Source organism: Miscanthus floridulus, chromosome 13 (genome assembly GCF_019320115.1).
Source record: "Miscanthus floridulus cultivar M001 chromosome 13, ASM1932011v1, whole genome shotgun sequence".
NCBI classification, from domain to species: domain Eukaryota; kingdom Viridiplantae; phylum Streptophyta; class Magnoliopsida; order Poales; family Poaceae; genus Miscanthus; species Miscanthus floridulus.
The window spans coordinates 85,997,135-86,067,761 of NC_089592.1; the positions used below are offsets into that span (position 1 = coordinate 85,997,135).

The 70,627-nt window shown below is 47.7% G+C and overlaps 4 protein-coding genes and 2 pseudogenes across 5 annotated transcripts in view; 3 read left to right on the plus strand and 3 right to left on the minus strand.

Moving 5' to 3' along the window:
* The first annotated feature begins 5,566 nt into the window (after window positions 1–5,566).
* LOC136501873 (frataxin, mitochondrial-like) lies at window positions 5,567–9,000 on the plus strand. Of its 2 annotated transcripts, none has more exons than XM_066497405.1 (6): window positions 5,567–5,827; window positions 7,020–7,352; window positions 7,874–7,946; window positions 8,040–8,087; window positions 8,193–8,287; window positions 8,702–9,000. In XM_066497405.1, exons 2-6 carry the CDS (start codon window positions 7,096–7,098, stop codon window positions 8,829–8,831), a joined length of 603 nt encoding a protein of 200 aa, XP_066353502.1. In that variant the 5' UTR covers window positions 5,567–5,827; window positions 7,020–7,095; the 3' UTR covers window positions 8,832–9,000. The 2 variants fall into 2 exon arrangements, with proteins under 2 accessions (XP_066353502.1, XP_066353501.1); XM_066497404.1 differs by having other exon boundaries at window positions 5,568–5,827; window positions 6,957–7,352; window positions 8,702–8,999.
* Window positions 9,001–9,191: 191 nt separating this feature from the next.
* LOC136501876 (calcium-binding protein PBP1-like) lies at window positions 9,192–10,206 on the minus strand. The gene has a single exon (XM_066497410.1). The coding sequence runs from the start codon at window positions 9,546–9,548 to the stop codon at window positions 9,195–9,197; it is 354 nt and encodes a 117-aa protein (XP_066353507.1). The 5' UTR covers window positions 9,549–10,206; the 3' UTR covers window positions 9,192–9,194.
* A 13,829-nt stretch (window positions 10,207–24,035) lies between these two features.
* Window positions 24,036–28,947, minus strand: LOC136501870 (uncharacterized). Its single transcript, XM_066497401.1, has 4 exons — window positions 28,813–28,947; window positions 28,641–28,733; window positions 24,725–24,826; window positions 24,036–24,639 (listed from the first exon to the last, which is right to left on the minus strand). The coding sequence occupies exons 1-4, from the start codon at window positions 28,945–28,947 to the stop codon at window positions 24,322–24,324; spliced, it is 648 nt and encodes a 215-aa protein (XP_066353498.1). The 3' UTR covers window positions 24,036–24,321.
* On the plus strand, window positions 26,638–28,417 carry LOC136501865 (probable pectinesterase/pectinesterase inhibitor 21; annotated as a pseudogene).
* A 10,422-nt stretch (window positions 28,948–39,369) lies between the features above and the next one.
* Window positions 39,370–41,323, minus strand: LOC136501878 (uncharacterized; annotated as a pseudogene).
* Window positions 41,324–67,939: 26,616 nt separating this feature from the next.
* The window catches only part of LOC136500215 (uncharacterized), a 5,362-nt gene continuing 2,674 nt past the window's right edge, over window positions 67,940–70,627 (plus strand). Inside the window, exons 1-2 of the mRNA XM_066495584.1 lie at window positions 67,940–69,439; window positions 70,446–70,627. The exon at window positions 70,446–70,627 is cut by the window's right edge and continues 76 nt beyond it. Of these exons, the coding sequence (XP_066351681.1) occupies window positions 67,940–69,439; window positions 70,446–70,627 (1,682 nt within the window). The remainder of the gene's footprint in view (window positions 69,440–70,445) is intronic.

A 70,627-nucleotide genomic window follows, 5' to 3' on the forward strand; every position in this document is an offset into this window, starting at 1 on the left:
GCATGATTAGATAGGTACCATATTAATTGTATGTGCTAGTTGGGTTGCTGATGTAGATGGCTTTCATTACTGAGACATGATTCTAGTGGAATATATATATATATATATATATATATATATATATATATATATATATATATATATATGTGTCCGAATCTGTTTAATCTTACTTATAGCAAGTACAATAATGGTCTTGTAGCCGTCCTTTCCCTAATCTCCCTCGCTCCACTCCACATGCGTGCAGAGAGGGTCGTGCCGTCGTCAAACCTTTGTGCGCGCACACACACACAGACAAACTAGCCATGATGATATATCCTTCTGCCGGCAAATGCCTCGAAGCTAGTAGCTGAGACATGCACGCACGTACGCAGGCACGCGATGCACCGTACCCGCTGTATACAACCACCAGGTTGCCTGCGTACGTGCGTGTGGTAGATTAGTATATAATTAGTGGCGATCGATGGGGTTAATGTTTCTAAGGGCAGTCCCAATTAAAAAAACTAGTAGTTTCTATAACATAGGATACCGCATCAAAAAAATACTACTTTATAACCCATGGTTTCTATGAGTAATAACTATTTTCTCTTTCTCTCTCCCAACTTTATCTTTTCATTCAATGGGAGTGCGATACGAGCTCTCTAGAAACTGGTGGTTTCTCCCCAATGACGATTTCATGGTTTCTTGGTGTATTGGGTCAAGAGTAGACCTGATTTCTTCATGAAGAAACCATTTCTATGATTTTTGCTCTCTTTCTTCATTAATTACGTTGCCATGTCAGCGTTTTGCCTACGTGGCAAGTCATTTAATGAGGATAGAAACCATCATCAATGCACCATTGGGACTGCCCTAACCACATCTGGGAGCTAGCCTAGCTAGGACTGGTTGGGAGTAGGGATGAAAACGGTATGGATATTTTCCGACCGTATTCGAAACCGAATCCATTTAGAGGGGATGAGATTTGTCCGCATCCGAGTCCGGATATCCAACATCCGATACCGTATCCGTATCCGAATACTCAAATCGCATATTTATGATGTCGATATCCAATCGTATCCTATCCGACATAGTTGACGCTATCCGTATTTAAATTCGAATCTAGACAGAAATATAAAAACAAATATAATATTGATGATATCCGTCCGTGTCCGAACCGTTTTCATATGTAGCTGGGAGACCGGGAGAAGCAGAGGTGGAATAAACAAGCGACGCGCTGTCTGTCCCTCGCACGGCCCCGCAGCTAGCTAGCTAGTGCAGGAACAGCTCTGTTCCCTTCTGTTCTGCCGTGTCGTCTCCCCGGCCCGATCAGGTCCACGAGGCCCTTTTCAGACATCTACCCAGATCTATCTAACTAGCCCTAACCCCAGGTCGTCGTCAACGTCACTCCCGGCCAGATCCCCAACACCATGCACCTTTCATAGTCGCATGTGTACGCTAAACCCTAGCTAATTGAACGGATCGATTAAGTTGCTATACTTAGGTGATGTTTGGATCACTAGTCTAAGGACTAAAGTTTAGCCCCTAAAGTTTAGTCCTGTTGAGCTGTTTGGATTCATGGGCTAAACTTTAGTCCTCTAATCTACGATGACTGATTTACCCTCATTTAATTATCCATGCATAGCCATACATGCGAGCGGCAAGGGGTATGGGGCGTCCAGCGCTTGCCTCGAGAGAGTCCAGCCCAGTTTAGAGCCTCTTTGGGAGCAAAAGATTTTAGCCTAATTTTTAGCTATTTACTCATTTTTACCCCTATGTTTGGATCCCTATGAAAAAAAAGACTAAAAGTGCAGGGGTAAAGTTTTGTCGTGGGATTCAAACAGGTTAGCGGTACTGAATGGTGATTGATGAATGGATGAATGCAAGAAGCATGCACTGCTCCGACTCCGATAGATCGATGGCGATGGACAGGAGATAATGGGCATGGGTCGAAACGCATGCATGGCTGGATTATCAGTAGTAGACGACGACGACGACGACGGAACACGCCGCCCGTACGTATGTACACGGCGCTTCACCGGCTGGCTTCGGCAATTCGGCATAGGCAGATAGGTTGATGGCTCGCTCGATCGGTCGGTCGGTATCATGCATGCACGCACGGTATGAGGGTAAGAGCAAGTATAATAGGCAAGCTGTAACCATGCTGACATGGAGGATCGAGGAGAGTAGAGAAGAAAAACGGGTTGTAAGCATATAGTCAGCTAAGATATAAGAACCGAGAAATTCTATGGGAGAGATAGGTGAGTCACATATTAATATTAAAGAACTAACTAATAAGTCAATACGGTGTGTTCGGCTGCTCTAATAAACCGGCTTATCAGTCATGATACAGTGTTTTCTCTCTCAACAAATTAGCCGTACAAATCAGCTTAAGCAATTTATAGACCAGCCGAACACGTTCATTAGATAGGCTGAGAGGTAGGCTGCGAGTATCGTTGCAGTATTATTAGGAGGTGTTTGGATCCAGCTACTAAAATTTAGAAGGAGTGTCGGGAGGATGTTGTATGGGGTGTTCGAATACTAATAAAAAAATAAATTACATAATCTGCCAGTACTCCACGAGACGAATTTTTTAAGCCTAATTAATCCACCATTAGCACACGTTTACTGTAGCAAAACATTATCAAATCATGGACTAATTAGGCTCAAAAGATTCGTCTCGCAAATTAGTCGCAAACTATATAATTAGTTTCGTAATTAATCTATATTTAATACTTCATGCATGTGTCCAAACATTCGATGGGACAGCGACTAAAATTTAGGAGGGGCAACCAAACACCCCCTTAGGCCTGGTTTAGTTCCAAAAAATTTTCACCCCAAACTATCACATCGAATCTTGCGGCACATGCATGGAGTATTAAATATAGACGAAAAAAAACTAATTGCACAGTTTGGTTAGAAATCGTGAGACGAATATTTTAAGACTAATTAGTCCATAATTAGCCATAAATGCTACAGTAACTAACATGCGCTAATGCCGGATTAATTAGGCTTAATAAATTCATCTCGCAGTTTCTAGGCGAGCTATGTAATTAGTTTTTTTTATTAATATTCGAAAACCACTTCCGACATTCTCAAAACATCTAATATGATATCCAAAAATTTTCGTTTCGCTTTTTCCTGCTCTAAAGAAGGCCGGGGAGGCAGATGAGCTGGAGTAAATGCGCGTACGTTTGGGGCTCGGCAAAAAGGTGGTAGCAGTAGTGCACAGCGCACTGGTTGTACTGGAACAGTGACAGTCCAGTAGCCACCGCAGCTAGCTTAGCTAAGGGCGTGTTTAGTTCGACAAAGTTTGTACCTGCGAATTTTATATATTGCACGATTCTCTACTATAGTATTTCGTTTGTATTTGTGAATTATTATTTAAATATTAACTAATTAGGCTTAAAAGATTCGTCTCGCAAAGTTAAAGCAAACTGTGTAATTAGTTTTTTATTTTGTCTACATTTAATACTTCATATATATATATATATATATATCGTAAACTTGATGTGACGATGAATTTTTTTTTGAAACTTTTGAAGAACTAAACGAGGGCTAAGGAAGGAAGGAAGTCGTCCTCTCCTCGAGGGGGCACAGCACAGGGAGGGCACTGCATCTGCGTCTGCATCTGCATCCGCATGCAGAGAGAACGAACGAGCGAGCGAGACCGACGCGCGCGCAGGCAGTAGTCAGGGACGGATGGAGGAGAAAGACGGATCGGAGTCGGAGGAGTAAATGCCGCCACTTACCCCGCCTGTCTCCCTCGGCTGGACCTGGAGAGGTCGCGTTCGCGTGGTCATCCATCGGTGGTGGCACTGGCGCTGCCATGGCAGATTGCGCCAACATACAGGCTGGGCGCTGGTCGTCATGTCAGGTACGTCGCCGCTGTAGCGACAAGAACGAAGCAAAAGAAACTCTCCAGCTGCGGCATGCGAATTTATTAATGGCTACTGGCCGGCAGACGGCGAGTAGACGATCCATGTGCAGTGTGCAGCAGATCGGCGACGACGAGAAGAGAGAGAGAGAGAGAGAGAGAGAGAGAGAGAGAGAGAGAGAGAGAGAGAGAGAGAGAGCAAGGATAGGATTCGCTCGAGCGAGGTCTCGTCCGGGCCGGGAGAGAAGAGAAAAGCTGACAGCAACCAGCTCAGCCTCAGCTCCATCGGAGTGGCGTGTGCGTGAGAGAGCATGCAAGGAAGCGTGTGCGCGCTGCAGGCCCAGCCCGGGCGCTGCCGACTGTTCCCGCTGGTGGCCGGCTGGCTGCTTCAATTCCCTCCGATCCCCGGGCCCCGGCCATGCAGAATCCAGATCGCGACGCAGATTCGGGGCTGGCGCAGCATATGGGATACTCTCTGCTAACTAACTGCATTTCTAATCCACTGATACGACCGATCGAGCAGATCTTAGGACCACCATGGCCACCATGCATGGAGCATGGAGCATGATCATCCGGCCCGGCTGCCGCCTAGCTCGCTCGTTTATTCTACATTAAGGGGTGTTTGGTTGTCCCTCCTAAATTTTAGTCGTCCCATCGAATGTTTAGACAGTATTAAATATAGACTAATTATGAAATTAATTACATAGTTTGCGACTAATTTACGAATTAAATCTTTTAAGCCTAATTAGTATATGATTTGACAATGTTTTGCTGCAGTAAACATGTGCTAATGACAGATTAATTAGGCTTAAAAATTTCGTCTCGTGGAGTACCGACGGATTATGTAATTTGTTTTTTTATTAGTATCCGAACACCCCATACAACATCATCCCGACACACCTCTTAAATATTAGTAGCTGGATCCAAACACCCCCTAGTATATAAATGCACTTGCTGCTTCTTAATGCTCGATCGCTCATCATCACAGGACAGTAGGACATGCACTGTAAGCAAACAGTTTGGAGTGTCGCGTGCAGCAGCTCCATCGATCGCAGGAATTATTATATTGTTCATCGTTTATTATGTTTGCAACAGCAGCTACCCAAGAAGATCGTAATCCTGTGAAATTCTCGGGCTCCATCGGTGCAGGCGTGCACCCGTGTTGTATGTGAAAGTCGCTTTCAGATTCTACCGCGATGAGTTTGTGAATTGTGACTTGCAGCTGCGGCGCATGCTGTACTGGACTGGATCAGCCCAAGGTAGAACCCCATCCAGATAAGGACTTCGTTTAGCCCAGTAGCCCAAACGCTGTACTGGCACTGGTCGGTGCAATTTCAAAAACAATCTCATGTAAAATATTCCTCGAGCCATAAGCATAACCATAATTTTGATTAAAAAAACATGTAAAATAAATTTTGAACCTTAACTTATCTCACAGTATGTTTTCATTTCTAAAAATCATTAACATCTCAGAGGTACGTTGAAAACAAACCTATTGATTCAAGTTTTTATTCAACTTGACTAACTAATTGTTGATTGATGATAAAATAAAGTTTATAAATTTGACGTTTCTCTCTTCTGAGATTTCTGCTGAACCTATGGCGGATTTGGGCCAAGGAAATCCTAGTCTGAGTTCCTTCCTTCCTCCGAGCAACAAGCTTCATCCGCCGGCCCACCAATCTACCAGCCCATTAAGCACAAGCCAGCCAGCGAAGGTGCTAGCGCCGTCGGAGGCGGCCTGCTTGTGCTTCGCCCTTCCCTGTTGCGGACTCGCCTGGTCGGTGGTTGCCGCCGGCGGCGCTGGCGAATCGAGGGGCGGGGCGGCGAATCGGCTCGGGGGGGGTGGGCAATCGAGCACCGCCGTGCCTCGTGCCTTCGTGCGGCTGCCGCCTGTCGGCCGGCGTTGCCCAGGCGGACAGGCCACAACCGCCAGCGGGAGTCCGGCGGTCTGGGCTTCTGGCAGGAGCAACACAGCAGGTATTTGGCATTTGAGAAATCGAGTGCTATTTCGTATTTTTTTCATTTAAATCAATTGCAACACAGTAGTATGTAACCTGTGCATATGATTTACACGCGTAAATAGTGGACCTAAGCGGAGAAATTCACCAGCTCCGCCAACTGCGCAATGAATTTTCACCTTGCTGCAATATATTTGCAGTTACAGCATAGCATAGCATACCATCCTCTCTCTCTTTTGAATGAATCGGCGAAGGCAGGTGCCCATGTCATAAAATAGAGAAGGGGGTATCATTATATCACCCTGATCCACCAATAGTTTGTAGCCACAAATTGCAGTCCTGACAGAGAGACTTTCATACTGTTAAGGCATTGGAAAAGTGTTCTCTTGCTGAATCTCGGGGTCACAGAGGGTATTGACGATGTGCAGCCTTTCTTGTTTAGCCTTTCTAGTTACTTAAAGGTTTTCTGAGGCCTAACCCACGATTTCTGAAGACTAATTAGTACATCAGGTTGTGATGCATCTTTAGGTTCAGAATTAATTTGTTCTGCTGTCTTAGGGGAATTTGCCTTGTGTTGTGACTATATAGTTCAAGATAAGTTAGCAATTTTTTAGGTGAGTATGCATCTCTTCTCTGGTTTTCACTACTAAAATTGCAGAACTAATTGAAGGAACCAAGTTTGAGATAAATATGCGTTTTACCTGAAGCTTCTGAGCTCTAGACTGGTCCTCCTATTTTTAGCTGAAGTGAGTTATATTAGCTTCTCTTCCTCTAATGGAGGTGCTAGCTAGTTTGCATTTTCCTTACATATGCTTAGATGCCTAGCTTCCATTTGATCTGACATGAGCACGCCTGCCTAAGTGGCAAGTCATCCTTGTCAATTATGTTGCCCAATCAGTAGGTTTCCCTTGTGACATGCTTAACTTAAAAAAAACAAATTGACATGTTATTGCTCAGTTACAGGTTAGGCAGGCCTTATAAGAATGAATCAGTTAGAATGAACGTGTTTAGTTTTAGTTCCTTCTGTCTTGTAATGTAAACCATAGTACTTTCTTGGATTCAATTGTAATTTTCTAATGGTTCCTCTGATCTTGTGTTGAACTATATTTTGTTGTAATTTTCTTGTGTTGTTATTTCTTCTGATCTAGGCGGCGACTTCCATTGGACCTCAAGCCGCCATCTCGCTACATGAACTGATTACGGCCTTGCAGGCACAGCACAAGAGCATGGTTGCGCCATCTCTCTGAGTGCCATCTGGTGCATAGGCACACACACACACAGGCAGCCATGGCATCGCGTAAGCTTCTCATGGGCCTCACAGCCAAGAGGCGGCTACAATCCCGCACTCAGCAACTATTCTGGGCCACCAGTCTCCCTGAAGCTACCACCTCTCGGTCCCTCATGGTGGCCGCTGCAATGGCACGGCTATCGGGAAGGTCTCCAGCTGCTCTTCTCTTATCTTCAAGGACCATCTCATCGACGCAGCCCGTGACACAGTCCGCAGGAGATGTATCTGGCTCTGGCTCATCTGCAGTGGATCACAAGTTTGTTTCTCGACCTTGCAGTCTTAGCACGTTGATCCATTAATGCATTCTTGTGTAATTTGGATTGCTTTCAAGTATGAATGAGAGCAATGGAGAGGAACAGAGCATATGTGTAGGATGTTTGATAGAGCAATTTTTGTTGAGATTTAAGTCATTTGACATTCTCTACAAATCCCAACTTGCTTGGGACTAAGAATGTTTGTTGTTATATTTGTCCTCTCCACCTGTGTCAATCAGGTAACCCTAAATTAGGTACGCCGAACATTCTGTAATTTGCCAAATAGTGACAGTGGACAATAGGTCGTTAGAAGAGACTACAGTTGCTTGAATCAACAAACTGAAATGTAGAAAGTTGGGCTAGCTACTGGTATTAGTTGATTGCAACAATGTATAGAATAAAATTTGATCTTCAGTATGTTTGACTGTTTTTTACTTTATAATTTGGTTATTTGAACTTCTGTTATTATATAATCTTTTGCTGCATGGGGTAGTTGGTGATTATGATTGTGTACATTGAACAGGTTGGCAATGCAAGAGGATGAGTTTCACAAATTAGCAGATGAGACGATTCATGATTTGCTTGAAAAACTTGAGGTAGTGAATCCTCTTTGTTATGGCCTTCAGATATCTCGAACATGTTAGAGTCAGCATACTTCTGACTAATGCTATTCTTCATGTCTTTTTTAGGAGTATGGTGACTCCATTCAGATGGATGGTTTCGACATAGAGTACGGGGTTAGTTGCAACACGTGATCGAGAATCATGCAATCCTTGCTAGTATGTGTTTTCTTTTTCATGTATTTGATTATTGATGCATCCTTCTTTTCTTGGACATTTTAGAATCAGGTTTTGACACTAAGGCTTGGGGATTTGGGGACATATGTTATAAACAAGCAAACGCCAAACAAACAAATCTGGCTATCTTCACCTGTGAGGTACAATAATGCTATCTTAGTATCTCAGTTGTTTTTTGTTTCATTATACGTAATAGACACCTGAATTTGATTGCCATCGTCTTGTCTGCCATGTTGTATTATCCTCCTTTCTCAAGGTAGATGCATATTGTATTACACTAATAGTTAATTTTACTAGTATCACGAACCTGTCACTGTGTAAGGACTTAAGAGTACTGAGTACATGTCATTTTTCTACTATTGTTTTGTGATAGGTGGTTCAGTTTATTCAATATGGTTATTTGTCTTATGATGTTGCTGTGAAACTTATTCATACTTTGATTTCCAATCAAATAGACCCACGCTTGGGTATTTTGTACAATACCCAAAAGCGCTTTGCTGAACTTGTATGCCATTTTTATCTTATACAAAGATGCTATCTGGATATGAATGCAGTGGGCCTTCTAGGTTTGATTGGGATGCAACAACTAATGGTTGGATATACAAGAGGACTGGAGTGAACCTTGTGCAGCTTCTGGAGGAGGAGATTGGTGAGCTCTGTGGTACTCCAGTAGAACTTTCATAGAGTACAGGAAATGCCACACAGCTAGGTTGGATGGAGAGTAATGCACTTGAGGGAATGAGACACTCGTGTAATGTGGTTTATCACAAAACTTTTTTTTTTGTTCTACGTATTTGCACACAGTTTGGAATAACTAACTTCCCCTCGCTGGTAACAGGACACAGTATTATTCATCAGGTAACTGCAAAGTGAATGCTCGTGGCACTTTGTAGTCCAATTTTCCGCTTTTGTTAGTATCATAATCTGAGCAATGTCAGCATGTCCACATTAATATTTCTGAATGCAATATCACATTGGAGTTGAACTAGCAAAATGACAAAATATGACCTATATTCTGTTGTACCAAGTAACAAGGATCAAACTACATCAATGCTGAAACATCCTGTGTGCCTCTTCTTCCATCAGCTCAGGGCTCAGTCTGACCATGAGGATGCACTCCATCTGATCCAGCGCCCCATCCCCGTCCAGGTCGCCTTCCTTCATCATCTCCAGGAGCTCATCATCCCGGAGCTGGCCAAGCCCGAGCCTGGCCGCGTTCTGCTTCAGGCTCCGGAAGGTGATCTTTCCTGCCCTGGGCTCCATGAGCAGCTGGACCCCCTTGCAGAGCTCCTGGATCAGGCCCTCCACGCCGAGCTTCCTCGCCATCAATGGCAGGAAGTCCTGGAACTGCACGGAGGCCCCCTTGTCTGAGTCCATGCTGGAATTATCCCGCGAGATCATAGCAAAGATTGAAGACCTGGCAACGGTTGGCAAGATTTATGCGTGGCGTTGTGGACTTGTGGTTCGTAGTGGGTTATGGAGGAGGTGGGTGTTTATATAAGGGGAATGATGGGGATGGTGGTGGCAGGAGAAGGAGAGTCCATGAGGTTCTTGGAATTGGGAGCAGTCTCCCCATGCATGCCAACCAAAGTGCAGCGAGTTCCAGGCATGCTCTCCTTGCTCCTGCCTGTCTCAAGACAGGATATTTTGCTGCGTCCGGCAGTTTGTTTCTGCGAAATAGCAGTAGTAGCACAAAGGGCTGGCTTCTGAAAGACTGGTTGCTTGACATGTCCGGCTTCTTCCCTTTCTTTTTCGCAGTACACTTTGGAACGAGGGGCTTGACTACATAAGAAAATGGACAAGTGTAGTGATTGGAAGTGTTTGTATGAACACAAGCAGGTCAAGGTGGCTGATGATATGATAAGGCAAACAAGAATTAGAGTTGATTATTAAGAGTCTGGTGGCGTTGGTTTCTCGCCGTCTTGTGATTGCACCAAGAGTCCAAGATATTATTGGACGGCTCCTGGGCCCAATACGTCAGTCTTCCTGGTGCGCTGTGCACAGGAAGCATCTGTGCTGGATATTTGTTCTTGCTGCCTAAGACAAAGTTTAGTTGAACGATTCAACGTGGCAAGTATGAACCGTTGAGGCTGCATTCTGCATAGGTCTTCGGGACGTGATCGGCAGGAAATTTCGTCCCAGGTTCCAGCCTTACGTTCGACTCGAGATTTTGCTTGCCGTTCCTTGTGAATTGCAGCACATTTGCCTTGCACGTACGAAACGTAGAGAGCTGACGCTAAGAGCGTCTCCAAAGAGTTCCTTGAATCAATTCCTTTTTTTTTCCAGAAATGTTACGTGTCGTTCAATGGACCGTACAAATATTGGACGACTTATTCACCCCCACCGTTTGCTCCCGTCCAAATGTATATTAAAAAAAATTATCCCTTCGCTTTCTTTTCTCTATCCTTACCCTTTTCACGCTCCTCATCTCCTGCCGTAGCGCATCAACGTCCGGCGTCCTCTCTCTCACTGGGAGCCCCCAATGCCCGCAGATCCGGCGGTCCTCTCCCCCCGCCCCAGCGAGATCCAAGGAGCACAAGCAAGATCCACTAGCCTCCGGCGAGATCCATAGAGGTGGCGCGGCAGTGTTGCAGGGGAGTGGGCGACTCTCCCCCACCTCGGCGCGGCGCCCTCCCCACCCCTGCGGCGCCATCTCTCACCCCGGCGACCGAGCTCCCCCCCCCACCCCGGCAACCATGGCGCTCCCTGCCCCCATTCCCCACAGTCGCCGCCGAGCCAAGCCTGATTCCAGTGGCGCTGGTGGTGGTGGTGGTGGTGCTCCCGTGCGCCGCTGGTGGTGGTGTTGGGTGGTGCTCACGCAGTCACTCGCCAATGGCTCCCCAACCCCGTCGGTCGGAATCAACCAACCCATGCCTCTCTCCCCCTATGTTGTAAATGTATGTTTCAATTGTTTCATATGTTTCAGAGGCATGTTATAATTGTTTCATATGGAAGTTGCACAAGTAGATTGGGAGATATTGCACATGTTGCATATGTTGCATGTGTTTTAGAGGCATATTGCAAGCGTTTATTCAAACTGTTTCCAGACGTATGTTGCACGCGTTTTGATCTGGATGTTGCATATGTTTTCACAAATATGTTGTAACAGTATGTTCCAAAATATTTCATCTGTTTCAGTCTTATATTGCGGCAAGTGTTTTCATGTTGCAAGTTGCAAGCGTTCTATCTGGATGTTGCATATATTTTTCACCCATATGTTGCAAGTGTATATTTCAGATGTTTTATCTATTTCAGATGTATGTTGCAATTCAAGTGTTTCATGTTGCACGTGTTTCCTGCTGTTCGGACAGTCAGGGGGCGCGGGGGAATGGGGCGTGGCGAGCCGGTGGCCGGCGGACGTGGCGTGCGGCGCGCTAGGGGCCGACGGTCGGGGGTGCGCCCGCGGGGGCGAGGGTGTGACTGCTGGGGCATGGCGAACTGATGGTGATAGGGGCGAGGCGCGCCTATGGGGGAGGGGGCGAACGGATGGGGATGGGGGCCAGGTGTGCGGATGGGGGCGGGTCAGGCGTCGGGACGGGCTTGTCAGGCATGCGGGCGGGCGTCCGTTGAAATTCATCCCCATCAAACATCTGTAAGCTAGCATTTCTTTTTTTTTTTGTCGCTGGTTAAAAACCTGCTCTCAAACAACTTATCATCTCTACAATCAATTTTATTTTTAAATAGGATATATCAAATCAATTTTTTATTTAAAAGAACTATAAAAAGTTGTCGACCTCAGGTTCTGGACTAAACAAAATTAGGGCGTCCACGCGCCACAGCTCGCCACGCCGCAACCGTAGCGGGCCGTGGCAGCGTTTGGTCGGCACCGCACTTTTGGCGTGCCGCAGCTGCGCCACAACCCACAAGCCCACAGGCTATTTCGGCCGCCAAGCCATGCCAAAACTGTGGCGGACATTTCGTCCGCCGCACTTTAGGCGCAGCCGCAGCCGCAGCTGCGGCAGGGCGTGTTTTCACGGCGGCCAAACAGGTTAGCTACTGAAATACTCCCTCCATCCATTTATAGGGATCGTTTGAGCAAAAATGCAAATTCCAGGAGTCGGCGTCGGGTGGACCGTCCCGTTTTTTCTCGGGCTGCTGCGCGCGAGACGCATCGTATCCCATGCGGAGTTAATACGACGCCGCCCTCCCGTTATCCTCGTCTACGACTCCGTCCGTTCCGTTTTCTCGTCGCACCGAAGCGCTGCAAGTCACTCCACCTCACGTCGCTACGTACGACGCCGCCGCGCCGCCGATTAGCTCACGCTGCCGTGCCGCCGCCACGCCACGCTGCCACGCGCTGCAAGTCGTTCCACCTCGCGTCGCTACACAACGCCACGCCGTCGAGTTGTTCCACGCCGCTGCGCTGCCGAGTCGGTCCACGGCGGCGCCGCGCTACGCAGCTGCATGCAGTGCCGGCTCTAGGGACAGGCGCGACGGCCGAGGGCCCGAGCGGACGAGAAGCCCAAACCTAGATATATAAACCCGAAGTCCTATAGTCCATTAGTTTTTAGCAAACTAATGAGAAGAGAGACATAGAACTGGCCAGACGGCTCAAAAAGACAACATTGTCATTTATTTCCTAGTTTTCTTTCTCCACGGTCCTCGGGTAGAGAGGAGGCGAGGAGTCACGCTGCACACAGCACACTCTGATCGTAAGTTCGCGACGTGCGCCTTACACATGCGGAGCTGGCGAGTCGCGCCGTCGCGAAGAGCTAAACTACCGGAGACCCAGACACGGCGCACGAGGACGGCGACCAAGCTAGGCTCCACCACGACGACATCTTGATTCTTGGCTTCTTACGAATTACGATCACCGATCAGTTGTTTGGGCCCAAGGTATTTTTTTTCTTTTTATTTTTAATCCAAATTAATTATTTGTATAGTATTTCAGACTTCTAGTATTTTGTACCCATATAGTCATATATTTCTTCTAATTTATGTGTTAGAATTTTAGAATGTTACCTAAGAAACATTTGTCATGGGTGAGAAAAGAAAACGAATATATTATTTTTTTAATCTACATTGTTCCTCAATAATTATCATACATCTACAAATATATTGGTTAATCTATATTGTTCCTCAATAATTATCAGACATGTTAAATTAAAAATATGTTATTGAATTTGCTTTCGTTTTGCAAGTAAAATTAATACATATATATATTATAAAATTTCATACATGGTCAAGAACAGCAATTACGACGAGATCGTCGGGTCAGAGGGTACTTAGAATCCTAGAACCGACACTGGCCGCATGCGATGGACTGCCAGGACGCTGTTGATGAGGTGTGCTCCGTGCGTGGTGTCAATTGGGCACCTGATTCCTGCGAAGAAGATGAAGAGCCCATGGCCACGCGAGAGGCAAGGAATCGATCGCCATGTCCGACGCGAGAGGCAAGGAATCGATCGCCATGGCCGACGCGAGAGGCAAGTGAACATGATTACTGCAACTAAGAAAACTAACACCAGCATGACTAGAAAAGACTGAAAGAACCTCCTTTTCTAAAAAAAAAAAAGACTGAAAGAACCTGATCACTGCAACTAAGAAAGCTAACATCAGTTACCTGAAGACACATGCATCGTTGATGAACTACAACATGAATCAGAGACAAGGGCCAGACTACGCACGGAGGAAATAAGGAGACGATCTAAGGAAACTTTCACGCGGCAAAACAAAGGAAATAAGGAGACGATCTAAGGAAATTTTCAGGCGCAAAACGGAAAAAGGTATATATTGTAAAGGAGAAAATTCAGAATCATTTTGAAAGCATTGAGCACATAAGTACCGAGTAAGTACTTGCGGATCCGCTTACCTAAGGACTAACCACCCAGTGCGTTCAGAGAACACACAATCGATATGAGTTTATAGGAAAGCCTATGATTTCGGGATACTAAGGTCCTAGTTGAGTATCTGTTTCAAAACAGAGATGTGCATTGTAGCTGTTAAATCTAATGGCAACTGACCGTGACGATGAAGCACGCTCTACGCACTGATCTGTGATAGAATGGGAAAAAGATAAAGAAAGTTGAGTTTAAGTACGAGGTGAGATCAAGGGAGAGATTGTTAGTGTTTATCTCATCCGACTCGGCTCAACGGTCGAGTTGGACCTTGATCCAGTGCCCTGATCGTGGGCATCTAACCAAACCAGGTTGGTGGGCCCCCGTCGCGCAGCACCATATAGAAGGAGGTGGGGGCCAGGGCACATAACACGAGGTTCTCCTAAGCTGCTAGAGATTCCACCGACTTCCTAACCCTAGACCGATCAAGAGGGGTGCTGTCAGCGACGGGAAGACCCACTGCCTTCACCGTAGCCACTAGACCGCGTCTCTACCGTACGACGTTTGACTACGACGCCGCACCACCGGCGGCCACGTCACTGCGGCGCTATGGCCGCAACTGCCTTAGAGCGAGGTATATGACCAAGCTTCCCCATCTAAGTCTAGTTTATCCCCTGATCTATGATTTTAGAGGTACTATATCCTATCACGGATGCTCCCCGATGACACACGCCGAGCTCCGAGCCTCGAGCACCACCGCCTGCCACAGCCGCTAAGCATGCGCCGACCCTGGCCATAGCCGTCGCCCACCACCCTTGGCCGCAGCAGCCACCCGCCGCCCCTGACCGCAGGCTTGGTTGGGCCTCCGGCCACGGTGCACAGCGCGTACGAAGGCTCCCCCTAGGGCTCCTGCTGCTCCCTACACATCTACTCCGCTCCTTCCCCCTCCTTCGACGGCGGCGGCGAGATCCGGTGGGACGGGTTGCCCGCGCCTCGCCGCCTTGCCTCGTCGGTGGGTTTCCCGCGCCTTGCAGAAGAGCGGCTGGACGAGGTGGTGCCGGGCCTGGAGACCCTCCGCGTGCGAGACTTGATCCGCGTGGGCGGCAGCGATGATGAGACGGTGCTCTGTTTCATCGCCCACAACGCCGAGGCCATGCGGGCATCGTCGTCCCACGCCGAACATGTTTGAGGGCACCAAGGGCACGGAGCTGGCCAAGATCCGGCGCGAGCTGTCCTGCCGCCCGGCCTTCGCAGTGGGGCCGCTGCACCTGGCATTACCGCCGCCCCCGGACCCAGCGGCCGTGGGGCTAGGCGAGGGCAGTTCCAGCGCGCGCGTGGACCGCAGCTGCCTGGCATAGCTGGACGCGCGGCCGCTGCGCTCCGTGCTGTACGTCAGCATGGGCATCGTGGCGCGCGTGGACCGCGCCGTGTTCGAGGAGACGGCGTGGGCGCTGGCAAGCAGCGGCGTGCCTGTGGGTCCTCCGCTGCAGCTCTGTCCATGGTGGCGCCGGTGCAGACGCAGTGGGGGAGGAGGAGGTGCCGCCGGTCCTAGAGGAACTCCGTGAGCCAGGAGGCGGCCGCCGGGTCAAGGTGTCCGCACGGAAACAGTCACGAGCGAGAGAGGCCGCCGCCGGGTCAAGGCGTCCATATTTGGGGGTGAAGGGGACTGATAGCTGAGTCCCGCCACCAGTGTGTCTTTTGCTGCCAGGTTGGAGTGCCACGTAGGCAAAACCGATGCCAAAACCACTCTAGGGGGTTTATTAAATAGTCTGGGTGTTTTTGGTAGACAGTTTTAAAGTTCAGGGGGTGGAGTAGCCCCAGGTTTAAAAGGTGTGGGGTTATGTAGACTTTTTTCATTTTCATATAGTTGTAATATTTTTTTTGAATAAGACGAGCGGTCATACATTTAAATACTGAAGGGAGTATAACATTACAACTTGGCTGTACTAGCTTCCAAGCATACCGACATATGCTAATTACAACTTGGCTGTATCTATTGTCATGTTAACATGACAATAGATACTTGATTGTTAAAAAAGAGTTAAATACACTTGCGGCCCTTAAATTTGCGGCTCCGTGTCACTTAGCTCCAGGAACTCTCAAACTCGAAATACGTCCCCTTAAACTTGTTAAGTCGTGTACCACAGGTCCATACCCCTTTATGTAGCTATTGACTACATAAAATTTTATAAAAAACACCCTAACATTGTCATCTCATATCTTCAACTGAGATGGGCACGCATGAGCACGACGAGCTCAGGGCCAACGTCGAGAACGGCACCTACGCCAAGATCATCCGCATGCAGGAGCAGGCGCACGAGGCGGCGCTCGTCAACACCCGCCGATGTATTTACCAGTGTAATGGGTAGTTCTTGTTGGAGTTGTTCCAAATTCACTCCAGGATATAGGGCAACTTCTGACGGAGCGAAGAGGAGGCCTGTCGCCAGAGGCTTGGGCCGGAGCGTAGCGGAGTCTGAAGCCGGTCCATCAGGTCTCGCCCCTATGCTCGGGGGGTGCGGGGGGCAGAGCCCCCGCAGTACGGTACGGTACGGTATATACACCCTTGCTAGGGTTTCGTGGAGACTTGATTCTCTTGTAAGCCGTCATAGGCGTGTAACCCAAAACTCTTGAGATAGTGAGATTGTTGCTGGCTGGTGCCCGTGGTTTTTTCCCTTCACATTGGAGGGGTTTTCCACGTTAAATCGTGTGTCTCCTCTGTGGCTTGATTCTTTACTTCATATTCCTATACGTCGTTCATAACAAGTGGTACCGGAGTTTTGGTTGCTGTTAGGGTTCATGACGACGTCGATGAAGTTCGATCTTCCGCTGCTGAACTACGACACTGCGGTTCTCGCTATAGCAAGTCAAGATGCGGGGGATTCTAGCGCAGACTCATGACTATGATGAGGCGCTGGATAGTTTCGGAAAAGAGGAAGGCCGAGTGGACTCCAGAAGAGATCCTGCAAGGATTAGAAGGCGCTCGCCCTAATTCAGTTGCATCTTCATAATGATATTTTGCAGGAGTGTCTGAAAGAGAAATACTGCTGCAGAACTATGGCTGAAACTGGAATCGATCTGTATGTCCAAGGATCTAACCAGTAAGATGCAGATGAAGATGAAGCTGTTCACCCTGAAGATGAAGGAGGAGGATTCAGTGATGAGCCACATCGCTGAATTCAAGAAGATCGTCGCCGACCTAGTGTCGATGGAGGTGAAGTATGATGATGAGGACTTAGGTCTTTTACTGCTATGTTCTTTGCCAAATTCGTATGCAAATTTTCGTGACACCATACTTTTGAGCCGTGATGAACTAACCTTAAAGGAAGTTTATGAGGCTCTCCAGTCTAGGGAGAAGATGAGAGGCATGGTGCAGAATGACGGGACGTCGTCCTCCAAGGGCGATGCTTTGCATGTGAGAGGCAGAACTGAAAACAGATCCTCCAATGATGGCAATGATGGTAGAAAGAACTACGAAAGGAGAGGCCGTTCAAAGTCCAAGCCGCATGGTAATAAAAAGTTCTTTGTTTATTGCAAGCTGACAAATCATAATGTTAATGTTGAGGATTGCAGAAAAGTACAGAATAAGGAGAAGAGGAAACAAAAGTCGGCTGGTAAGGTCTCTGTTGCTGCTGCTGCATCTGATGATGATTCTGGAGATTATCTGGTAGTATTTGCTGGTTGTGTTGCTGGTCATGATGAATGGATTCTCGATTCCGCATGTTCATTTCATATTTGCACTAACAGAAATTGGTTTAGCTCATATAAGCCTGTGCAGAAAGGGGATGTTGTGCGGATAGGAGATGATAACCCGTGTGACATTGTGGGGATTGGATCAGTTCAGATCAAGACTGATGATGGCATGACACGCACGCTGAAAAACATCAGGTATATACCTAGGGATGTCCAGAAATCTTATCTCATTGAGCACGCTTGATGCAGAAGGTTACAAATATTCCGGTTCAGATGGCGTTCTGAAGGTATCAAAAGGTTCTCTTGTTTGCTTGAAAGGTGATCTTAATTCTGCAAAGTTATATGTCCTTAGAGGGTGTACTTTACCTGGTTCTAATTCCGCTGTTGCTGCTGTTACTAATGATGAACCTAGTAAAACTAACCTTTGGCATATGCGTTTGGGACATATGAGTCACCATGGTATGACAGAATTGATGAAGAGAAACCTGCTGGATGGCTGCACTTCGAGTAAAATAAAGTTTTGTGAGCATTGTATTTTCGGGAAGCATAAAAGGGTACATTTCAACACTTCTGTTCACACCACTAAAGGTACTCTTGATTATGTTCATGCTGATTTATGAGGGTCCTTTCCGTAAGTCCTCACTTGGTGGTGCTCGTTACATGCTTACAATTATTGATGATTACTCTAGGAGAATTTGGCCTTATTTTCTGAAACAGAAAGATGATACTTTTGCTGCTTTTAAGGACTGGAAAGTAATGATAGAAAGGCAAACTGAAAGGAAGGTAAAATTGCTTCGTACTGATAATGGTGGAGAATTTTATTCGCGTGAATTTAATGATTATTGCAGATCGGAAGGCATTATTAGGCATCACACCATACCCCATACTCCACAACAGAATGGTGTGGTCGAACGCATGAACAGAACTATCATGTCCAAGGCCCGTTGCATGCTGTCTAATGCCAGGATGAGCAAGCATTTTTGGGCTGAAGCTGCTAATACTGCCTGTTACTTGATAAATAGGTCGCCTTCTATTCCACTAAATAAAAGAACTCCCATTGAGGTATGGTCTGGTACGCCTGCTGATTATTCACAGTTGAAAGTTTTTGGATGCACTGCTTATGCTCATGTTGATAATGGAAAATTAGAGCCTAGAGCTGTTAAGTGTCTTTTCCTTGGTTATAGTTCAGGAGTCAAAGGCTATAAATTAGTGGAATCCTGAAACAGGAAAGACTTTTATGAGCAGGAATGTTGTTTTCAATGAATCTATGATGTTTACTGACAGTTTGCCCTCAGATCATGTTCCAGAAAAAGAGCTGCAGCGTATGCGCATGCAGGTGGAGCATGTTGATGATGATACAGGTGTGCAGGTGGAGCCTATTGATGAGCATGGTGACCATGATAATGATGTTGCTGAGGATGATGCTCATGATGATGTTCAGCAAACTCCTCCTATTTTGCAGTTAGAGGAGGATTTACCTATTGCTCAACGCAAAGTCAAAAAGGACAATTGCACCTCCTAAGCGTCTTATTAAAGAGTGTAATTTGTCTTACTATGCTTTGAGTTGTGCTGAACAGGTGGAGAATGTTCATGAGCCAGTAACCTATAAAGAAGCTATTCGTTGTGGTGATACTGAGAATTGGATTTCTGCTATGCATGAGGAGATGCAGTCTCTTGAGAAGAACAGTATATGGGAGATTGTACCTTTGCCTAAGAATAAGAAGACCATCAGCTGCAAATGGATCTTCAAGAGAAAGGAGGGTTTATCTCCAAGCGAGCCTTCCAAAGTATAAGGCAAGGTTAGTTGCTAAAGGCTACAGTCAAATTCCGGGTGTTGACTACAATGATGTGTTCTCTCCAGTGGTAAAACACAGTTCAATTCGTACTTTCCTTAGTATTGTTGCTTCACATGATCTTGAGCTTGAGCAGTTAGATGTGAAGACTGCGTTTTTGCATGGAGAGCTTGAGGAGGACATATACATGGACCAACCAGAAGGGTTCATAGTGCCTGGCAAAGAAAAATATGTGTGCAAGTTGAAGAGATCCTTGTATGGTTTGAAACAGTCCCCTCGTTAGTGGAACAAGAGGTTTGATTCATTTATGTTAGCACATAGTTTTAAAAGATCTAAGTATGATAGCTGTGTTTACATCAAGCATGTTAATAGATCACCTATATATTTGCTGTTATATGTTGATGATATGCTGATTGCTGCCAAGAGTAAGATTGAAATCACTAAGTTAAAGAAGCTATTGAGTAGTGGTTTTGATATGAAAGATCTTGGTAGTGCTAAGAAAATTCTTGGTATGGAAATTAGTAGAGACAGAAAATCTGGTTTGTTATTTCTTAGTCAACTAAAATTATATCAAGAAAGTTCTTCAGCGTTTCAACATGCAAAATGCTAAGGCTGTTAGTACCCCTATTGCACCTCACTTTAAGTTGTCAGCTGCTCACTGTCCTAGTACAGATGCAGAGATTGAATACATGTCAAGGGTTCCTTATTCTAGTGTTGTGGGGTCTTTGATGTATGCCATGGTTTGCTCTCGTCCAGATTTGTCATATGCTATGAGTCTTGTTAGTAGATATATGTCTAATCTTGGCAAAGAACATTGGAGGGCAGTTCAGTGGATTTTCAGGTACCTCAGAGGCACAGCAGATTCCTGTTTAAAGTTTGGAAGAACTGATAAGGGTCTTATTGGCTATGTGGATTCTGATTATGCTGCTGATCTGGACAGGCGAAGATCACTTACAGGTTATGTGTTTACTGTTGGTAGTTGTGCTGTGAGTTGGAGGGCTATTTTACAATCAGTTGTTGCTTTGTCTACTACTGAAGCAGAATATATGGCTATTTGTGAAGCGTGCAAAGAATTAATTTGGCTGAAAGGTTTGTACGCTGAGCTTTGTGGAGTTGAATCTTGCATAAGTTTGCACTGTAACAGTCAAAGTGCAATTTACCTCACTAAAGATCAGATGTTCCATGAGAGAACTAAGCACATAGATATTAAGTATCATTTTGTGCGTGATGTGATTGAAGAAGATAAGCTGAAGGTATGCAAGATTAGTACTCATGATAATCCTACTGATATGATGACAAAGCCTGTTCCTGTTGCTAAGTTTGAGCTATGCTCAAGCTTAGTTGGTTTAATTGGATAGTCCAAGAGACTATTATTGGCACCAGTGATTTTCTATCTTTGTTATGTTCAGGATGAAGGGTTGATTTATGATACAAGATGAATTTGTCTCAAGGTGGAGTTTGTTGGAGTTGTTCTAAATTCACTCCAGGATATAGGTCGGGCTTCTGACGGAGCGAAGCGGAGGCCTGTCGCCAGAGGCTTGGGCCAGAGCGTAGCGGAGTCTGAAGCCGGCCCATCAGGTCTCGCCCCTGTGCTCGGGGGGTGCGGGGGGCGGAGCCCCCGCGGTACGGTACGGTATATACACCCTTGCTAGGGTTTCGTGGAGACTTGATTCTCTTATAAGCCGTCATAGGCGTGTAACCCAAAACTCTTGAGATAGTGAGATTGTTGCTGGCTGGTGCCCGTGGTTTTTCCCCTTCACATCGGAGGGGTTTTCCACGTTAAATCGTGTGTCTCCTCTGTGGCTTGATTCTTTACTTCATATTCCTATACGTCGTTCATAACAGTTCTTACTGCGTATCGCTGGGTGCAAGGTGACCTCGCCGGTGGCAATCCAGCGCAGGTACCCAGGGGACATGGACCTTGTAGGCGCGCCAGGCGGCGCGGTCCTCCTCGGAGAAGCTGGGGACGTCGTCCGCCATGTTCTCCAGCTCCTCCGCCTGCTTCAGCATCTCCTGCTTCCCCATCTCCCTCGCCTCCTCCCACTCCCACGACCCCACTGTCGCCACCACCAGCCCCGGATGAACGGTGTCCACCAGAAGCGGATGCGGTGGTGGCACCGCCAGGGCGCGGGTTCCTCCTCCATCGCCCGGGCGTCCTCTGCCTCGCCAGTGGTCGTCGCTACGGAGGTGGCGTCGCAGGAGGGCCCAGTCCCGGAGGACCCGCTCAGGGTTTTGAGGCCGCCGCCATGCCATCGGAGCATCCCGATCGTGCAGCAACGTCGGCGTGGTCGAGAGAATCCATGTTTCTAGTGGATCGGGAGAGACGGCCGGTTCTCTCCTTCTCTTTGTACACGTGGGCATCTAATATAAACTAGTAAACTTGGGCGCGCCCAAGCGCGCGTAGGTTCAATGCGACTGTATTTGGTGTGGCCAAGGTACTTGTATCTAGGGCGGTTCGATACCGATGGCCCTGTTCGGGCTTATCCATATTCAGCTTATTTTTTCAGCCGAAACAGTATTTTTCTCTCACAACAATTCAGCCACAACAGTGTTTTCCAGCCAGTTTCAGCCAAGTTCCAGACCAGCGAACGGGGACCGATATCTTTATACGATAGCGATTCTCGGTGAGTCAGTATTCTATCATATTTCTTAATTTAACTATTCTTTGCCGACCATAATACGGTGCTGAAAGAAATTTTAAAATCAAAACTTTGTAAACGGCATTAGTTAAAAACGGTAATAAAACGATATCACTTTTACTAAAACGATTTCCGGTAAACGAGAATTTCCATTTCCGTTTTCATCCCTACTTGTATCATTTGGTGGTATGCAGTTGCTAAAATACTACAAGACGGATTATATACAGCACATGGATGTGCTATTAAATACGGAGCAGTCAAACGTTGAGTTAAAAGTCAATGGCGTCATACATTTAAATGCGGAGGGAGTATTATTATTTAAGCGACAGATAGTATATAGAAGTTGCAACTGCTGCTGTGTTGATTATATACTGCACATGGACGTGCTATCATGCATAGACAGGTCGCTATGTCTGACATATATATTACGGGAACCTGCTCCAATACTCTTTTTTTCTAAAAATTATACGTATCTTAAAGCAGTCCACCCAATTAATTAAATAAATATTTTCTAATTATTATCCATCTAGGTCCCATATGGACCCGGCCCTTCCAAGCCCAGACCGTACCTAGCGCATATCCAGTCCATTTGTTTTTGTCCTCGAGATTTCCTCGGTCTTCACGGTGGCGGACCTCCACGCACGGTCTCTCTAGCCCAGGTCGATCCGATCTCCATCTACCGTTTCGTGCGAGAAGATAGGTGTCTGCCGCTGTCTACTGCGGTACTGCCCGTGTGGAGAAGGTGCCCGTGTGGACACCACGATGGCTGCATAGTGGACGGCCGCGCCGCCGCCGAGGCAGCACCCTCTAAATCCATGGCCTCCGTCGCACCGCCTGGTGCTGGTAACGAGTTGGACCTAGTGGACTGCAACTTAATCAGAACGTAGCACGCCAGTGCGGCATGTGACTTATTTGGTTTAAGCTTAGTCGAGTCATGCATTAGTAACTCATAAAGGACACTGAGGGAGATGTAGATCAGATCAACTTGGGCTGGAGAGATTGTGCGTGGAGCTCTGCCGCCGTGGATACCTGGTCCACTCTAAGACGGATGCGCTAGGAAAGAACTCCGAACAAAGGGGATCCGGACTGGAGGACGAAAACAAATGGACAGGATTTGGGCTGGGCATGGTCTGGGCTTGGAAGGGATCCATGCGGGATACAGATAGATAATATAAAAGAAGATTATATTTAATTAATTTGATGGGATGCTTTGAGATTCGTGTGATTTTTAGAAAGAGGAGTATCGGAGCAGATAAGCGATTGGTAGCAGAACTTTGATGCTAACTTATATTATATGGGGCACTGGATGAGCAATGAAGTTTATCGACTGTCCGATAGGCCAAGATCTGATAAGCCGATGTCTTTATGTCCCTATTCGTTCTGGGCTTGTTTGGCTGATAAGCCATGGCTAAAAGTACTGTTGGCTGATTTGGTGTGAGAGAAAAATACTGTTCATTGGCTGAAAAAGTACAGCTTATAAGCCCAAGCCAAGCGAACAGGGCTGTTAGTTGTAGATGCACTTTTGCTTGATGGAATTGTTTTTGATGAATACAAGAGGGGTTGCCCCTAATGCCTTATAGTGGGCACAGTCCATTGTTGTGGCTAAATTTTAGTCCAGCCCATTTTATATTTTAAAGCTTTTTCTGGTCCATATTTGAATTTTATTGATTCTGGCCCAACCTAACCTGCTTAGACTGAGCCCGCATAAGGCCTTTTGGGCCAGCTCAGTATTGTTTGCTGCTATTTAGGGCCCATATGATTTTTTTTATCAGCCCATATTTTTTTCTATGCTGTTTAGGGCCTACCCAAAACTCATTTAGGGCCAACCCAAAAAGCACTTAATTGGGCCAACCAAACAACACAGTTTGCATAAAAAAAACATATTCATACATTCAATCCAACAGATATGACAATACACAGATCTTGCATTTCAAATACAGTCAATGCACAAATCTTGCATTTCAAATAACATCCATTCCACCAGCATTACATTAACTGTTGAGTCTCCAAAATCAGAACCTTCATTACAGGACCAACTGATAATGACCATAAGTTCTCACAGCCAGAATACACAAAAGGTTCACATGACCAGCCAAGTTCTGGGGTTACCACACTCCAAAATCACATACATGGCTATAGCTTCGGTCACAGGTAGGTCTCCATATCAAAATGACAGCCAAGACACTAATTTGAGAAAGTTTTGAAACTTACTGTGGTGCATTAGATGGTGCAGAGTTGCCAGCAAAGAAAGAACGAAAGAAACCATGCATCTCACTTATTTGGTTCTTCGCCTAGCAGTCTCTTCTTCCACCTTCTTTCTTGCATCCCTCTCCTCCTCTACTTGATTCTTTAGATCATCCATCTGAACTCGAACTTCTGCTGCTACATCCTTCTCAGTAACTAGTTCACTCTCAAGCTCTTGTACGCGCTTAGCAACTTCAGCGGCTTTAGCACTTCTTTTCATTGCTGCAGACTCAATGCCAATATTTTGAAGAAATTTTGAGGTTGGCAGAACTTGAGCTATAGCTTGGATTAGAGTCTTTGCAACTTGCCCTTCTTGTGGTGCTTGAGCAGTGATGGCCTCCATTTCAGCCTAGCATAGAAAAAAAGCAAGTTAGGTTCCTCACATTCCAATTTTTGTCCATCATAGTACAAAGAAGACAAGAAGATGTACTCACAATAGCTTTTTGTGCGTCCTCACTGTAACCTGTCTTGCTGCTGCAATGTGTGGCCTTGAAGTAGTCAATCGCAGTGGGTGGGTCATCCTTAAATTTAGACTTCTGAAACATGTAAACAACTGTTTAAACATTTGAAAAAGAAAGTTAACAGCACTTGAAACAATAATTTAACAGCAATGTGTGTCCTTGCTATCAATCAGTACTTCACTGCTGGTTAGCTAGTTAAGACACATTTATTTATTAGTTCTGCGAATAATTAGAAACCATGCAAGGAACTCCAGGGGCAGTAAGCAAGTGTAGAAGATTTTACAGAACATATGGCCGATTTTAATTGATACAACTCTGCAGATAATTCGCTGGTAACTTACATAGACAAAATGACACTTGCACATGGGCTGAACATGCAGAAAAGAAACAACCCAGATCTAACAGGTTATATGCATTTATTTAGTATTTACTAGTTCATAATCTCAACATGAAGAAAAGAAACCCAGATCTGTACAGGTTATATGAAACAAGCTGGGGCTGCTGCAGCCTACCCTCACTAGCTACTGTAATATAACTATCCAACTGTTAATCAATACTTTAGTATTGGTAGTGGTTAGCTAGTTGAGGCACAGTGCATTTATTATTTACTGGTTACTAGTTCATTATCGGAACATGCAGAAACAAAACGATAGCATTTGCTGGCCTACTTTAAATAAAGAGTAAAATACATCGGAGGTCCATTAATTTTCGGTGAAGTGTCATTTAGGTCCATCAACTTTGAAACTGCATTTTTTGTCCATTAACTTTCGTTTTGTGTCATTTAGGTCCATCAACTCTAAAACTGTATTTTTTGTCCATGAACTTTAAAATGATTCACCGCAGGTTCCACGCATGCATGCATACACGTCGGCTTCGGCTGCAGTACATGAGCGGCTGCAGTACAGTAGTATGCCCTATAGACGGGTCCTGTTGCGTACGTGTGCCTGCGTGTACCTGTATCCTCTGGCCGGTGTGTGATGGCATCAAGTCAGCGCTCGATGGCCGGTGTGATGGCATCAAGCAGGCGGGTGGCCACACACCGCCACACGCCGACGCCGCTCCCGTGCTTGTGACTTGCATTATATTGGCAGCCGTACGTGTGTATGTAGAAGGATCGGACGACACTCGCTAGCAGTACTACGTACGTACTAGCTCCTCTCGATCGTTCTTAATCATGGATGGCACGACCGCACGACGTGTCGACGAAGAGGATCGGACGGCCTATATACACTTATGCAGCCATGTATGTGAATGAATGTACGTACATTACATTTACATGCAGGCACACAATACGGCCGCCAACACGTACACACGACGTATATATATATATGTAGTACCACCCATATGGCCAGATATACACATACATACACGGTGGATGGCGATGGATCCTGTGTCCGTTCTCGGCTGCCCGGGCGCCCGGTACATCACATGGCAGGCAGGGGGCACGGCAGGGGCGTCTCATACGTGTAGCCGTGTCACTGTGCATATACACGTACACGTGCCCCGGCAACGCACGAGCGTATGTACGTGTACGTTTAGGGCGCGGGACGACGTACACTTCATGTTTATTAGCAGCTCCATTGCATGAATTGCGGCGCACCGGTACGGCACGTACAAACACCACGCACAACACACATCACACACGACAAGCAGCATGTGTGCAGGGGTAGTGTAAAATATACGACGCATGGCATGCCAGGCCGAGGAGAGACTGGCATGCAAACCAGTCGAAGCCAGTAGCCTAAAACAGTCGGAACCCCACACCAAAGCAGGGTGGTGCTTCAGCCAAGAACTGCTCGTGTCCACACGCTACGCCGGGGACGCCGCTCGGACCTCCGGGGACGGGCTTATAACCGCGACGCCTCATCCTCTCAGCTACCACCCACTCACTCCACCCCCCTCTTCCCGGTGACGTGATCGTCAGCCATGGCCAACAGAGTCGCCGTCGCCAGCGTCATCGCCGCGGTGGGCATCGTGGCCGTGATCGGCACCATCGCCGCGGTGACCAGCACCAACAAGGTGGACGACAACGACGCCGCCGGCATGTACTCCAGCGTGAAGCTTTCCACGGTGTGCGCGTCCACACTGTACCCGCAGAAGTGCGAGCAGAGCCTGAAGCCCGTCGTGAACAACACCTCCGACCCGGAGGACGTCCTCAAGGCCACGCTCAACGTGGCGCTGGACGAGGTCGCCTCCGCCTTCCAGCGGTCCGCGCACATCGGCAAGGGCGCCACGGACAACCTCACCAGGAATGCCATGGACGTGTGCAAGAAGCTCCTCGACGACTCCACCGAGGACCTCAGGGCCATGGCAAGGCTCAAGCCCGAGGACGTGGTGCGCCACGTCAAGGACCTCCGGGTCTGGGTCTCCGGCGTCATGACCTACGTCTACACCTGCGCCGCCGGAGGAAGCCAAAGCTCTGAACGCCACCCTAGCGGGTGCGGGGCACGGCCGCCGGCTTCTTGGCTGGCAGATGGGCGAGGCCGAGGAGGTGACCAGCGGCGGCCGCGGGCTTCTGTCCGTCGATGACAAGCTGGGCGAGATCGCGGACGTGGCCCACGGCGCAAACAGCCGGCGCCTGCTTAGCACCTTGTGGTCTCAGATAACCAGCGCCTAGGGAGAGGACGTCCTCGCCCTCTAGAAAAAGCTGGGCGTGTCGCCCGATGACGAGACCGATCACGCTGCCTGGCGCAACCTTCTGTCGACCGAGCTCGAGAGCATCGCCAGCACGTCCGCCGAGGCGAACCGCCAGCTTCTCGCGGCGGAGGAGCTCCCCGACGAGCTAGCCGGCAAGCGCGAGCTGCTGTCCCGGACGCTCATGGGGATCGACGAGGCGGCCACTGAGGCCAAGCGCCAGCTTGATGAGGCAACGATGGAGGACACCATGTCTGGCGGCCATCCTGAGCACAGGGTACTGACCACGGGCCTCATCGGCAGTGGCGGAGCCAGGATGAGCACCTCAGGGGGGCTAATCAATAGAGATTTAGAACAAATGTCGAAGATTAACGATAAAATCACGTTTTGTCTACAGTAATATCAAGGCAAAATCACTCTCACGCGGCGGGGGGGCCCTGGATCCGCCAATGCTCATCGGCACGTTCGACGAGATCCAAGACGGGCGCAGCCAGGTGCCGCCCGACGACTTCCCCAAGTGGATGCCGGCCACCCAGCGGAGGCTTCTGCAGCTGCCCAGCCTGCAGAAGCCCAACAAAGTGGTGGCCCCGGAAGGGAGCGGCGACTTCAATACCATCACCGAGGCCATTATTGCCGCCGTGCCCAAGACCTACGAGGGCCGCTTCGTCATCTACGTGAAGGCCGGCATGTACAAGGAGTACGTCACCGTGCCCAAGGATATGGCCACACAGCCTCGGCGACGGAGCACGGGAGCGGCGTCGGTGTGTGGCGGTGCGTGGGCACCCGCCTGCTTGATGCCATCCACACCGGCCATCGAGCGCTAACTTGATGCCATCACACACCGGCCAGAGGATACAGGTACACGCAGGCACACGTATGCAACAGGACCCGTCTATAGGGCATACTACGTACTGTACTGCAGCCAGCTCATGTACTGCAGCCGAAGCCGACGTGCATGCATGCATGCGTGGACCTGCAGTGAACCATTTTAAAAGTTCATGTACCAAAAATGCAGTTTCAAAGTTGATGGACCTAGATGACACAAAACGAAAGTTAATGGACCAAAAAATGCAGTTTCAAAGTTGATAAACCTAGATGACACTTCACCGAAAGTTAATGGACCCCCGGTGTATTTTACTCTTAAATAAATATTAATGACACTACTGGACTGCATTTGCAATTAGGTTCACTAAAATAGCAATTTGAGCAGCAGAAATTTACTTCATTGACACCAGAAAGTATAAAAGTAGCTTACCGTGACATAGCATTGAGCAATATAGGACCGAGATCCTATCTTCTGCTGGTATTTTACTAGCCCTCGGGTATCCTTAGCTTTCAAACATTTTTCCTATGGAAAGGCAAACATTAATGGGATAGGTGGTTCTTTTTTTAAGTCAATATTTGTGAGAGATATTTAGGAAGGATACCTTGTGCTTTGGGGTAGACCACATGTACACAAGTGCTCTCCACTGCTCATCCGTCATAGTGCCCAATGGTGAAGTGGTTCTCACTTGGTTAGCTGGGATGCCATTAAAGTATTTCTTCTTCAACAAGTATCTCATATTCCGCTGTCCTTTTTTGAGCAAATTAACGCATGCATATTCCACTGCTTTCTTATTGCTTGGGTCAATAGAGAAATGACTCTGGACAAGTGTTGGTGTTTTACCACCGACAACCCGCCACGGGAGTACCCGGGGCAGTGATTTGTTCGGAGGGGTATCGGCGTATGCGGAACTCGACGGTGAACGCAAGAGACAGTTGATTTATCCTGGTTCAGGCCCTCGTTCGTTGATCAAGTAATAGTCCTACGTCCAGTCGGCGTTAGCCTTGCGTTGGATTGATTGTGAGTCGTACAATTGTTGTGTTGTGTCCAAGTTGTCCTCTCTAGGATCCTGTCCTCCTTTATATAGTTAGAAGGTCAGAATCCTAGTCGGTTTATAATGAGAGTTCCTAGTAGGATTACAGAATAATACTACTACTAGGATTACATGAAAGGAAACCTAGTTAGACTAGATCTTCTCTCTTCCTTGCGGGGTATCCCATGGGTCCCGCATCGACAAGCCCCCGAGCACTTCATGGTTGAGCTCTGGAAGCCTCATCTTGTTCCTTCAGGTCTTGCCGAGTAGAAACAAGCGTTGTCCGAGTACTTTCTTGAGTGAAACCATGTACCGCTTTCTGGGATCTTCGAGCGTTGTGTGCCTTTTTGAAGAAAAAAGCGTATCCAGCTGGGTGTAGCCCCCGAGCCTCTTGCTATTTGGAACAAGTAGCTAGGAGGGTCATGTCCTAGAGTTGTTCTTTTCCTTCGCCGGAGAGTAGCCGAGTATACCCGGGTTCTTTTATAAAAAGAACTTAGATATATCGTGAGTTCTTGAAGTGGTGTGTCTTGAATAAGCCTTCTTGGTGACGTGCGCTTTTTGAAGAAAAAGTGCACTCACTGAGTGTAGCCCCCGAGCCTCTTGCTATTTGGAACAAGGAGCTGGAGGGTCTTGAATCTTATGTTGTTTGAAAATTGCAGTCTTGAGGAAGCCTTTCGAGTGATGTGCGCTTTTTTGAAGAAAAAGTGCACTCACTGAGTGTAGCCCCCGAGCCTCTTGCTGTTTGGAACAAAGAGTTGGAGGGTCTTGAGTCTGATTTGTTTGAGGGACTGAAGTCTTCCCCTATTGCAGTCTCTGAGCATTTATCCGGGTTCCTTGATTCAAAAAGAACTCGGATGCATTGTCTTGTCGTATTCTCTGGTAGTCTGCTATTAGTCAGACAGTTGGGTCTGCTGCTTCCAGATGTAGAGTCTGCTGCTTTCAGAGGTGGTTGTATGGTGGTTGTTGAGTAGTAAATGCCTTTTGTTCACGGGTTGTACAGTGTTGGTATATTCTCCCGTATATGCTTGTTGTCAAGTACTGTACCTTCAGGCCTGAGTTCTTTCTCATTGAATTCTGTCTTTTCACCGTGTCCTTTGCTAGTTCCGCTGGTGCTCTCGGTCTATGTGCACCGCTTCTTTGGTCTATAAATACCCTCCTTGTGTGCTTGTCTTGCTTCACCAAGTATTTTGTCGTGTGGTCTGAAATCTCTGTAGCCATGAATATGATGGTTTGTGAAGTAGAGCAGCCCCCGGGGGTTTTTTGTAGTTCTTGTACATGTTGTTGTAGCTGGAGGGAGTCTTGTGATAGGGATTAGAGGTAGACTAATCCCACGGTGGTACTACTCCGGGAAGTACATGACTGGTAGTTGGAGGAAGTCTTGTGATGTGGAATACGTTCCTTCATCCCGTAGTTCTGGGTTGATCTTTGCCGCCTGTCCTTAGACTGTCCGGTGTAGATCAACACCATATCCGGTATCACATCGGACTTGGGTAGATAGATGCCTGCAGGCTCCTCTTGTTCCACGTTGTCCCACTATGCCGCTGATTTCCGCCTTGGATGCACTGCGTCCGTCCTTTGAAGAAAACAGTGTAGCCGAGTGCGGTTTGTTCTACCGGGTAGCAATTTGGGACACGTAGTCATTCCAGAGCCTAGCTGTGTCCGGGTTCCTCTTTGCTACCTTGACTGTTGTAGTACCAAGTTCAGTTGGGTCTTGTAAGATGTGTAATCTTCTATTTTTTAAAGCCACTTGTAATGGAAAGAAATCTTATCTTCTGAGTTGTCATTCATTTTTCTGCTGTAATCCTGGTTGTTCATGAGATTCCCGAGTTCTTTCAATAAGAGCCGGGTTCTTTTGTTCCTTGTGAGGTGACCCTTCATTGCTTCATGGCTGGTGAGTTCTTTTTGTAGCAATATGATAACTCTAGTTGTTTTGTTGGATGGATAAGTCCGAAATCTGCCCGTTGAACTATACCGTTATGTGGATTTGTGCCTCCCGTCATTTCAGCTGTGTCAGTTATGGTGGGAGATGGACCAGTTGTATTCTCATGCGTTGTTTAAACGGGCCCTGTGGGCCGTGTTTTTACAGCTGTAAAATCTATTTAAAGGCCTTTCTCCTCTTTTTCTTTGGTACCTTGCCTTTGCCTTAAAAACCCTAGCCTTCAGAAATCCACCGCCGCCATTGTCGCCGTCACCTGAGCGCCGCCGTCGTAGCCTTGTCTTTCCCTAGAGCCTTCTTGCTTCCGCTAGTTCATGGGTAGGAAGAAGACTGCAAGCAAGTCCTAGGCTGCCTTCGTGGACGAGGAGTCATCACTTTCTCTGATTGAGAACCAAGAGTTCGTGGCCATGAGGGCTGCCCAGAAGGTTTGGTCGGCTCCAACCACAACCTGAAGACCAGCTTCGCTGAGCTTGTCAGTGACGGCTTGATTCAGAGCAAGGACATTACTGAATGGAGAGCTCTGGGCGAGCATCGGGTTCCTGCTCCGGGTCCTGGTGAGATCGTCCTTTTTGTCTCTTTCATGCGTGCTGGTCTTTACCTTCCTACTTCTGCCTTCCTTCATCGGTTTCTCAATTACTTTGGGGTTAGCTTGAACCATCTTGCTCCCAACGCCAGTCCTTCACCTTTCTGTCTTTGTTCATCTTTGTGAAACTTTCCTTGGAATTCTCCCCTTCTCTTTCCTCTCTTTCATTACTTCTTTCGCCTGAAACCTCAACCCCGCCGCGAAGACACTAGTGTTCTTGGTGGCTGCGGGATTCAATTTCGCTAGGGTCTTAAGAGTAAGTTCTTTGACTATGACCTGGTTGATTCTATAAGGGATTGGCGTGCTGACTGGTTTTATGCCTCCAATCTGATCCCTTCTCTTGCTGTCCACTTTGGACCTGGTCCCTTGGTTAATGACCGATGGGATAAGAACCCTATGACGACGGCTGAGGTTCAGGCAATCCAGCCTTTTCTTGATAGGATAAGCGTGTTGAAACAACAGGGCTTGACCGGCTTTGGTATTGTCTCGAGCTTTCTTCATCGTGCGTTCAGCCTCTGAAGGAGCGAGAGCACCTTGGCTTCGAGTACTCTGGGGTTGAAGATCCTTCGTGCATGGTCCCAGCCCTTGAGTTGACCAACGAGGAGGTACTCGAGCATTTCCAGAAGGTGTTGAAAGGAGCAAGCGTTGTCCCACTTACTGTCTCTGTGTTCTCTACCAGCAACCCGCCTCCAGCTGTAAGCCGCTTTCTCTTCGTGCGGGTACTTTCTGTATTTATTTTTGCTTAATTTTCCTTGTCTTGTTGTTTTATTCTTTTCGTAGGAATTGGGGCGCAACTTTGTTGACCCTATCCCTCTTGATGTCCTCCCTGCCGTGGTGAATACTGGGGAGAACCTTGCTGGGGCTTCTGTAACTAGTAAGCTCCCAATCACCACAGTATTTCCTAGAGTTTCTTCTGGACTTGTTGATGTATATGAAGAATATGTTCCTCGTCCAGTCCCTCGAGGTCCTCATAGCGTCTCGAAGAGGGGGCAAGCGGATGGTTCTTCATCTGGTTTACCTTCTTCCAAGAAGTCTCGCCAGCCAAGTACTCGTCCAGGTACTCTAGTTGTAGCTAGCATGCTCTTAGGTGAGCATATTAATACACTCTGTTCCTTTGTCTTCTTATTTTTGTCTTGAACCGAGTACTTTCGTTCCTTTTTCAGCTGGCACTTTGGTGACCTTGGTCGAGACTGAAGAAGAAGAGGACGATGATGTGCCCCTTATGCGGCGGTGAGTTGTTTTCTTATTTCCCTGCACTTGAAACCTTCTTTTTGTTTTGACTTTGGTCTTGATCTTGTAGTAAACGGTCGTTGGGTATGAGCTCTTCCGAGCCTCCTGCACCGGGTTCTTCTATAGCTCCGGTACCGAGTTCTTCCGAGGCTCTAGTACCGGCTATACCGCTCCTGCCGCCGAGTGGAGGGGACATTTTTGCTGCCGTGGTTCCTCCTGCGAGGTCTTCTTTTTGTTTTACGAAGAAGAAGATAGCTGGGTGAGTAATTCTAGTTTCGTCTCTTTGATTTTGTTCTGCTTTTTTCTCTTGTACTCATTGGCGAGTTTTCTTATCGACTTTTAGGCCTTCGTCCCCCTGTCGATTTCTTCTCATCCCTCTGTTGCGCCACCGAGTACTGAGTCTCAGCACTCGCAGTGCACTGTCATTGAAGTGGCTGTGGAGGCGATGAAGCTTTCTGGCGACGGTGCCGCTACTGACTTGGTTGCCCCGGAGGTGACCGTGGCCATTGCGGCAGGGTCCTTCTGAGGGATTGGCCTTGACCTCCCGAGAGATCACTCTGGTCGTGCCTTCTTCGCCTCAGCCGGCTTCTCCTTCTCTTTCTCTTACCTCCGGTGGTCCGTCCTTTGCTGATGACGTGGTGCAGCAGTTTGATGCCACTCATCGGCTATCGGAGTTAACTGCCGCCTAGGGAAGCTTATCGACCCTTGCGACTTCTTTTGGGGAGAAGCTCTAGGTAAGTTTTTCTACCGTTCCTTCTTTGGATGTTTGTTGTTCTTCTATCCTTATGTCTTGTTTTTCTTTCTCTTTTTGCTCAGTCCTTCTCTCATGATCATACCGGCTTCTTTTTCTCGTCTAAAAACGAGAAAAAGTTGTCTTCCAAAGTGAGCGCCCTAAAAGCTGATCTTGACCTCCTCTGGGCCGAGATGGAGGCTGAGCGTCAAACGCATCAGGAGGAGGAAAAATCTCTTCGTGCCCGGGTTGTTGAGACCGAGAAGCAGAGGGATGCTGCTTTCCAGGAGGACTCAAAAGAATTCGGAGGCCGTGAAGAACTTGGAGGCCGTGAAGGAGTGCAACGGTATCGCTGGTTCTTTTTGTTTCCTTCTGTATTCAAATTCTCCTTTCCGCTGACCTGTTGTTTGTTGTCTTGCCTAGCTCTCTGAGTTGAAAAGTAGAAGCTCTCGGAGGGCGTTGATGAAATGAAGACTCTTGTTCGTACAAGTCACAACAAGGCTGAGAAGGTAATTACTCGAGCTGAAGAAGAACTTGCGCTTGCTAAGTTGATTAGGCGTGGAGCTAACAGGGATCTTATGTAGGCTCAAAAGACTATTCAAGACTTGACCGGTAGGTTGGCAACGGCTACTGATAACCAGAACGCTCTGTGGAAGTCTTTTCGGTCAGTAGTCGACCTTCTCCGGACTCTAGCGGATGACGGTCAATCTTGGGCTCAATTTGTTCCCCAAGTGCCTGACTCATTTCCAAGAGTTCGTGAAGAGGTGTGCCCATCTATGTATCAGGAACGTCCTTGCTCAGGTCCGGGTTCTTTCTCCGGACTTCCCTTTGTCTAAGGTTGCTGATGAAGCTGAGAGCCAAGAGTACTTGGACACTATTGATAGGTTGGAGCCTGAGGTTGATGACTTAGCCAGGAGAATTGTAGAAAATCTTAATATTGATATCTCTTCTCCTGATGATGACGCTTGATGTAATTGACCTTTATGCTCCCGCCTTGTAATATGACATTATACTTCTTTTTGAATGAAGATTTTTTGTTGATGTCTTCTTTGCCTGGATGAGCCTTATTTATTCTTTGGATGAGTTGTCCAAGTTATCAGAGTTGTTTGACTTGCCGAGTGCTTGTCTTGCTTTCGTCTTTGCCATGTAAACAACTCGGCGTGTTATCTTGACAAACTTTCTTGATTTGTCGAGTACTTGTCTGGCCTTCGTCTACGCCGTGTAAACAACTTGGTATTTGTAGATCGTTGTCTTGACAAACTTTCTTGATTTGTCGAGTGCCGTGTAAACAACTCGGTATTTGTAGATCGTTGTCTTGACAAACTTTCTTGATTTCATCCGCGCCGTGTAAACAACTCAGTATTTGTAGATCGTTGTCTTGACAAATTTTCTTGATTTGTCGAGTGCTTGTCTGGCTTTTCGTCTATGCCATGTAAACAACTCGGTATTTGTAGATCGTTGTCTTGACAAACTTTCTTGATTTGCCGAGTGCTTGTCTGGCTTTCGTCTGCGCCGTGTAAATAACTCGGTATTTGTAGATCGTTGTCTTGACAAACTTTCTTGATTTGTCGAGTGCTTGTCTGGCTTTCGTCTACAACGTGTAAACAACTCGGTATTTGTAGATTGTTGTCTTGACAAACTTTCTTGATTTGCCGAGTGCTTGTCTGGCTTTCGTCTGCGCCGTGTAACAACTCGGTATTTGTAGTTCGTTGTCTTGACAAACTTTCTTGATTTGTCAGCCACCGCTACGACGTTGTCTGACCCGCGTTTCCTTTCCTGATGTCTGCTGTTTCGATGATTTTGTCTGTCCGGGTTGTCTCGGTTGTTTCTATCCGGGAACCTTTCTCGTGTCTTTTCTTCCGCGGTAATCATCTTTTCTACTGTTCGTCTGAATTCTTCATTGTTTCTCAGGATTTTCTTTGCAGAAGTCTTGAAATTGCCATCTAGCCATGATTCCATGAGAGAAAGCTTCAATTACTTCTCGCTCAGTGATGTCATGTACTTGATCTCAGTAGTTCACCGAATCGTTGATAGTAATCTCTGAGACTTTCACCTCCCTTCTGCTTGAGTCCTTTTAGTTCTGCGTGGGTGATTGGGTGTGTAATGATACCTACGAAATTTTCACAGAAAGCTCTTTGCAAGTTCTCCCAATTTCTGATTGATCCTGGATTCAATTTGTCGAACCACTGGAGAGGCATGGTTTCCAGGGCCATGGGAAAGAATAGGGTCTTGATATCGTCGTCTCCTCCGGCTAGTTCAATCGATTGCGAATATATCCTGAGCCACTGCCTTGGTTTAGTCTTGCCATCATATTTGGAGTGGTTGGATGGTTTGAACTTGTGAGGTAGTCGTATTGACACAAGTCTATTTGGAAAACAGGGAAATCTATCATGCGATCCGACTTCTTTGAATTCCGATTTGGCACCTCCCTCTGGCCAACTGTTTTTTGATGAGAGTAATCCTGCGAAGCTATCTAGGCAGGTGCCCTGCTTCTGGCCATTCTTGGTTGTTCAACTTAGTGGTTCTGACTATGGTCCCTTCTACTTTCTCTGTTATGACTTCCACTTGGTCCAAGTCTTTCGAAAGCAGACTTTCTTTGATTTTTCCCCTCTTGCCTATGGGTCGTTGACCTGGCGGGTAGTCGTGAGTGGGTCCTTTCTTCGTGCGTCCTTAGGGCTACTGTACGAAGAAAATCTCGGAGTTGTTCGTGTTTTTCACTGGGATATGAGGTCACTCTGAGTTCTTCTAATGCTTCTCGGATCTTATCGTAGGGTGTATTTGCCGTGCGTCTTTCTTCGACTTCTCGTTGTGATTTTCTTCTATCGTATTCTGCCAATTTTGACTCATATCTGTTCCAAGCTTCTTTGCGCTGCCTAGCACGGTGTTGGCGTCCTTGCTTCAACTTGTTCTTTCTTTCTCTAGCTTGTTTCTGATTTTCGGTTTCACCATCGTAGCCCTAGGCAAAGGGTGATATGTTGGATTCTGATTCGTCCGATGACCTAACATCGAGCGCTTCTAGGGTGACCAATGGTGACCGAGGACGGCGAACCATGAGTACTTCCTGTGCATGAACTGTTCTGGTATTGGCGTTAGTTTCCATACTATCGGAGTTGCTGATAACTTTGGTAGAGGCCTCGAGGTCGCAGATCGAGTCTCCTTCTTGATAGGGTAGAATTGTTGTTGTCATCGTGTCGATCAGTCGGGTACTGCTATCCTTAGGAACAGAGCCTGGCCAGTGGACGACACAGTCATGAGATGTTATAGTTAGCACGAGACCTTCCTGAGCTCCCTTCAGTGGCATTCTAAGCACCGGATCGAGGAATCCTTCAGACCGTGTCTGACAAGATGTTGCCATGTTGTGGAGTCCGAAAGGAAAAGGATCCGACTTCTTGAAAAGATTCTAAGCATTCTCCGAGTTGTATTCTTGATATGCCAAGGTCGCGTTCCGGAGCTCCGTCAGAAAAGAACTCGGTTTCCTGAAAGAACTTGGATAAGACTCTATCTCGGATGTGGAACCTGAGTTCGAGTCGGATTCGTAAAGCCACGAAACCTGAGTGGAATCGGACACCACGAGCTACGTAAATCTTCCGGCGATTTGATCTGTTGTAGTTGCCGAAATAGAATAGTCTTCATGGTGGTTTGAATCTTCGAGGAGATGGCCTTGGAGCTTGCCATTGTCGTCCGCCTCGCAGATCCATGAGCCAAAGATGAAAGTTGATCTCGTCGAGAAGATCATGCTGTCGAGGTCCATCGAGCTCTCGGATGCAAATCCACCGAGATCCCCTACCTGGCGCGCCAGCTGTCGGTGTTTTACCACCGACAATCTGTCACGGGAGTACCCGGGGCGGTGATTTGTTTGGAGGGGTATCGGCGTATGCGGAACTCGACGGTGAACGCAAGAGACAGTCGATTTATCCTGGTTTAGGCCCTCGATCGTTGATCGAGTAATAGCTCTACGTTCAGTCGGCGTTAGCCTTGTGTTGGATTGATTGTGAGTCGTACAATTGGTGTGTTGTGTCCAAGTTGTCCTCTCTAGAATTCTGCCCTCCTTTATATAGTCAGGAGGTCAGAATCCTAGTCGGTTTATAATGAGAGTTCCTAGTAGGATTATAGAATACTACTACTACTAGGATTACATAAAAGGAAACCTAGTTAGACTAGATCTTCTCTCTTCTTTGCGGGGTATCCCGTGGGTCCCGCATCAACAACAAGAGCATATGAATATATGGTTAAAAGGCGCACAAATCATATAATTGCGGTATGAGAACTAGCATAGCATGCATATTTGAGAACTAATTCCACTATGAGAACTAACATAACAGCTTGAGTAGTGCAGCCAAATGAACAAGCAGTTACTGGATAATCAGCCTTTTATATGATCTAGCAAGCTACAGAATAATTCTACTAGTGCTTATGATCTACACAAATAATTAAGCAGTTACTGAACATATAAGGCAGACTACATTTCCTTTACTTGAAGAACAGAAATACAACAGTTTTATAGTCCTAGCCAACAGTTAAGATGACCTAAGAGGCCAAAGAGAAATCTAGAACAGGCCTACCTTACTTAATGACACAGGTTTCCTCTGATGAAATTTTTCAATAGCATATAACAACACAGACTGGGTACTTACAGCAATTTTTCCCTTGTAGTCCTCAAGAAGATCATTATTATTCTCATCCTCATAATCTTTCCTAGCGGGGGAGTATTGGGATATGGTCCCGCAAAGCCAAACCAGCCTCTGATGCTAGTTTTGCAGCTTGCATAGGTGCCTCTGGCCGGTGGTTTCCATCAGCAACATGCACTGCGATCTTGGTGTTTAACCCTCTAGAGATTCTATCCAATTCTTTGCCTGCGCGGCACATTTTCATGTTTCGCTGACCTATCATGGCATTTCAGAATCAATTAGTGGAAATCATAGACCCATTAATATGCAAATATGTAAATCATTAATCATGGAAAGGAGCTACAATCACTTGCCTTGTACAGTCATGTTGTTGTGATTGTCAGATTGAGTATGAGCATCCAGAGCGATCAACCCATCTTCTGTGGGAGCATCTTGTGGGTCTGTTGTTGGAACAGGGCAAAATTCATCAGCTAATGATTTTTCCTTTGTCCTCTGCCTTGTCATTCTAGCTGGTTGGTCTTGCTCCTGAAGTGCCATCACTCGCTTTGAAGCTCTTGATCCTCCAGTACTTGGCAAACTCTTGCTAAGGTCAGGGCCCTGCATGATACAAGGAATTAAAACAGGAAAAATAGCTTGCATAGGGCCCACCGCTAGATCTACCCCTAGTTTAAATACTTAGGGTTTCCATGATTGGCCAGCAGACATCAGAGGAGGACTCTCTTTGATTGGTTTTGTTTCAATTTTTTCAGTTGTGGGATATCCTCTAGGTCACGTACGGCTTGGGAGTAGACATCATGTTAGGATATCATGTTAAGTAAGCACGATTGGCCGTTGATGTGTAATATTAGAAAATAGCATTCTTTTAATCGAAACTTGTCGATGCATGACTGCATAACTAAAGTGAAATATGTTTTCATGTAACTTTGCACTAAAGAGAGCATTGCACGATTGAAAAGGTAGCCTGCATAAATGCAATCGGTGGGTAAAATTGAATAGTGAAATAGTATAATATGTTCTTGGAGCAATCCATCCCATCGAGACAACAGGTTCATAAAAATCTCAGGTCCAAGACAACATTTACAACCGAAATATATATGGCCCAACATGCAGTTTTTAGACACACCAAATTAACACTATCAAGGCACCAAAACTGCCACCGGACATCTTGGTCCGACCTGCATATTCCTCGCTGCCCTCTTCATTAGATGCAGACAGCTAGTATTCCATGCATCTTGCAGCCAACTAGCAGCCATGGATCTAGAAAATTCTATAAACTATTCCAATGACAATTCAGATGGAAGGGAGCATGATGGAAAGAGAGGCCCCTATTACCTTGGATTTGCATTGGTTACTCGTAATCGCTATCATTGTCATCATCTTCGGGAGGGTTTGTTGGAAATTCATTTTCACTGACATATTGCCATCTAGTTTCATCGTCCTCGTCACTTGATTCATTTTGTTCAATTTCCTCTTCTCTTTGTCTACGGAGGTCATCAACTATGGTAGCATCAACAGTATGAAAATCTTCATTGACCGGCTGTTCATCATTTTCCATAGTTCCCTCATTAAGTGCCACCTGAACACCACCTTCACACCCCTCATCTTGGTAGGACAGTGCCACAACATTGGGTATATCATCTTTGCCATTTTCAGCCACATTCCACAAGTGTCTATGTGAAAACTTCTGAACAACTCGCCACTTTTCATGGTACTTGGTGTCTTCTAGGTAGAAAACCTTTTTTGCCATGGCTGCTAGAATGAAAGGATCATTTTTGTACCAGAAGCTGCCATGGTTTATGCTTCTAAAAACCCCATCATCCTTCAGTCTAAACTTCTTTCCATGAGTGTCAAACCAGTCACATCGAAATAGAACCACTAGTTTGGTCATCATTACAATCTGAGTTGTACCTTAGTTCAATTATTTCCTTCAAGCAACCATAAAAGTCAATATCCTCACCATCATGTGTACCCTCAGCCAAAATTCCGCTATTTTGTGTTCTTCTATTTTTCTCACGGTCCACAGTGTGGAATCGCATACCATTAACAAGACATGCTGAAAAAATTCGAACTCACTGATTTGGCTCACATGACAATGCAAATAACTCATCCTTTATGTTTTCTTTATCCACATAACGAAGTCTTGCAATCTGCCAAGAAAAAAATTAAACCAACTTGACTAAAACCAAAACAATTGATATACTAATCAAATAAATGGACAAAAAACCCACATGCTTCTTGAACCATGAAGAAAAATGCTTCTCAAGGGTTTTTTTAACATTAGGACATCCTTCGTTCTCCAGTTCTTTCTTGTATATCTTGTAAATGATAGTGACTTCAAACATTAGGTCCAACTAATAATCTAATTACATCAAACAACTAAAATTGTAGATGGGATGACATACTCAATATATGGCTCAACCTCCTCACAGTTGTTTAGCACAAACCAAACCATTTTTTCATAATCACGTTCAAGATATGTAATTGTTGGTGCTCCAAGAACCTCAACTCCATGCTTGAAAACAGAAATGTCACATTTTCTCATATCAATACGTTCTCTATTCCTGCCCTCCTGATTGTGTCGTGTCTCAACATCATCACCAAAGTACCTTGAGCAAATATTCAAGCACTCAGCAGCGACATATGCTTCTGCAATGGACCCTTCAGGCCTTGCCATGTTCCTCACAAACCGTTTCAATGTCAACAACCTTCTTTCAACTGGGTACATCCACCCATACTGCACTGGACCTCTAAGAATTGCCTCTTTAGGTAAATGAATTGCCAAATGCAACATCACGTCAAAGAAAGAAGGAGGAAATATTTTCTCAAGTTTGCACAGAATGACTGGGATGTCAACTTTCATTCTTTCCAACACATCTAACTTCAAAGTTTTTGCACAAAGTTGTTGAAAAAAGTTACCTAATTCAGCAAGTGCTTCATATATGTCCTTGTGCATGATTCCTCGGACAGCAACAGGTAAAATCCTTTGAAGAAGAATATGATAGTCATGTGTTTTCAGTCCTTGGAGGCTGGAGCCATTAGCAGTAACACATGTTGCTAAGTTAGAAGCGTATCCATCTGGAAATTTTACACTTCTCAAAAACTCACAAATGAATCTAAAGGGACTGAGCTTGAATCAATCGGTCCTCCCTGTTGGAGGGAGTGCATCCCCTTTTATAGATGAAGGGGATGGCTTTATAGGTGAGAGGGAGAGGGTACGGATGTTTTTAAGCCTTGCTGCCCACGCCAATGAGGATTAGATAATGGTAGGCGCCCACAACGCTGTTGATGTCACTGTAGAATGTCAGGTGCACGTGGGAGGCTGCGTTGTCTTCTTTAGGAAGGGTTGACGTCGGTACCTACAAAATACTATTGGATGCCTAGAGGCATGTGAGGAGTCTCACCACGTTTACCGGGTATGGAGAAACCCAACGCCTACAACACTATTGATGCCCAAAGGCATGTGAGGGGCTTTTTGCCATATGGGAGTCCAGCAGCGCCTACAATACTGTAGGGATAAATATCGACGCCTACAATACTATTTGTGTTAGGGCGATTGTGGAACACTGTTCCCGTAGGTGTGCAGGGTATGGTCCCTATACCATGGTTTGACTCGCATGCTGCTTTCTCCATTCGTCTCTGGTCCCTTCCGAGCAAGCGTCCCCGGTCGGATGGCCCCAGTCGGCTTTAGTTGCGCCGGTCGGAGAAGAGCGGCGAGCAGGGTTCTTACGTACCTCGGTCAGAGAGACACGGGGTTGGAGTCGGAAGTAGGGCTCGGGGCAGGCCTTTTGATCGAAGAGGCCGTCTGGAGACGGCTGGAGCCTGAATCGAGCGCTACGGTCGGATAGGTGGACCGAAGTAGCTGACGAGCAGGTGTTGCTCTTCTTGGGCCTGACCTTCTGGTCGCTTGCTGGACCACCCCTTTGCCCTATTGTTTTTAGACTCTTGGGCCAAGCCTTGGCACAGAAGCCGGTCCCCGAGGGACCCGGGGTTTATGAAAGCGACAGGAGCCCTCGAGCCCCCGGGTGATTTGGGTAGAATCGTTTGGGGGATTTTTGTTTTGTCGATGGGTGCACGCGAGCGCACCCGCGGGTGTAGCCCCCGAGCCCCTAGGCGATTCGGCAGAACTGTCTGGGGGTGTTTTGTGTCATCAGGGGAAGTTTTCTGTTTTGTCGGCGGGTGCGCGTGAGCGCACCCGCGGGTGTAGCCCTCGAGCCCCTAGGCGGTTCAGGCGGAACCGTCTGGGGGGTGTTCGGTTTAGCGGGTGTGTGTTCATGTTTTTAGTCTGAGATGGAATTTTGTCAACCAAGGCATCGTTGTGCTGCCGAGGTGTTTTTAGGCGTGAAGATTGGATTGAAACAGAACTTTCTGATCCCAGCATCGATGCGCGCCGTGGATCGAGCGAGGAAGTTAGTTCGGACGCGAGAGAGCTTACTGACCCTAGCGTCGATGCGCGTCGTGGGATCGAGTGAGGGAGTTAGTTCGGTCGTGAGAGAGCTCACTGATCCTGGCGTCGATGCGTGCCGTGGGATTGGGTGAGGGAGTTAATTCGGTCGTGAGAGAGCTCACTGATCCTAGCGTCGATGCGTGCCATGGGATCAGGTGAGGGAGTTAGTTCGGTCATGAGAGAGCTCACTGATCTTGGCGTCGATGCGCGCCGTGGGATCGGGTGAGCGAGTTAGATCGGACAGACCCTGGCGTCGGTGCGCACCGTGGTTTTGAAATGGTTAGTTCAGGGGACGGACAAGACCGAGCCCGTGGGTCCTGGTGTCGGTGCGCACCGTGGGACCGGGCGGGTTAGAGTCATGGATCCTTGGCCTTGGCGCAGCCGAGGCAGCCGAGGTAGTTAGTTCTGTTAGTTTTCACGCGAGTTCGGAGACGCGGTCCTTGGATTTTTGGAGCGCAGTCAGAAGTGAAGCCGTTACGCGAGTTCGGAGTCACGGTCCCAAGTTGTAGCCGGATGTCGTAGATCCTGTCGACGCGAGTTCGGGGTCACGGTCCCAGGGTTTTTGGAGCACAGTCGAAAGTGAAGCCGTTACGCGAGTTCGGAGTCGCGGTCCCAAGCCATAGCCGAATGTCGTAGATCCTATCGACGCGAGTTCGGGGTCACGGTCCCAGGGTTTTTGGAGCGCAGTTGGAAGTAAAGCCATTACGCGAGTTCGGAGTCGTGGTCCCAGGGTTTTTGGCTTGAGCCCCCGAGCCCTGTCAGGCCTTCATGGGGGTCAATGTGAGTTTGTGTGCGTTACCCCATCCGGTTCCTCACAACCGGAGGGGCTGAGTTTCGTCGCTTGTCCCGATCGCTTGGGCTCGAAGACTAGCTCGGTGAGTTCGCTAACGGGTGTGATCGAGCGGAATCCGAGTCCATCGTTCGTGACACGGTCAGCATAGCCCTCTTGTGACATTCCACTACTCCTTTACCTACAACCCGGTAGATGCCTAAGTCATTCTGGAGACTGACCTGGGTGGCCTAACGGCCTCCCCTCGATGAAGATTTTGTGGGCCTAGCGAGAGGTTTAGGATCGAACGAGAAGGTTGAGATGACCCGGTTTGCCGGACCGGGCGAGGGCCGCATGGTGCTCATCTACGGTTTTCTCCCCTGGCTCTATTGTTTGCTCATGTTGAATGAGGCAACCCCCGCTTCGTGACACAACACGGAGCGTTCTCGTGCATTTCACTGCACGTGCGATGCTTAGTTCCCGAGCCCCCGGGCGGTTCAGGACCCGAATCATCCGGGAGGCATGGGCGTATGGAATGAAATGCGTGTATGGATGTATGAAATGATTTATAATGAAATAGAGGGGGTTTTGGTAGTGTTTACCTTTGACGACTAGAGTGGCAGGGTTCGGAGAGCTTCAGTTGGAAACGTTCGACCGGGATCCATGCTCATCGTTCGTGATGGAGTCGACATGGCCTACATGGGGTGTCCCTTTGCGTCCTACCTGTGTCTTGGGGTGGATACTGAGCAACTCGATCGACTCAGGGGGCCGGTTGGTCTCCCGGTGGAGATTTCGTTTTTGGTCTCCTAGGTCTGTCCTGGGGAAACGGGGAGCCGCCCGCGTGTGGTGACGCTTCGGTTTTTGTGCCCGGTCGTGCGATAGTGGTGGGCCATACCCAGACCATGTTTCGTCTTGCCAGGCAACGTTCCATCTGACCCAGCGTTGCTCCGTCAGTCAGTGTGCGTCCCTTCGGCCAGGGCGTGTCCCGTCGTTTCCCATCCGCATTGAATGGGGGCAGAGTTTTGCGCTCTGATCATCTGCTTTTTGTCTTTAAATAGGGGGAGGACTTACAGATCCTTTTGTGAACTCGGAGCGTGATGTCGGACTGGACGCCGCCACGGATGATGCTGGATCTGATCTGCGAGGCCTTCTTTGGGATGGAGCCACATGTAGATTTTCTTTGGTGGATCTTTACCGGGCGAGCTTTGTCGGAGGGGAGGTTACTCCCGATTGTTCCGGTGGAGGGTTCCGTGCCTATAGCTCGGTAGCGGCGCCCCTACCCAGGAGCTGCCTCGACTACATGAGAAGGTCAGGAGCTCCATGTTCTTCTACTGAGCATCTATAGGCGCGATGCCCTAGAGGTATCCATTGCGTTTGCCGAAGTTGAAGGAGCAGAGCCGAGCGGGTCCCTGGTGGTTGCATCCAGTTTCTTCTTTGGCTTCCAGGCGATGTCGTTGAGCGGCCGCAGTAGTATTTGTAGCAGTAGAGAATGTAATAGTTAAGTTTGTGGGTGAGTCCCTGTGTGAATAGTTTTCTGTATCAACGAATACATCCATGCTGCCCTTGTGACAGAACCACAATATTCGTTCCTTGTGTTTATCTTAGCATAACTTTTGTTTTTATCCTTTCTTTCTTGCACCTGCCCGTTTGTCCCGTAGGGTGCGACCTTGGGAGCCCGGGGCATGGCCCACGAGGCTTGGCTGTTCGTACCCATAGGGAAAGGCGGGGTGCGTCTGGTTGGGAGTAAGAACAGAGTTACGTAAGGTAATCAGAGGAATGGAATGTGTTTCCGTTTGGGGACAAAGTTGTTTTATCATGTGATAGTAAAAAAGAAACAGAGGTAATATTCAATATTGTACCCTTATGGAGCCCCTGAGCGACCCGGGCTGAAAGTGTTTCGGGCAGGGGTGCTCTTACGGGAGCATGTTTTAATTAAAAAGCGGTTTAGACCTAACTTAGGGGGAAAACGACGTAGCTGTTCAATGTTCTAGGTATTGTTGAGAACATTGCCGTTGTCCTCCAGTCGGTAGGTACCCGGTCGGATTACTTCAGCTATCGTATAGGGTCCTTCCCATGGTGGAGAGAGCTTGTGTTTTTCCTTCGTTGATTGGGTCCTCCGGAGTACGAGATCACCGACTTTGAGTATCCTTCCTCTGATCTTTCTTTCGTGGTATCTGTGGAGGGTTTGTTGGTAGCAGGGCGGAGCGGATGACGGTCGTCTCGTGGGCTTCTTCGAGCAGGTCGACTGCATCTTGTTGAGCCTCCGTGGCTCGGTCGCGGTCGAAAGCCTTCACTCTTGGTGCGCCGTGGTCGAGGTCGGAGGGCAACACTACCTCGGCTCTGTAAGCCAGGAAGAAAGGTGTGAATCCCGTGGATTGATTCGGGGCCGTCCTCAGGCTCCAAAGGATCGCTGGGACCTCTGCAACCCATCGCCCGACATACTTGTTGAGTCGGTCGAAGATGCGTGACTTGAGTCCTTGGAGGACCATGCCATTGGCACGCTCGACCTGACCGTTGGTGCACGGGTGTTCAACCGAGGCCTAGTCGATTCTGATGTCGTACCCATCACTGAAGTCCAGGAACTTCTTCCCGGTGAAGTTAGTCCCGTGGTCAGTGATGATGCAGTTGGGAACGCCGAACCGGTAGATGATGTCGAGGAAGAATTTGATCGCTTCTTCCGAGTGGATGTTGGTGATGGGCTTAGCCTCTATCCACTTGGTAAACTTGTCGACTACTACAAGTAGGTGAGTGAAGCTGCCCGGGCCCTTCTTAAGGGGTCCCACCATGTCGAGACCCCAGACCGCGAATGGCCAGGTGATTGGGATGGTTTAGAACTCCTACGTCGGTAAATGGGTTTGCCAAGCGTAGAACTGACATCCTTCGCACCTGCAGACGACCTCCTCTGCATCTTGAGGTCTGCCCAATCGCGGATGCTGCTGTGTGGAAGGAATTTAAGCCATGCCCGAAAATGTTCCCCCATGCAAATGGGAAGATATTGGATGATGAAATAGTCATCATCCACTCCTCCAGCTCGATAGGCAAGTCAGAAGTCTTTGAGCCAAATGCCTGGGTTTGTCTCCCCAGTGTACTTGGTGATGTTGGAGGGAGGCCGGAAACGCTACGGGAACGGTGCTCTTCGGATACGTCGGCTGAAGGCCCGTGGCCCCGGGCCCTCAGGGCTGGGGCTCCGGTCGTCCGGCCGGTGACCATGCCTGAGGCGTGTTTCACCGCTTCCCTCGATGGTTTGGCCAGGATCCGTGTTGCCTGCTGCCGTACGACGGACATTGTTATCGTGTCATGCCCAATGCCGGTCGCTGATGACGCTACGAGCGTCCTAGTGCGGATCGGGCCGCTCACGTACCGGCGGTTGGTGTGGAGCAGGCGCCCGGTCGGATCATGGCGCGGCTGCCGCACCCCGAGCCGAGCCTATCGGCTGCAGCGGCGAGCGAACAGAGCGATTCGGCTGGCGCGTCCCCATCCCTCCGGTGGGGAGAGAGGGCGTGGGTTGAAGTCGTGACGTGGAGCTTTCCGCCTGTTGGACGGCGGCGGCCTCTATTAGAACCCAGAGGTTCCGGTAGACTGCCCGCTCCTAGGGGTCGACGGGCTCGGGAACACCGCGCAGAAGCATTGCTGCAGCGGCAATATTCTGGCCGGCCCAGGTGAATTATGGGACATCGTTCCCCTTGTTCATGATGTCGTGCTGGACCTGACGAGCACGACCCCGGGCGCCACCCGCCGGGCCGTGCGCATGGGGCGCAACGTGCCGCACCAACCGTGCCGGCGCAGGCAACGGCTGGTTATGCCGTTGTTGTCGTAATTCCTCGGCGTGTGCTTGCGCAGACGCGAGGGCCTCCGCACGCGGGTTCGGAGGGGTGTGGGTTTGCACAGACACCACAACCACCGGCGACTGTGTTGGACCGTCCGCCATAGCGCACTCCCGGGACGGATGGTGGTGGGGCGCTACATCACCGATGCTGGAACCGTCGCTCTCGCCCTCGTTAACCAGGGAGTTCGTGGGAAACGACAGGAGTGAAGCCTACCATTCCTACGAATTCGGACGTGAGTAGGGATGGTGCCAGCGCCCTTCAGAGCCCCTGAGCGTAAGCATCCGTGGAGGACGTGAGGCCATAGGGGAACCGCCCGTACGGTGTTTGTGGTGTAGGCGGTGCAGTCCCTCCGGGTGATCAGTGGGAGATAGTAAATAAAGGGCAAATAAAAGTACGCGTATTACTTACAATGGGGTTTGAGCAGAGAGTTTGCTCAGAATGAAGCGCAGATGCCGCGCTGTCGAAGTCGCGCGTCCCAGAGTCGATGGAGGACGTCTTTCCGACGGGTGCTGGGTCACGAATCTCCTCGCGGAGGTGGAGTACATCGAGCCGGTCGGCGACGAATTCCAGGCTTCCAAAGAGGAAGGCCTGGGATGGGCTCGAAAATGGGTGGAACCCACATCCCAGCGGACGAGAGTGTGTGGAACTCCAACGAGCCGAAGCGAATCGTATCACCCGAGCCTGCCACGGCGGGGGTGACGGAAGAATGGGCCATCCGATGACAAAAAAGTGTTGAACGTGCAACGTCTTCCCCACGGACGGCGCCAACTGTCGGTACAGAAAGTGACCAACTAGTGAATATTTGTAGTTTTATCGTACGTTGTGATCGGAGGTGGCCTAGCACTCAATGACACAGGATTTATACTGGTTCAGGCAACGTGCCCTACGTCCAGTCGAGGTCGGTCAGTGACTTTATTCCTGAGCCCAGGTGCTCAAAGTTTGATGTGGGGTTACAAATAAGAAGGAGAAAGATGGGGTGTACGAGAGGCCCGGTTGGCTCCGGTCGGAAGGGCCGAGAGCGACGGGGACTCGGCTATGAGATAAGTGTTCAAGCGGGTGCTTGAGGTCTGAACCTGGCGGTTCTGTGGTTGTGAGCTATTGGACTAATGAATCTAAAGGGACTGAGCTTGAATCAATCGGTCCTCCCTGTTGGAGGGAGTGCATCCCCTTTTATAGATGAAGGGGATGGCTTTACAGGTGAGAGGGAGAGGGTACGAATGTTTTTAAGCCTTGCTGCCCACGCCGATGAGGATTGGATAATGGTAGGCGTCCACAACGCTGTTGATGTCACTGTAGAATATCAGGTGCACGTGGAAGGCTGCGTTGTCTTCTTCAGGATGGGTTGACGTCGGTACCTGCAAAATACTACTGAATGCCTAGAGACATGTGAGGAGTCTCACCACGTTTACCGGGTATGGTGAATCCCGGCGCCTACAACACTATTGATGTCCCAGAGGCATGTGAGGGGCTTTTTGCCATATGGGAGTCCAGCGGCGCCTACAATACTGTAGGGATAAATGTCGGCGCCTATAATACTATTTGTGTCAGGGCGATTGTGAAACACTGTTCCCACAGGTGTGCAGTGTATGGTCCCTGTACCGTGGTTTGACTCGCGTGCTGCTTTCTCCGTTCGTCTCTGGTCCCTTCTGAGCGGGCATCCCTGGTCGGATGGCCCCAGTCGGCTTTAGTTGCGCCGGTCGGAGAAGAGCGGCGAGCAGGGTTCTTACGTACCCCGGTCGGAGAGACGCGGGGTCGGAGTTGGAAGTAGGGCTCGGGGCAGGCCTTCCGATTAGAGAGGCCGTCCGGAGACGGCTGGAGCCCGAATCGAGCGCTCCGGTCGGATAAGTGGGCCGAAGTAGCTGACGAGCAGGCGTTGCTCTTCTTGGGCCTAACCTTCCGGTCAGTTGCTAGACCGCCCTTTGCCCTGTTGTTTTTAGACTCTTGGGCTGAGCCTTGGCGCAGAAGCCGATCCCCGAGGGACCCCGAGTTTATGAACCCGACAAATTGTATCCTAACCCCAATGCACGAATATGCCTCTTTGCTTCCTCGTATGTTGCAGGAATAGAGCAATTCAGGAATTCCGATGATAACAACTTCAATAGTGCTGTGAATGCAACATTTGAAATTCGGTAAAATGACTTGATATGAAGTAACTTCACCACAAAAGAAAACCTTGTACTTGGAGCATCAGGGTAGAGTTCCTGCTTCATCTCTTCCAATATAATTGCAAACATAGACCTTTTTCCTTTACCCTCATCTTCAGCTGTATACAACTCCTCTACCATATCACGAATTCCATCATCAGGGTCATCTTCTTTATCCACATTCATGCCAAAATTCTTGTGGATACGAGTCTGTTCATCAACATGGTCCTCATTTTCATGTAGTACCTCCAATGGTTCTCCATGATATATCCATCTAGTGTAAGTGCTAGACATTCCATTAATATACAAGTGATCCTGCACTTGTCCTTGGGGTTTGCGAACTCGATTCAAACACTGCCGACATGGACATAACATCTCTTCATCGTCATTAAATCTCTCGGAAACATCGTAATATGCAAATTCAAAGTTTCAGACTACAGGTACAGGGAGTTTGCTCACATCACAAATCAGAGTTTCAGACTACAGAGAGTTGCTCACCTTGCAGTCAGGCCGCCTCACTGTCGCAGTATCGCTAGTCCTTGCCTGTCTCCTCCCTGGTCGCTGCCACCGGCTCGCAGCAGGGGTCTCTCGTGCACAGGACGCCAGGCAGCAGCGGCACCGAGCACGGCAGCTGGTGGAGGACCGGAGTGGTGGACCGCGACCGGGACCGTGGAGGCCGCCGGGAGGGAGATGGGAGAGGCCGAGAGGGAGTTCACCCCAGGCTGGATCCACCGGACCGGGACCAGGGAGGCCGCCGGGAGGGAGATGGGAGAGGCCGAGGAGAGGGAGTGAGCGTCTGAGAACAGGGACCCGTCGCAGCGCCACCGGAGGCCAGGATCCAGACGACGCAGGCAGCCGCACGCCGCGAGCACGAGGAGCCGCTGCCAGGATTTCGGCGAGCCGCGGCACGCGCGACAGTGAGTCCGTGAAGATGACGACCAGATACGGTCATTTTTTTACCTCCACGCCCCCTGATAATTGTTAAAATACATAAATTGAAAACCCTTGCACGATAGTGGGTGTAGTCCAGCGGTTAGACCGGAACCTCTGATCCTTGGGGTCACGAGTTCGAGCCCTTGCGCTCGCGCAATTTTGGGCCAGGTTGCTCGCGTTGGGAATCTGGGCTCCGCGAGCGCGGCCACGTTGGGAGGGTTTCTGGGCTACTTGAGCGTTCGAGGCTGGGCCATTTGCTAAGTTTAATTGATGGGTTAAATACCAGAGAAAAAAAAAGAAAGTGGCCCAGGAACCATCTTAGACAATAATAATATTTAAAAATTAATAAAACAAGTTATGACACACCACCCTTGTCATAAAAAAATACTTTTTGACACAATATCCATTTCATACATCTTTGACGATTGTAATTGGTATTTTTGGCATGACAAAATTGTCACAATATAGAATTTGACTATCCTTAAGATGTTTTTTGTGACGTTTATTTAGTTATATCACTAAGTTGAAATGCTTTGAAAGCAAACGTCATAAACAACTCAATTTAGTGACCTTTTAATCGAATGTCATGCCATAAACGTCATAAACCAACACATTTCTTGTAGTGTATCCTAGCTTTTGCTCTTAGAATAACTTGAGCAAATTCTCTCTTGAAGATGGCTTTGCAACGCTGAAGAGATGGTTGGATGCCCCTGAAGATAAGATCATTTCTTACCGACCAAATACTCCAACACATTGTGATCAAAATCTCCAAAGCAAACAGACATTGAAGCTAGGCCCTGAACATGACAATTGTGGCATATTGATCATCAGACTGAGGGACCAACAGACCCAAGCTTGCCCGACAAGTCTGTGCAAAGGGATAGGTGAGAAACAGATGGGTATTATAGTCCTCTAAGAATATATTCCTCCTCGAAAGCTGTCTAGTACTCAATCTGTCCCGAAGAAGGAGCCAAAAGAAAATCTTACGCTTGTTCTGACAGCTAGTCTTCCAGAGCCATCTAAACACCGGATGAACTTGAGGTGAGCCTGTAAGATGTTTGTAAGTCTTCTTAGGAGAGAAGATTGGAGAACCCCAGATATATATCCACTGATCTGGTTCGGTTTGGAGATGAAAATCATTTAGCACTAGAAGGAGATCTTGAAATTCGTGATAGGCTTCATCAGAGAGGGGCAAATGAAAGAGATCAAGAGGGTTTGAAGTATGAACAACTTGCAGCACAGTGGGCTTCTGATTTCTGACAAAAGAGAAAAGGTGTGGAAAATGGTGGGAGAAGAGGTGGTTGTTCCAAACATCCAACCAAAAAAGGCAAGATGAACCACTATGAACCAAGGCTGGAGCCATTCCTTTGAACTGATCAAGCAGTTTGAGGGAATCACGCTCCCAGAATGAGCCTTTTCTTACATGTGTCATAGGTAGGTTACCATTAGAATAATAACATGCCCATAAAAGATGGACCCAAGGGATGTTGACTTGATTATAGAACTTATGTAAGTTCTTCAGAAGAAGGCTCTCATTATGTGTCTGGAGATTGAGAACTCCTAGACCCCCATTGTCTTTAGAAGTACATACCATTTGCCAAGCTGCTTTAGATGGCTTCTTGCTTGAAAGATCAGGTCCTCTCCACAAACATTGTTTTCTGTACTTGTCAACTTGTTTAATAACTGTCTTTGGTAAAAGAAATGTACTCATAGCAAATATAGGCAGAGCACTGAAGATTGCATTTACCAATTCTAGCCTTCCTACTTGACTTAGGAAAACTGAGGTACTCACCAATCTTCTTTCATAACGAGGCCAAGGGCCAGAAATCAGCAACCGTGGACTTGGTTAAACTGAGTGGTAGACCCAGATAGGTAAAAGGGAGGGAACCTTTAGAGCAACCAAAAGTGCTGGCTAAAATGTTAAATCTGTCATCAGAAATATTTATATGGACCATCATAGATTTGGAGTAATTAACCTTTAGCCCTGTAAACTCAGCAAAGGAGTTAAGGAAAGCCTTTAAGAAGAAAATATGTCTTGCATTTCCATTCAGGAAAACTAAAGTATCATCTGCATACTGTAGAATTGGGAACCCTTGGCTGTGAGGCAAATCAATTGGCAATGAAAACAGACCCTGGGCCTTTGCATAGTTGAGAATATTCTGCAGAAAATCAACTGCTAAAACAAAGAGTAAAGGAGATAGTGGATCTCCTTGTCTGACCTCTCTTCTGCAATGAAATGCTTTGCCTGGGACCCTATTAAGGAGAACTGCAGAGGTGCCTGATGAAAATAATCAACTTCATCCAGTTTAACCATCTCATAGGTAGGCCTTTAGATTCCATATTGTTCGGTATCCATTGGTATTCCACTTTATCAAAAGCTTTTTCAAAATCAAGCTTGAGAATTACAATTTCTTTCTTAGATTGATGACATAAATGCAGGTATTCAAGCAATGCAATCCTGGATGGATCTATGCTTAATAAAACCATACTGATTTCTATGCACCAAATAAGACATCAACAACTGCAATCTATTGGCCAGCAGCTTAGTGAGAATCTTTACTGAAGTATTTAGCAAAGAAATGGGCCTGAAGTCTGAGATTTTAATAGCATTATCAGACTTTGGGACCAAAGTGATATGTGAACCAATAATACTTTGTAAGCAAACATTGCCACCGTAAAAAGCATCACAGAGATTGTAAAAATCCTGTTTAGAAAAATATACCATGCTGGATGAACAACCCAACTGATCGTCCCGCGTCGCCCTCCGCACGGGCGGCTCGGGCGAAACACTCCGCCGCCGCCCCAACTCCATCCCCTCCCTTCTCCTCGCCGCTGCTAGAGGGTGCTGCCTCCGGGATGCCCGCGAGGCCCCCTAGGACGGCGGCGGCGAGGCTCTTCGCGAAGGCAGGTCGCAAGCTCTCCGTGCGGGGAATGAGCTCGGTGGCCAGGCGCTTCTCTTCTCCTCCTCCAGCAAACTCCGACGGCCAGAGAGCGGATCCGGCCTCCTCGTGCCCGGATCCGCCGTTTCCCTGACCGGATCCATGCGTGTGGTGGTCAGGTGCTCCTCTTCCCCGCGCAGCGGCCTACCGGGCCAGCCTTCACGTGTCAGCGGCGGCCGGGCTCGCGTTCGCCTGCGTTCAGGTGGAGGCTGGCGAGCCTCTGCCTAGGCGGCGGTGCGGACCCTGCGTCCCCAACATCAGCATGACGACGACGACACCGACGGCGACGCCCTTCCTCTCCCCTTCGTATCCGGCGGTCGGCGGCCGGATCTGGCCGTCCCGGCTCGGATCCGCTGCGCCTTCCACTGGATCCGCCCCTCTCCGACCCCGCACCTCGACTGGGGGCCGGGGACCAGTGGCTGTCCGTCGCGCGGTCCTGACCTGCAGCCGTGTCGGTCATGGCGTCTACGATAGTGCTGCTGCGCTGGTCACGCCTCCCGCGGCATCGACGGTCAGTTTTTTGGGATGGTCATGCAGTGGAGCGAGGCGCGCAGTTTGGCCGCGGGCTTGCCGGCGGTGAGGCAGCGCGTCCTTCGCTCTCTTTTGCAGACCCAACAGCGGCGCGGTGCGCATAGTTTGGCCGCGGGCTTGCCGGCGGCGGGGCTGCGTGCCAGTGACTGTCTTGCCGGTGCGCGCCTACCACCGTTGTGGGCGAGTCTGAGAAAGGCTCCACACGGTGTGTCGGCGGCCGACAAAGGCTGGCCATGCGCGCCTCCCACTGTCGTGGGCGAGTCCGGGAACGGCTCCGCGTGGTGAGGCGGTGACCGGCAACCCCCTCTGTCTTGGCGTGATCGCTTGCTAGTGCGCGCCTCCCACTTTCGCGGGCGAGTCCGATAACGGCTCTGCGAGGTGTGGTGGCGGCTGGCAAGCACCCCGGCCCCCTCCTCCGTCCAGGTGTGGACGCAGCCGGTGCGTGCCTCCCATTGTCGCGGGCGAGTCCGGCTTTGGCTACGTGAGGTGTGGCGGCAACCGGCCTCACCCCTCCCTCCGCGTCCATGCCGGCGTGCGTCTCACCGCCTTTTGGGCGAGTCAACGGGATTACTTGAAAGGCTCTGGGCGAAAGCCTAGCTCTGATGGATCTGAGCCAGTGACGAGATCTCCTTCCTGAAGGCGTCATTGAAGAACCTCAGCTCTTGCTGCAGTCTCCTGGTTCGACCCGCTCAGCACTGGCACATGACTCGGGCGAAAGCCCTGCCAAGCTACTTGGGTGACGATGACTACGTTGCGGCGTTGTTCACCTTCTTGGAGGCATCGTCGTAGAGTTCATGTGTCTCGGTGGTGGTGGTGCTGTGTTGTTGTATGTGGTTCTGCCACTTCTCGCCCTAATGCTGGGGCAATCCTTCGATGTTGTTTTTCCTCCTTAAATCTTTTGTAAACCCTAAACGAGCCGTTGTGGGCCTTTTTGAATATATTCAGGTGGGAGTAATCCCCCCGGTGACGTTCAAAAAAAAATCCTGTTTAACAATTGGCCAACATTTCTTAATAAAGTCTGTATTAAATCCATATGGGCCAAGGCTTTGTCAGAGGGCAAAGACTTAACTACTGTATCAATCTCATCAGTAGAAAAAGGCTCAGTTAAGACAGCAGACTCCACATGAGTTTGGAAGAAAAGACCCAAATCCAAATTTATATCAGTAAAGGAAGAGACCCCTAGTCTTTCTTTAAAAGCTATCCAAATGAGATCAGCTTTTGCCTGATGATCCACAATATTAGAACCAGCCTCATCTTCCAACATAGTGATGAGATTTCTTCTATTTTTAATTCTGGCATTTGCATAAAAAACTTTGTAGAAGCATCACCCAGAGTAACCCATTTAATTGTTCCCCTTTGCTTCCAGTATAGTCTCTGATGGTACAAAAGAATCTGCAGTTTAGTCTCCAAAATAGCTTTGAAATTCCACTTAGATCCCTGAATTCCTCCATAAGACAAAAGAAACCCGGAATAAGCTTAACATTAGCAATGGTAGTCTTTAAGTTGGAGAGTGACCTTTTCTAGTTTTTGAGGGTCACTCTTTAAGTTCTTGAACTTGGCTGAGACTACCTTGGCTACATCAGAAACATTAGTGGGTGCAGACCAAGACTGCTCTACAACAGAATAAAAATCACTGTGCTCCAACCAATAATTCTCAAAACAAAAGAGAAAATGTTTAGGAATAGAAGTGGAAATATTAATAACACAGGGAACATGATCAGATGTTTCATTGATTAGAGGGTAGACAACAGTTTTCGGATAAGATAAAGTCCAACATGCTGAGGTGAGAAACCAATCAAGACGTTCCAGAAGAGGTGATTGTTGCTTATTAGACCATGTGAAGCGTCTACCTTTAAGTGGTAGCTCAACCTGCCCCCCCGAGCTGATGGCTTCATTAAAGAGAAGCATCTCAGACAGGTCACCACCTAGCCGATTCCTGTCATCAGGGCTGCGACACAGGTTAAAATCACCAACGACCAGCCAATTTATAGAATCAGGCATCTGGATATTGGAAAACCAATACAGAAACTCACGTTTTCCAGTGTAAGTGCAGGGAGCATATATATTAGTTAGAATCCAATGGGCATCATTATGCTTAGAAAAGAACTCAACAGAAATAGCATAAAAGTTTTGAAAAATGAGATTGCCATGAAACAGAGAAGATTTCCAAATTATTATGACTCCACCAGAGGAGCCCACAGAAGGTAAAGCTTCAAAGAGATCAAAAGAAGGTGGACACATGTTACGGATAAAAACATTATCAAAAGCCTCACGTTTAGTTTCCTGGAGGCAAATTACATCACAACCACTCTCAACAGCTCTATCCCTGACAGCATTCCATTTTTTTCAGAATTAACACCTCTGATATTCCAACATAAAACTGACCAGTTTCTTGTAGCCATAAAGATAACAACTAGAAATGATAAAGATCATTAGCTAGCTGATGAACAGAACACAAGCTAAGAAACTAGGGGCCAGGATTGTCAGCAGGCTTATCCCTGTTGTTCCTGCTACTCTTCTTTGCAGTCTTGCTTTTAGAGGGCTTAGCAGTGAGTTTTTCTTCAGTCAACTCTTGTGGGTCAATGTTGCAAAAGGTCTTGCCCAGCTCTCTGATAACATGTTGAGAAATAGTTGGAGGGTTGGCAGAACACCCAACACAGTTCTTATCCTTGCAAGAAGAAGACTTGAACCCATTATTGACTTTCTTCAATCTCTGACTTCTTCTCACATCAGCTTCAGAGATTGGTTGCTTTTTAGTCTTGGAGACTCTTTTCCTTTTTGGTGGGGTTTTTGGAGCATCATCAGAGATATCCTCAGTTTCCAGATCTTCTAGAATAACAGAGGAAAGTTCAAAATTGGAGCAGACAGGAATATCAACTGAAGGACATGATGGAGGGATGGAAAAAATGCAAGCTTTACCAGTAGTGTTGGTAGATAGGATATCCCAAGCAGGGGACAGAAGAATGCTCTGGGCCCACTCAAAAGTTGGAGACTGCAGGAGGAGAAGAGTGAAAAAGCTTAACCAAGCATCAGGGATAGAAACAGTAGGATAAGAATGAGATTTTTGAGAGAAATACTTTACCCAAAGTCTGACAGCTTCAGAGTTAGGATGGAAACACTTGTGGGGCATCAGAGAGGTGTAGACAGGATCAACTTCAGGTTGGAGAAGGTGAGCAAAGCCAATCTGCAAATTTTGATTAAAGGAGGCCTGATAGTGCTGATCATCTGGATTTATGAAACCAAGTAAATCCTCAAGATGCACCTCATCTTCAGGTAAAGGTATGCTTGATGGAATTGTTACCAGCCCATGGGTTCATGGTCATTGTCGTAATTGTAGGTGCTGCTGTCGAAGCTTTGGACGCTAGAGCACGCTGCAAATTAAATGTATCACTGTGGTGTTTACTCTCTAAAACAGGTGTATAGCAACAGATGTTAAGTTTTTTTATCGTGATGCACCTGACATCTTCATATCTTTCAATGTTGTTCCTGTCATGTGTGCTGCTGCCTGAAGTAGTGGTGGTGCTATTTGCATAAGGGTTGTTCTGCATCTCTGCCTCACGTTCTACCGCATAGCGAGAAAAAGTAGTATTAGGTTGCTAGCAAATGATTGCAGTATTCTTTGAAAACTGTTAAAATTTATCTGTTTAGATAATATAGATAGCTGAAGTAGGGAAACAATATAAATAAATGGACTGTTACAATGTGAATCATTGTTGGAGCTGTGCTAGATTAGTTTGTCGGAAAATAGTTTGTATAGCGATTTGGGAGTCATAACTCATAAGATATGAGTGTAACTATGGTACAGTGAAAAATATTGTATGGCTACGATTGATAGCTAAATGGATATAATGTATTTATGTTGCTGAAAGATATATATATATATATATATATATATATATATATATATATATATATATATATATATATATATATATATATATATAAGTGAGCAATCCTGCACTGATCTTGGTAGGCATAATGCTCCTGAAGGACATCTGGGTCAATGTTTTTTTCATAAGCTGTTAAAGGTGAAATCTTTTGAACCCGATATTTGTTAGGTATAGTAAGGCGTAAAGTTAATCGAATATTGTAAGACTAAAAGAAATTAAGACACGCTGTAGTTTAGTACCTTCTCTGTAGGAATTAAGATAGTGTGGAGGTAAGTTCATATCAATGCCATTGACTACTAACCAATCCAGCAATTGCTTATCTAGGGAATTTTGAGTACTTGTGTTGCCAGGAGCAATGTGGCCAGATGCGTTTGTGTTAATAGAGGCGCTAGCCATAAATTTTTAGTTTAGTTCGTTTCTGTCCATGGTGACATTGTATGGGATTTATCCATGTACATAGAACAAGCGTACAGGCCGACACTTGCAGTGTTTTATGAGATACTCCCTCCGTCCCATAAAAGAGTCGCTACATGACTCGTGCTGGTCAAACTTTCTTAAGTTTGGCTAGATTTGTAGAAAATATTAGCAACATTTGTATCTCTAAATAAGTTTATTATGAAAATATATTCATAGATCTATCTAATGATACTAATTATGTACCATAAATATTAATATTTTGTTATATATATTTGGTCAAAGTTAAAGATAATTGCGAAACGAGAATGATTCTTTTTTATGGGACCAAGGGAGTATAGGACAAGGTCACGCTGTTGTGGTGTCGGGAATTGCATCGTCCTGCCTGAGTGGCAAGCAGTAATGCTTTTAAGCTGGGCTGTGATCAGTGGTTTTGGTAGTTAGATATCATGCACCGACAACGAACAATGCAGCTGAACCTGACCTCAACGGAGAAGGGGGGAAAGGGAGTTTTTTTTTCAGCAGGTGGTGAAACATAAAGGGAAAAGACACTGGGAGCCTGGGATGTAGAATTGAAATGCGACAATACCAAAGTAGAGGATCCACCAGTACATGTCGTGCAGTGCAGAAAGACGTCAAGCATCCACCTGTAGAAAAACAGAGCTGAGCTTATTTCAATATGATGACACCTTATGTAGAGGAAAATTACAATGCACCAATGGAGACATATATCTGCAAAATGTAAGAATAAACGTTATAAATAAACAACAGAGGAAGGTCGTAACAAGCTCACCAAGATGCTGCTGTAGAATCTCCACCGGGCGTCAAGACTCAACGGACCAAGAGAAATTTCACAGCGGAATCAAATCTGTTAATGGAACCTTCATATGATCAGGTAAGGAACTAAAAAGAAAAGAAAAAACAGAAGGTGGGCATGCGATGTCGTTTCAGTAATAAGAAAAAAAAAAGAAAAGAAAATTAAGCTAACCTGTAACCGATTTTGGCCTAGTTGCGACGTTTCCACACTCACATTTAGTGTTTCAACACGGGTGCCTTTCACGTCGTGACCCGTGAATAAAGTCATTAACATAAAAGAAAAAGTCTACTTTACCCCTGTAAACTATCGCAAAAGTCAGTTTTCTCTCTCTGAACTAAAAAACCGGACATAACTCCTCCCCCATCTTTTCAAACCGGACATATGACCTCCCTCACTGTTTCTCTAGGTGATTTTTTTCTTTTTCTTTTATATTTATTTCGGCTAAATCTTTGAAAAATTATAATAAATTATAGAAAAATCATAGTAAATTATAGAAAAATCGTAAAATAGAAAATTCAATTTTGTTGGACTCCACATGAGTAAATCTACATAGTAAACATATCATATGGTATGATTTAGTATAAATTTTTTGCTCTAGCTTTAAATCTATGTTTTTCTGTGATTAATTCATAGCTGCAGTTTCTGTGGTTCTATTGTGGTGAAATTTTTATGGTGGACTAATCATTGTATGCTTGAGATGTAGTAAAAATTTCATGCTCGTTAGATCATGCATGATTGAGTTATAGATTTATTTAGGTTTATGCTTATTCAGGGATTGGTGACAAGGCCGGACGCGCCAACAAAGAACTGCAGCAGCCGCCTTAGCCCCCCCAAGGTCGGCCTGCAAAGGGGCTGCGAAGACAATGAGGTCATTAGCATAGAGTGACACTCTAAACTTGATTACATTCCCGGGCAGCGGAAGAAACACTACGGGATACGGGAGCTTTGCGCCCTAAAAACACTCGGAAAACTCTTTGCCGAGTGTTGCACTCGGCAACTGACACCCGGCAAAGATTTTATCAGCAAACGTTCTTTGCCGAGTGTTTTTTGTCGTGCACTCGACAACTTTGCCGAGTGCCCAAAAAACACTCGGCAAACATTGTTCGAAAAAAAATAAAAAAACAAGCACCACCGGGCGCCACCACCGCCTGACACCCACCACCAAGCTGCCTCCCGCCGCCACCACCGAGCTGCCTCTAGCCGCCACCAAGCCCGCCACGCCACCACGCCCGAGCTGTCGGTGCCGAAGCTGGGGCCCGCCTCGACCACGACCACCTCGCGGCCGGCCATCGCGCCCACCACCACCGAGTCCGCCGCCTCTCGCGGGGCCCCCGACGCGAGGCCTCGCCCTGTGAGTCCCCGCCAGATCCAGGGAGGAGGGGCGGGGTCACCACCGGATCCGGGGAGAAGGGGCGGTGCGGCAGTCGGATCCGGGGAAGAGGGGGAGAAAGGGAGAGGAGGGGTGGGGCGGCGGCCGGAGAGAGGGAGAGGAGGGGCCGGGGTGGCGGGCGGAGAAAGGGAGAGGAGGGGTGGGGTCCCTCCCGGATCCAGGGAGGAGGGACGGTGCGGCGGCCGGATCCGGCCAGATCCGGGGAAGAGGGGGAGAGAGGGAGAGGAGGGCGGGGCGGCGAGCAGAGAAAGAGAGAGGAGGGGCGGGGTCCCCGCCGGATCCGGGGAGGAGGGGGAGAAAGGGAGAGGAGGGGCCGGGGCGGCGGCCGGAGAAAGGGAGAGGAGGGGCAGGGTCCTCTCCGGATCCGAGGAGGAGGGGCGGTGCGGCGTCCAGATCTGGCCGGATCCGGGGAAGAGGGGGGAGAAAGGTGCGGCGGCCGGATCCGGGGAAGAGGGGGAGAAAGGGAGAGGAGGGGCCGGGGCGGCGCCCGGAGAAAGGGAGAGGAGGGGTGGGGTCCTCGCTGGATTCGGGGAGGAGGGGCGGTGCGGCGTCCAGATCTGGTCAGATCCGGGGAAGAGGGGGGAGAAAGGGAGAGGAGGGGCCGGGCGCCGGCTTTGGAGAGAGGGAGGCGGGCGCGCGGATTTGGAGAGAGGGAGGCCGGGCGGTGCGAAAAAGGAGGAGGGAGGGAGGCGGGTGTGGCAGAACCGCCTAATTTAATGCCTCACAGGAGTGCTTGTCTTCCATTAGACACTAAGCACTCAGGGGAGAACACTAGATTACTCGGTTCTGTCGGACACACCCCAGGGGAGAACCCGAAAATCCACATTTTTGCCATCAGGATCACAAATGAGAGAATAAAGCTTACATCATTCGTAACCATTTCTTACATCACTTTTAATACAACATCAGAGTATAATATTCATTAATATAACAGCGGAATGAAATCATGTTATCAGAGTTATAAACAATTTAATTGAACAGCGGAATAGAAACATGTGAACAGAGTTACAGCGAAAATAAACCTCTATTAATGACATGATGAAGTATTGATATATATAGACTACGGCAACAGATTATGAAACTTTCATTTATAAAAGTATTTGGTGAGAATTATAAATAACAACTACGATCGCAGCGTAAAGGAAATCCTCTCTGAGCCCACCAGGAGGAATCCACACACAAAGGTCAGCTCAAGCCTCCACCTATTACCTGCAACAGGGGGAATAAAACCCTGAGTACTCAATTGTACTCAGCAAGACTTACCCGATAGGAGAAAAGAAAAGACTCCAAGGATATGCAAGGCTATCTGATTTGTGGGTTGCATTTGCAGAAAGCATTACTAAGCGTGCGTCCTTATATTTGATTTTTATTAATAGCCGCATTGGTTTATTAACTAACCATTCTATGTAAGCACCTGTGCTACTTTCAAGCAGGTGGTAAGCAATCAGATTTCATTTGTCCATCTTCCATCTTTTATCTTCAGTTCTTACTACGATGCTAAACCGTAGACAAGCCGTACCGGATAGCCCGGCGATTCGCGAATCAATGCCCCCAGCTGGGTACCCCGAAAACACACGCCCCGCTTGTACCCCAGGCACAAGCAGGACCAACCTATCACTCTCCTGTCCTGGGTGTCTAGGTCCCTGTCCAAACTGGGACTCCAAGCCCCCGCCCCTGAGTCCCAGACTCAGTGCGGCGCAAGGACCTCCTCCATCAAAACAAAACCCTGACAGTCGGTCCGGAAAGAGCCGGATCCGCGATAAGAGAGCAACAAGCTTTCCAAGCGCCCATACACAAGTATGTGCTCGGGATAATAAGTCTGTGACCTGCCCAGAGTCATATGCAACGATCGATCCTTAACCGACCAGACAGAGAAAAACGGTGTAACCAAGCTATGACCCGCCTCCGCGGCGACACAACTTCTTACACCCACCAATACCCAAACCACATCCCTGCCCGGTCACCATTTTCCTTTCCACCATTTATATTTCAAGTGATGATCATACAGTAACATATTCCCTATATCTCACGAGTGACAGGCAATCACTCGACTTCTACCGGAGTCCTGTAGCATAGCAATCTACACGATCCTGTCATACTAGTAAGACTCATGGGATGAAGATATATATATATATATATGCAGGTGGGTTTCATTCAACTCCTTAAAACTTAATGCACAAATATAATTTAAACTGCAGAAAAGTAGGGGTTATGCACCGGGGCTTGCCTGGGTAAAATATAATCAGAAGTTAGCTTTCCATCATGGCGACATGATCTCCAAAAGCACCATTTCTCTAGCAACTCCCGATGACTCCGTGATCCATCGATGTCCCTATTATGATATGCAATGTAATGACATGCAAAGATATAATTAATTGACTGCAATCGTGACTCGTATAAATACGCCTTACGCCGCTCACTTAACAAGCCAGATCTAACGACGACCGTACTTAGGCTACATATCCGTGTTGTCGAACAAGGCATTATTTCTCAACAATTCTTAGTTATATAAACCAACGGTGTTTCTCTATTCGCATTAGGATATTATTATTTATCTAGCAACTAATTATTCTTAGAGCCACAAAATTATGGTGAGCAGCTAATATTGCTAGGAACCTACTGTAAGGATTTCTGATCTAATACTATTACCAATTTGTCACGAAAGTTCCTACAAGTTTATATTTTGCAATATTCAATATCTTAGATTAATTATATGGCTTCCAAAATATCATCGAGCTATGTGAACAAAATATACTAATAGGTAGGTCCTAATTTAAGGGACTCAACAAAACTAGTTTCACTATTTTTAGACCCCTATACCATTTTATATCGATTTTACAAGTTTCAGCCATTTAAACAAAAACTTAGAAAAGAGATGGGCACTCGGGCCGGCCTCGTCCAGCACGGCCCACGCGGGCAGCCAAGAGGCCCATGCACCCGCAGCCCATTCAGCCAAGCGGACGGCCCACCGGCAGGCAGTGGCCTAGGCGGGGCGCAGCGCTCACGGCCCAGCCAAGCCAGCAGTGGCCCAGGCATAAGAACAGCGGTAGCAGGCCGGCCCAGGCAGCTGATGGCGCGGCCCAGCAAGCTCAGTAGCCAGCGACAGGCCAGCCCAGCACCTGGCTTTGCCCAAACCGACCAGCAATTATGCAAAAACGTCCCTTCGTTTACCTCTATTCCACTCAAGGTCCACGGGCACTATTTAGTTGAGTCATGTATTTCACAAATAAAACCCCGTATAATTATTTTCCTTGGATTTCTCACCCTTTACCTTCCCCAGAAACAGAGAACGACGAACACCATGGCTGACGGCGGCGGCAAGGGCGTGGAGGAGCCGGGGAAGGCACGCCGCGGCGGTCCCCTCACCAGCGAGCTGCACGGGAAACACGCGCGACCACGCCTGGCCGCGGCAAGGCCCGAGCGGTGGCCGAGCGACGAGAGCGCGACCACGGAGACTCGGCGAGGAGAGGCGGAACGACGGCGCTGGAGGAGCGTTGAGGAGTCGCCGGTCCGGCGCGGAGTGTGAGCGGTCATGGCCTGCACGGGCGTTGGGGAACCGAGCGGCCACGGCACGGCAGCAGGCGTGCGGGGCGCTGTTGCTCGGCTGGTTGAGGCAGCAAGACTTGCGCACGCATGGCCGGCGGAGCTCCGGGCGTGGGCGCTGTGGGTGCACGGGAGAGGCTGGCACCGGCGCGAACAACCAGCGAGGCACCGAGGCTCGATGCGGACGGAAACGCGGTGCGGGTGCGGCACTGGACCACGCAGCAGGGCTGCGGCTCGGACGCGTTGCGGCTGCCGTGCGCTGCGGCACGGCCGCTGGCGAGGCGCAGCGGCTGTGGTCCAGCGCGGGATGGGGGCGCGGGCGCGCTCGCGCACAGAGGAAGGAACCGGCGATGGAAACTGAGGTGCAGGAGCTGGGGAGCGAGAGCGGCGAAGGAGCAGCCGGCACTGCACCCGGGGAAGTGGAGAGCAGGGAGAGGAAAAGCAGTGCCACGGCACGAGCATGACGCGCGACGCGGGGAGGGAAACTGAGGGACTGACTTTAATACGACTTTGTGCAGTTCGAGATGGGTATTTTAGCCTCTCGTGAGTTGTTACTAGTATTCTTGATGTCGTACACAGTGGAACAGTACATGCTGCTGGAAAATAATTTACTCTATGCTACAGTACAACACCCGTCGCATCATGCGCTTTCATGAACAAACATTACTCGTACCAGCCCTACACTGCTGCCGGCCTGCACCAAGACTGGACTGGACTATGAACGTGCATGCATGTGCAGCAGCAAGGACGATGCCCAACGCACACGAGCAACACAGCGCCAGTCGCACGACAGTAGTGGCAGACCGAGGCAGAGACATGGAAACGTGGTGACTCGTAGCTTTGCTCGCCCGCCACGGAGACAGCAGAGGCAGTCAAGGAAAAGACCATGGCGACAGAGACAAACACGGCAGGCAAGGCAATCAAAGGCGAACAGAGGACTTGATGGTGCCGCAGAGTGAAACGATGGAACCGGCAGTCGAACGGTGACGTTTAGCGGGGCGTGGACACGACAAGGTCAGGCAAACGAACACGCCGTGGTTCAGGGATGTGACTGTAATAAGTGTCAATCAACGAGTACGCTGTACGTCAGAAAATAAATGAAGCTGCTGCTCGCGCTCTCCCGTTCGTGCTCATCAAAATAAACCCGTGAGTATATATATATATATATATATATCGTTCTATTTATTAATGAATTCTATTTGTATTTATAAAAGTTACTTTTAATGCTTAATCTAATAGAACAAGCCGTTCGCTATCGATTGGCCAGAATTGTCGCTCGACATTCCTGAACATTTTTATGCACTGCGTAATTTAACTTGGACGTTGATTTGAGTCCACGAAACTAAGTCACACTGGATTCGCGTACCGCGTCGAATACGTTTTAAATAAAAAAAAATCCGAGAAACTCGTTTCGAAAACTTTACTGAGGCCTAAATCGTGGCGCTAAAAAGGATCGTAACACCGGAGTGTTACAGCGGGCGCGCGGATTTTCTTTGCCAAGTGTTCTAGATCTGAGCACTCGGCAAAAAAAAATCATTTTTTCTTCTCCTTCTTTTTCAGAAAAAAGATTTTATTTCTTTATCGAGTGTTGTAGATATGAGCAGTCGGCAAAGTTTTTTTCTTTTTTGTTCTTCTCCTTCTTTTCTAGAATTTTTTTTTTGCCGAGTGTTTTTTTACACTCAGCAAACCAACTCTTTACCGACTGTTTTTTTTAACTCGGCAAACCCCCTCTTTGCCGAGTGTTTTTAACGCAGCACTCGGCAAAGAACATGTTCGCCGAGTGTCCGAAGAAATACACTCGACAAACATAAAAACACTTGGCAAATTCGAGGATTACGGTAGTGAAAGCATATGGCGCCTGTCAGCCTCTGCAATTAGTGCATTCAGCACGTCCATGACGATAACAAACAGCATGGGGGATAGGGGGTCCTTGGCGCAGGCCGCGCGCATGGCAAATGCGCCTGCGCGGTCTCCCGTTCAGCAGCACCCTTGTGCTCGCAGTCGACAACAGAGCGGAGACCCAATCCCTCCAACGCCTAGAGAAGCCCAGGTGCTGCAGCGCCTCAAGTAGAAAAGGCCAAGCGACAGAGTCAAAGGCCTTGGCAATATCTACCTTGAGGAGCACAGACGGCACACGCCGGGCATGAAGCCACCGACATGTTATCTGAACTGTCCTGAAGTTATCATGTATGCACCTGCCCTAGACGAACGCACTCTGGTTGGGGCGTACCATTTCATGCAGCTGTGGCGCAAGCCTCATGGCCAACCCCTTGGCAAGCAGCTTGCCAAAGCTGTGGATCAAGCTAATAATGGGCCTGTAATCTTTCAACGTTGCTGGATTCGGGGTATTGCGCAAGAGTACCATCAGTGCTTCATTGAGCAAGTATAAGCTTCTTGTGTCGAGGGACCAAAAAGAGTTAACTGCAGCGACCACATCAGACCTGAGACATCCCAAGCTGCTTTGTAGAATGTTGCTGTGTACCCGTCCGGCCCAGGCGCTCGGCCAGTTGGGGTGGCCTTCACAACACTCCATATGACCATATCTCCTCTTCCGAAAAGCAGATATCCAGCTCATGCAGGTCTAACGTTGGCAGCCCAAGACCACTGAGATCAATGCCATGGGTGCGGCTGAAGCTTTTTCCTAGGATGTCATTATAGTATTTTGAGATGCCGGTGAGCTAGCACCTTGGTGATGAGCGATTAACAACACGGTGTGCGTGTGACGTGTCTCTCGGCAGGTTGTGGTTGTAGGTGACAGGTGGAGACAAGGTACATGCGGCGACGAGTGAAGAACGAGGATAGGATGCCGTGCCGAAGAACCGTGGGGGCGGAGAAGGGCGGATCGAGGCTTGCGTTCGAGGGACAGGCGATCGTGTGGTGTACGTCTACTGTACCTGGCTACACGGTGGGAGGACGTCGAGGGAGGTTTCCAGATTACGCCACAAAATCCGGGGTTCGCTGGTTGAGCCACAAAGCCATGCATCGTACCGGGACGCTCGTGCGGCGTGCGTTGGCCGAAGATGGAAATTCTGGCGATCGCGATACGATTTCGGATGGTCGTGCGGCGACATCGCGAGGATCACATCGCGGAGATGGAGGGATCGCGGACATCGCGGAATTTGCCATGGAGGACGTAATTGGAATTTACGCCCCTACGTTGGATTTATTTAGCGTAGGGGTTATGTGAAAATAGGTCGTGCCACCCTTTGGAGATATAAATATGTGGCACCTAGGGTTGAGAGTTGGAGGACGTTTTGGACTCCCGGCGAGTTACTATTCACGCGTGAACAGTACCCTTGAACAGTACTCATGCCCCGGGGTTCCACGGTTCAGTTTTCCTCTCTCCGGTCTAGCCTAGGGTTTGAATTCTAGTGAGAGGTTTTTGTTGATCTCTCCGATTAAGAGAGGGAGGATGTTCGGGCGGAGGCTAGATGCACTTTTGTAAGTTCAATTACTCAATTTAATCTTTCATCTATAATGATTGATCTTGTGCATCTCGATTGGTTCTTTACAATTCTCGTCAGCATCTGACATAGTCTGCTTGTTTTATTTTTATCTCAAGATCCGTAAGTCCGATTGACGTGATTCCAGTTGGGTTAGTTTCGTAATTTCATCTAGTTTAATCTGACAAATTTTTAGGTCGATCGGAGTTACGGATTTTCGTCCACATCAGGTTTACTAGGTACATAGAGTTCTGTCCAGATTTGAAAAACGTGATTTATTCAGGTTTTGTGTTTAGGGGAAGGGTTAGAAATTTTTGTTAGAAAGTTTTGGCTTCTGCAACCATTCACCCTCCCTCTGGTCGCCCGTTACGATCCTTCAATTGGTATCAGAGCCGGTTTAGGTTTTCTATACCTTAATCGGTGCTGAAAGCTATGGCAACCAATGAAAAGTTTGATGTTCGCGCTCCGTTTTTTGATGGGACTAATTATGATTACTAGAAGGCATGTATGACCAATTATCTCAAAGGCAAGTCGCTGAAGCTATGGAAAATCACACAAAATGCCACATATGTGATTCCAGCTGAGGAACCGACTGACGCCGCTGAGATCGGGCTTCTTGAAACAAATCATCGTGCTGTTGCTATTTTACAGGCTTCTATTTGTAAAACTGAATATGATCGGGTTTCTAGTGAAGATCTCGCTTATCAGATCTGGGAGAAACTTAGAAAATATCATGAAGGCTCAAACACTGTGAAAAAACGAAAATTTGAGATTCACCGAAATGAGTTTGATGCTTTTTGCCAATTGCCTAGTGAGTCTACTGATGACATGTTTGCACGTTTTCAAGTGATTGTTAATAAGATGAAGGCCATGAATAGCAATATGCCTTATGATGATCATGCTAGGGCTCTCAGATTATTACATTCACTTAATGATGAATGGGATATGAAAGTTGAGGCGATCGTTGAATCTGTAGGTTATGAGACTCTCACCACTGATGAGCTTTACAGTAAGCTCAAATCAAAAGAGATTGAAATTGTTTCTAAGCGTAAATTGAAAAATCCCACAGCTGCTTCTTCTTCTGACGTTCCAATGGCTTTGGTTTCTGGAAATAAGACTAACACTAATGCTAATCCAAATGTTTCCAATTTTGCTTTGTCTTCTTTATGTCATGTTGCAGATGAGGAGTTGGAGGTGCTAGATGATGATCAGCTTGTACTGCTCTCCAACAAGTTTAAGCGTGTGTATGACAACAGGCGTAATAGAAGACGTTCAGATGGCTGCTTCAACTGTGGTGAGCGAGGACACTTTGCTGCTGATTGCCCAAACAAGCAGAGATCTTTTGAGCAGGGCAATAACTCCTCCAAGTGCCAGGAGAAGTTCAGGGAGAGGAAGAAGAAGAAGGATAAGCAATGGAAGAAAGGCGGACAAAAATACTCTGACAAGCAAGTCGCTAAGGCTGCAAATGTTTTGTTATCTTCTCTTGGACAGTATGTTTCAGGTGGCTCGTCAGACTCCAGCGATTCAGATTCCGAGGATGAGACACCCAAGAAGAAGACAGACGGACTTTGCTTCATCACTGACGTTGGCATCAATGGTGGGATATGTACTATGGCCTTGGAGGGTGATGCATCAACCGACAGCAACGATGAAACTTCTGATGATGAGGTAGATACTTCTGCAGAACAAAGAATAGCTAATTTAACTAAAATTGTTCATAAGCAAAATAAAGTGTTGGCTAAACTTAAAACTGATTATGATAAAACTTGTGCTGAACTAGCTACTCTAAAAAATGCTGCATCTAATCTTGCTGAACCTGATGAATGTGAAGAATGCTCAATTCATATGATTTCGCTTTCTAAATTGCAAACCAAGTATTCTTCCATTGTTGATGATCGAGATAAACTTTACGCTGAACTAAATGAACTTCGTTCTCGGTCGAATTTGCTTGGTACTTGTGTTTCTTGCCCGCTTCTGAAAGTTGACTTGGATAATGCTTTATGTCGGGTAAAAAATTTTGAAGAACACACTTGTCCTGATTTGCTGGATTGTTTGATTTGTCCAACTTTACGATCTGAATTAAATGTTGCTAAATCACATATTGTTGAGTTGGAAAAACACACTTGTCCGGTTCTTCCTTCATGCCTAACTTGTCCTAATTTTGTTGTTGAAAATAATGATTTAAGGGCCAAACTTGCTGATTTGGAAGAAGAAAATAAGCATTTGAGAACTATTCTTGGTTGGTGTTCTATTCGTGAGCCTCAAATTGGTATGGCTATTGCTCAAATTAAACAGGGTGAGCGTTTTGGTCCTGGTTATGACTTTGAAACATGTTTTTGGTGAAAAAAGTGGACCGCCTGTTGATGAGAAGAATCCACCTTTGGCTAAATATACTGGACCACCTCCTAGGAAGGGTTCAGGTGTCACCTCTGATGGGTTGCTGGTTGAGACATCTAGATCTGCTCCTAAAAAGCAGGTTTAGGCGCCTAAGCCAAAACACTTCAAGGGTGTACAAAATACTAAGCCAAATGGTTCTTCTTGTGATCATTTTGCTAAGCCTGTTTTTGTTGCTTCTAGTTCTAATGCTGAGGCTTCTTTCGCTCCTGCACGCAAGCTTTATCATTGTGATTTTTGCAGTCATGATGGTCATCTTTATGAGTTCTGTTATCGGAGGATGCATGCTGAACGACGTGAGCAGTACCCCACACGTGGTACTCATGATCATCGTGTTTTTAGATGTGAGCAGTACCCTGTACGTGGTACTCATGATCGTCCTATTTTGAGGCGTGAGCCATTTGTTCGCTCTTCTGGTTTTCGCTCACGTACTCGTGCTCTTGCACAACATCGGGATGACAGACCACGTTTTCCCCCTCGTGGTTCTCATCATTTTTTTGAGAGCTTTGATTTTGCTAATGCTTCTTTTGAGCAAGTGGCTCAGCACTGGTTTTCATTACATTATCCTAACCCCAGTGTTGAGTCATTAGCTCACCCTCGCTCTCGTTGTTGATTGCAGGTTGGAGGCGAGGAGGACATATGGATAATGGACTCCGGTTGTTCACGCCACATGACCAGAGATGATAAATGGTTCTCCAGCCTCACCCCCACGAGCGTAAAGGAAAACATCACTTTTGGGGATAAAAGTCAAGGTAAGGTAATGGCGCATGGCTGCATCAAGGTAACAGATAAATACACGTT

What these genes read in the sequence shown, in the direction of transcription:
- LOC136501873 (XM_066497405.1), top strand. Translation starts at nt 7,096, where the DNA reads ATGGCATCGCGTAAGCTTCTCATGGGCCTCACAGCCAAGAGGCGGCTA. An exon ending in ATTTGCTTGAAAAACTTGAG is followed by an intron (nt 7,947 to 8,039) that starts GTAGTGAATCCT and finishes TGTCTTTTTTAG; the next exon opens with GAGTATGGTGACTCCATTCA. An exon ending in GTTTCGACATAGAGTACGGG is followed by an intron (nt 8,088 to 8,192) that starts GTTAGTTGCAAC and finishes TGGACATTTTAG; the next exon opens with AATCAGGTTTTGACACTAAG.
- LOC136501876 (XM_066497410.1), bottom strand. Translation starts at nt 9,548, where the DNA reads ATGATCTCGCGGGATAATTCCAGCATGGACTCAGACAAGGGGGCCTCC.
- LOC136501870 (XM_066497401.1), bottom strand. Translation starts at nt 28,947, where the DNA reads ATGAGATACTTGTTGAAGAAGAAATACTTTAATGGCATCCCAGCTAAC. An exon ending in GGTCTACCCCAAAGCACAAG is followed by an intron (nt 28,734 to 28,812) that starts GTATCCTTCCTA and finishes GCCTTTCCATAG; the next exon opens with GAAAAATGTTTGAAAGCTAA. An exon ending in TTGCTCAATGCTATGTCACG is followed by an intron (nt 24,827 to 28,640) that starts GTAAGCTACTTT and finishes TACATGTTTCAG; the next exon opens with AAGTCTAAATTTAAGGATGA.